We start from the raw sequence: 72,089 nt of genomic DNA, 5'->3' as shown, positions 1-72,089 counted from the left end.
TGAAATATAAGGGAAGATATAAAACCCAACAACCACCCAAAAATTATAAACCGTATATATCGATGCATATAGCAATATAAAGACACGGAAGAACTAAAAACACTATAAAACCGAGAGTATAGTAGAAGTAAATAGATTCTTCCGGAGCCAGATGAAAAAGAAGAACGACAGATATGAAAGTGAGGAGTATATCGAGAATCAGTACTGGATGAAGCATATTGACAAATACTTTAAAATATGAGTTGAGGGAGAAAGAATAGAAGGTGTGAGTTGTAAGGAAACGAAGGAGGTGGATTTATAGTGAAATACCCGACAGAGAAATCAAGATGGATTATCGTATTAATTCGAAGAGAATCATAATCTCCTTAATCACCGAAGCATCAAATCCAACATAGATTACAAAGATTTTCTTTAAATTCGGAGATCAATTGTGATGACGTCAAAAGATATGACGAATCACTATAATCTTATTTCCTTCATTTACGATAACTTCCCTCATACGCTTTGAGTAATCGAATTATTTTATCCATACTTCTTAGACATGAAAAAACTTCATAATCGTCATAATAACATTCTCATTGTTAGCCATAACGACCTCTATCAAATTTCGGGGACGAAATTTCTTTAACGGGTAGGTACTGTGACGACCCGGAAATTTCCGACTAAATTTAAACTTTATCTTTATATTATTCTGACACGATAAGCAATGTTTGTTAAGTTAAATCTCAAGGATTTTAAACTATGTTTATACATTCATTTAAACCTCGACCAAATTCCAATAATTCACGAACCATTAAATGAACATATATGAATATGTATGTATATGTGTATATGTTATAAATTGAAAATGTCAATAAATTATTTAAAAGTATAATGCTTTATATGAATGTATTTGTTTCAATATGATTATCGATGAAATTAAAAAAAAAATATATTAAATGATTGAATTATCAGAAACATTGAATTATGATTACAAGTCTCTGTTGAGAGGTCCACTATGATTTGAGAAATCTATTCCTCTTAACGATATTCGGAATAATTTGTAAAGCTATTTATAAATAAAAATAAAAAGTGTCATTTACGAAAGTTAGACAAAAGCTAGTGGAGAATTGGTTTCCATAATATTCTATTAATCTATTTTCAAACGTACAAAAACGTTTTCAGTTTAAAAAGAACTTTATTATTAAAACGTATATAACTTTTATAAATATCTAGAATCACTTTTGACAACTCATTACTTAACCAGTATAATAAATATAACGATATTTATATTTTATTTCATTAAATATATATAACAATTTAAATTAATATTATATATATTTATACGCGTATTATACATACATAGTTTTTATACTTTTACTATACTTTAACTTTACATTTACTTTACTTTTACTTTACTTTAACTTTAATAATTCATACTTTAATAATTCACTTTAATAATTCATACTTTAATAATTCACTTTAATAATTCATACTTTAATAATTCACTTTAATAATTCATACTTTAATAATTCACTTTAATAATTCAAAAATCTATTATAAATAGAATTCAATAGGTTTCATTATTTCATAGAAACTTGAAAATATATTTCTCTAAACTCTCTCAATCGATTTACATATATATATATATATATATATATATATATATATATATATATATATATATATATATATATATATATATATATATATATTTGCTCTGTATTATTTCAAGATATTATTAGTATACATAAAATATTACGACGGAGTGATGTCCGAGTGATTTCAAAATAGTTTTTTGAATGAGTCGAAGCTAAGGAAATTATGGGTTATAGCTATGGAGGTGATGGGTATGGTTTATGGGTATGCTCGTGAGGTCAATCTAGTGTTTATCATCTCCGTTGCGTCTACGTACTTTCCTGCAATATTGAATCTCAATATTGATACGTGAGCACTCATAACTTAACTTTTATATATCAATAGTGTATCCCTGACTAGTGCTCGAGTATATAGGATTATGCATGCTTGTACATTCGATATTGTCCTTAGATAGGTTTGTTGAATCCTGAATTAGATACATATGCTACTGAGATAGGGTATATGATATGCATGTCATTGGAAAGCTAGCGAAAAATTAAAAACTTTTCATTTAGATATCGAATGGTTTCGATGAACGGATTTGAAGTTATAGTCAACTGAATTTTAGTATTATTGTTAAAATGATTATTATTACTATCGTCGTTATTATTTTAATAGAAATATCATTGTTATTATAAAATATAATTATTATTATTATGTTAGTATTATCATTTTATCATAATAACATTTTTAGTAAATATAAATATTGTTATTTTTTATAGAATAATAATAATTATTATTACAAAATAATACAACTTTTACTTATTATTATTATGATCAATATTATTTTATCAAATAAATAGGGGATACAAATATATTTTTCACCACGCGTAATATAATTACATTAATAATACTTACCACTATAGTTTTAAGATATTAAGTGAACTTTATAAATTTTACTACTTAAGATATATAAAAGTATATTTTATCATATATAAACGTTAATATAAATTTTTATTAATAAATGACTTTTATTATTATAAAATCTAATAAATATATTTAAATATATAAAACGACTATAGTTAAGTTATATAATAAACACGTATAAATTTTAGAAGTCATTTTGGGTCAAGTTGACTTTTGTTGACTTTTGCATATTAGTCTCGAGCATTAGGATTGTGGTACACTATGACTTGACCAAAAATTGTTAGACAAATATTGACCAACATATAAATATATATAATTAATATAGGTTCGTGAATTCGAGGCCAACCTTGCACTTGTTAAATGACGTTATATGTATTTTTACTACGAAATACAGTATGTGAGTTTCATTTGCTCCCTTTTTATATATATATTTTTGGGCTGAGAATACATGCGCTGATTTATAAATGTTTTACGAAATAGGCACAAGTACTAAAACTAAATCTATGTGGGTTTAAACCAGAAATATACCCTTAGCTTGGTAACATTAAACTACTTGTCTATGTATGGTAGGCGCGAATCCTAAAGATAGATCTATTGGGTCTGACAAACCCCATCCTGACTATGGGATGCTTTAGTACTTCGAGGTTATTTTAAACACACCTGATCTGGTGTACTTCAGAGGGAAAAATATGAACGTTAAAGCTTGTTACCGGGTGCCTACAATTTATAGAATACTCTTATACACTTGCGAGTGTACATATATTTATAAACGGAAATCTTGTGGTCTATTAATATATTGAAATGATTGTTATGATAAACCTATGAACTCACCAACCTTTTGGTTGACACTTTAAAGCATGTTTATTCTCAGGTATTAAAGAAATCTTCCGCTGTGCATTAGCTCATTTTAAGGATATTACGTGGAGTCATTCATGGTGTATTTTGAAAGACGTTGCATTCGAGTCATTGAGTTCATCAAGATTATTATTATGTCAATTATAGTTGGATGTATTATGAAATGGTGTGCATGCCGTCAACTTTCGTTGTAAAGAAAGTTTGTCTTTTAAAAACGAATGCAATGTTTGTAAAATGTATCATATAGAGGTCAAAATACCTCGCGATGTAATCAACTATTGTGAATCGTTTATAATGTATATGAACGAGTCCTTTCATACTTCGAAATTTATATCATATCCGAAGGGTGTCCCGGAATGATGGGGATATTCTTAAATATGCATCTTGTTAATGTCGGTTACCAGGTGTTCACCATATGAATGATTTTTATCTCTATGTATGGGATGTATATTGAAATATGAAATCTTGTGGTCTATTGTTACGATTTGATATATATAGGTTAAACCTATAACTCACCAACATTTTTGTTGACGTTTTAAGCATGTTTATTCTCAGGTGATTATTAAGAGCTTCCGCTGTCGCATACTTAAATAAGGACAAGATATTTGTATTGTAAACCATTATGTAATAGTCGTGTGTAAACATGATATTTTAGATTATCATTATTTGATAATCTACGTAAAGCTTTTTAAACCTTTATTGATGAAATAAAGGTTATGGTTTGTTTTAAAATGAATGCAGTCTTTGAAAAACGTCTCATATAGAGGTCAAAACCTCGCAACGAAATCAATTAATATGGAACGTTTTTAATCAATAAGAACGGGACATTTCAAGATGGTGGTGAAAAAAGGCTGGACATAAGGCTGTAAGGGATGTCGAATGGAGGTTGTTTGGTGGTGGGTTTCTGTCGACTGAAACAGCAGGTTTGAAGTCTGCTTTTGTCGACTGCAAGTGGGCGTTCTTGAGGGATATTTAGTCGACTAACAGGAGAGGGTTTAGGAGTTTATTTAGTCGACAATGAGAGGGAATAAATATAACACCCCGTCAAAAATCTCTTTAACGGAATGTTAACGCTGGTCCCAGTGCTTGGCTTGACTTCTACGTAACAGCAATATTCTACAGCGGAAGCAATTAATACCTCTTAAGGACCTGAGAATAACAACACGCAAAACAGGTCAACAAATAATGTTGGTGAATCTAAAGGTTTAAAGTAATGTGACAGTATCTGAAAAACAGTTATCAGAAAAATAGTTTAGTTTCCTTGACCACGACATTCTATCTTTTGCATAAACCGAGCACCAGAATACTAGCAATGAACCGAGTATAGAAGCCACTATACCCGCCTTACCTCGTAAAATGTTATAAACTTGTTCAAATGTATTTAATGTTCAAAGTAAATGCACCACAGTTTTTATAGCGGGTGAGGTTGTCAACCTAACGGATCCGTCCATCTAAATTGTGCTTACACCGATGGTATTAAAAGTATTCAAGCTAGAGGTTTTTTGAACAAACTCAATATACATATGTGTAGTACTCATGTCAATACAAAAGCATTTGAAAATGTAAATATAACAGCGTGTATTCTCATCCCTGAAAACATGTAAAAAGCGGGACTGTAGACTCACCTTTGAATAAAGCTCGGATTAAAAAGTGAACAATTAACTTGTACGGTTTATAGCCGAGTAATGCAACCTAAGTATACGTATATAGGTTGGTCAATATATATATCTTAAATAAGTGTGGTTTCATAGTGTACGTTGTCTTATTGCTCGACTCGACGCGTTTCCAAATAAAAGTCAACTATATCATGCAAGTCAAACAAAGTCAACCGAAGTCAAACCGAAAGTCAAACTTGGTCAATTTGGTCAACTAAAGTCAACATCAGTAGGTTCATGTCAAATATTGGTCAACATGTCAAACCTAAGTCAAACAATACGTTTTAGGTCATGAATGATCATTTCCACAATTTCAGTTTATCGTCATGCACAAAGTTTATGAACACGTAGCATACTTAGCACATTATCTCATAGTAAAAAATTCAAGTAAATATGACAAACTCCAGATCATAAATATACTTAAAATATATTCCAAATAGTCCATCCAGGGACTCATACGACAATTAAAAGTCAGGAATCAGAAGGGATACATTTGGGGTTTGCCAAGTCAGTTTCTGACTGCGCACTGATATCATTTTGGCTATAACCAGAGTTAGGAACATTCAATTGATACAAGACCAGTGGACATAGTTCAAGGACAAATCAAAGTAACACATATAAAAAATATAGCAACTTTTGTTTAGCCAATTTGTACAGTTTATTCGTGAAAGTTGAACATTCAGTTTTCAGCTCAAATCAGAATTCACATAAAGTACGGATCTATTGTGCCCAATGCATAAGGTTTCAGAGATTGACATAAACTGAAAATAAGTCACATATCATGTTAAGTTTCATTTTCCAGAAGCATATATGCTCATGCAATTCACATAATCCACAGAGTACAAAAGAGTGTGAAATTTACAGATTCGATTCTCATTTAGTTAGTCACATTCGCACGCGATTATCCGGAGATATAAATACAATTAGCCTATGATATCTACATGAAAGATGAAGTAATTTTTGTCTAATTTTCAAATATGCAAATATTTAATCACAAAAGTTAACACATTTTATCATACAAAGTTATTTTCATGCAAGTGCTGTATAAAACTACTTTTACACTAATTCAAGCATATCTTGGGTTATACATAAGAAAATGACATGATATCCTAGTCTAAATTGAGTGTTTTTAAATTATCTTTCCAGTGGTATAAGTCTCACATTCCAATCCGTTGTCTATCAATACCAGATTTCTGACCAAGCAACAAAAACACAACGATAATTCAAATTGACATAACTTAATCATACGGAAACGAAATCAAGCGAATCCAAAGCCTAAAATTAATAGTTTTTTGCAAGGAATCTGATTATAATATAATAATTAACATTTGAAAAACTTAATTTTTCTGATCAAACAAATACAAATTCGTTTTTAAACCCTAGCGCATCAAACAATCAAAATAACGATAACGATTAACACGTACGCTTATAGACTTGAGCAATTGACAACATAACTATGAAACTATTATAAAAATTAGATTTTAAGAATTAGGGTTTATGCAAGTATACCTTAGATCGCTAAAAGATTTATACCAACGCGTAGAGGAGATCGAGAATTGCAACTTTCGTGTTCAATGTTTGCTCTAAAAATTAAAAATTGATGGTGGTAGTGGTGATGGAGGTCGACGGCCAAAAGGGAGGGAGGGAGATCGACTGTGCAGTTTCTTTTGTGTGAGTTTTACTAATTTAGGTTAAACCTTCTAATTTATACTAACCCTAGTTCTCCTAAATAGCACATAAGTCCCTAAACTTACAAAAATTGAAATATAAGGGGGTATGGGGGAGGGGTCGGCCGAATGGGCCCCATGGGGTATCCCTGGGCTCTCGTGTTGCAATTCCGTGTAATCGTGGTCCATTTTAAGTGTCGTTTAGTCGTACCGAAGGCCCGGAACGCTAACCCGATCGTTAAACGCAACCAATTGTTTAATTTATTAAAAACCCAATAAATTAAATATTTTAAAAAGTTAATAATTAATAAAATTAATTATTAAAATAAACCCGAGCGTTTAGTTGCTCAAAAAGCTATTATCAAAATCGTATCGTTTTTATCGTATTTCATTATCCGAAATATTTATTTGAATTAATATCAACCCATATTAATTATTGAAACCCTCCAAAGATCAAGTACGCATTTAATACACGTAAACGCATAAAAGTTAAATAATCGCCGTTAAATAAACTAACGGAAGGTTAACGGAAATAACGGAAAAATCAGGGTTGTTACAATAAACTGGATGAAAAAGTCGACTAGTATGCAGGTTTATTTGTGGTGAAAAGCTTGGAATACATGAGGGTTTTTATAGGGAAACAAATCATGTGTTAGCTTTCCTAATCCCACTCAATTACTTGGCGATCAAGAGCACTAATTTGCATTAGACTAGGATTTGTTTTAGCTAAAAGATCAAGTTAATTCCCTATCCTTTTTTTTCTTAGCCGATTAATACCTATTTCAATATATTTATTTTATTTATTTTTTTCGGCATTTACCTATTTATATATATTTTATATATTTTTTATTATTATTAAAGTTATATTTATTTAAATTACATTTTATTTATTTATTTATCCCTAACCTTTATTTTTTTTACTAAGTTCATATGAATTCTTATTAGATTAATTCATATAAAAGTCACATTTAATTTATTACATATAATTTATATTATAATGTAATATTAGGGTTAGAGTTTATAATATTAATAAACCTTTAGGGTTAGAGTTTAAATTATTAATTACTATTAGGTTTAGGGTTTCAGGTTTTTAATTACGAGCATTATTTATAAAGCATTTAATATGTCTTGATAACAACCCTAATGATGAGGTACAGAACAAGAAAACGAAACCCTAAGGGTAAATTAGTAAATTCAAAATGGGAAAGTGAGGGTTGTTATATATACTTACAGAGGATCTGAATATAGTTCGATTCTTGATGAAATCAACTTGTATTTATTAATCAATGGATTAGCAAACCAAATAGAACCTGTTTGCTTGATTAATTTTCCAGTCGACGATTTGGGGAATATTAGTAGGTACCAAAACAGAATTATAAACACCTAGTATAATAGTTGGACGTCGTAGAGGAGAAGCGACGGAGGCGATGGAAGTCGCCAGGAGGAAGCCGTAATTTTTGGTTTTGTTTTTTAATCAGAAAGGAGACGGGGTAAAATTTTAAAGGGAGGCAGATGTCGTTTTCGATTCTCTCTGTTTCACAGATTTAATCGTTGAAAAAAAGAAGGGAAAGAAGGAATTAGGGAAAGAAGGTAAGGTAGAAGGTAAGGTGGGAAGGATGGGTGAAGAGGTCACGATTACGGTATGCAACATGTGAGTTGACAAAAATAGTTTTTAAATAAGATTTGGGCCAGATGGGTTTCAACAGTAGTGAAAATAAGCCCAACTAATGTAAATGATAGCCTAACTAATGTAAAGGAGCCCATTTAAAGAACAATTTCTTAGAAAACGGTCCAAACAGGCCAAAAAAATATAAAAAAATAGGAAAACACATTATAAAGCAAAAAAAATAAAAAAGCTGAAAAAAAACCAAAGAGTGAATAGTACTTTTTCGACCAATGGGAAGCCATCAAAATAGCTTGCCAATTAGAAAATGGATAATTGTTAATTATCTTTTTTATTTTATTTTTATGGTTATTGATTTGTATGTTGTATTATTTATAATAAGATATAAGATATAAGATACAAGATACACCCAAGTATTGTTGTATGGTTATTGAGTTGGTGAATAGGATTAGGGATGGCTCTTAAACAATTATTCGACTATTCGTTAGGGCCTTGGGGGCCTTTTTCCACCTCATTCAGGGCACTAAAATTCTCGGGACCGGCTCTACCTTAGATCAGCATACTACATGTACATAGATAGATAAGGAACGGTAAATATTATATTATGTTACTTGATATCTTGATTTAAATAATACTTCTTAAAATTAAATGCTCACCTTCAATTACGAAACGGTTCGAATTGCACAAATGGAACTTACAGATCAACAATTCATACTGGCTAGACACTCAAGCCTCCATAATCAAATTCATTACAGTTATTGTAATTGCAGCGGCATATTGATGCATTTTAAAACTTGCACTATAGCTTATTGTATCAGTGAAGTTAATTTGCTAAATTGTCCAGCAACATATGCATTACATATACGGAATGTTAAATCTGAAATAATACCATATTAATGTCACACAAATTGGACCCTATAATTTAGAAAAATACTAATATTAAAAATTAAACTCATATATTGAAGTTAATCCTAAAACCTAAACTCAAAATAAGTTCATATATAAAAGTTAATCCGAAGACATGACCTCAATAACAAATCTAACTTTTTAATGCTAACTTTTATCAAAAAATAAAAGAAACTGTGTCAGAGAATACATATCACATAAAATCTTATACCATCAAACACTACTAATTGTGAACTGATTTAGTTTCATATACAAACAACAAACCTAAAAAGGTAATCATCATTTTAGTTGTCCAAATCAAGATGGGATTTTAATACAGCTCAAAACCAGGATGTCTTGGATGAACCTGAATGCACGTTTTTGTTTAAAATAAAATAAAATCGTAAACATGCATTACCGACATTGAAATTTTTTGCATGCTCTCATTTTCCCTTTTCAGAATTTTTCCATTATTTAAAACGTATCCATTTTAAACCCGTGTTACAGGTAAAGTAGAAGCTACATTGACCCGTTCATAAATGAATCATATTATCATTTTTGAAAATATGGATTATCAGAAGTAAAGGTGGTAGTTCACTTATTTTACCTCTTTAGCACAATTCTTTTTTTTTAAGCAAGTTGTTGGTATCGAATACTTTCATTTGCCACGCACGCACGAGCTTTTGTGGCAATGAAATAAATTTAACAATTGATATTACTTGCTCATTCTTAGCATCCCACTACAATTGGTGAACTTATAAAAAGAACATTTTTATTATTAACACATTATTAACGAACTATACGACGCAAATGATGGTCAAAAAAAATTATTGATAATTCACATCGAAATGAAATGCACAAAATTAAAAAAATATAACAAAAGACAATAATAAATAACATACCCAAAAGTCAATAACAAAATAAATTAACTTGCATTCTCCAATATGGATGTGAGTGTAATTTCTAATTAATATTTATGCCATCTACACACGTCATGTAGTGAATAGTATTACCTATCAAAAAATTCCTTCTCTTAATCAAAAAAATGGGTCTTGTTTCTTTAGAATACCACTTTGTGTAACTTGTTACCATGAAATGCTTAATTGAGGATTGTTTGAATGAAGTGTTTCACGAAGAACATATAATTATGTATATATAGTGAATTATATGGAGCAAGTGTTTTTAATTTTTATTTATTAAATTTGAGTTATGAAAATGAAGGATTTTTTTAATTTTAGTTATGTATGCTTTATATTCTATTACATTCATGACTAAATTGAACACTTAACTTTAATTAAAGACGTTAAAAAATAAGAAAACAAAAGGTCATTAGTTGTTTTGGCTACATAATACATTAGTAAAATAAATGCAAATTTTTCATTCAAACATTTATCAGTATATTTAAAGTATCACAAATTGTAATTATTTTAAGTGTGTTAAAAATAATAAAATCACATTTACTACAAGTACTACAATTGTATCAATTTATATATATTATATATAGAGAAAAAAGATAAATTATATATATTATTTATATTATTGTTGTAACTTGAACGATTATTAAGTATCATAACATTTTCTAACATATTAATATTTGATATTATTTTTTTTTATTTTGCAGCTAATTGATTATATTGTTTTGGATGATTCAGCAAACGAATGTCTGATTCATCACATTATATAGATATAGATGCTAATAATATTAATTGGCATATTACACTCACACGTATTGAAGAATGTAAATGATTTATCTATGAATTAGTATTTATTCTCCATTTGGTTATATTTAGCATTCTTTTGGTTATATTATAACTATAATTTTAATAAAGTATAATTAATAATTAATTGTAGAGTTAAAACATTATGATTATGAGTAAAACTCTATTTACCATCTTAACCATAATTAATTTTAGGGTAAATTTTATGTGGTAAAACCATAAGTAATTTTAGTGTAAATTTTATGTGATAAACCATATTTATTGAACCATATTTATAATGCTAGAACTCAACTTTTGTATATAACTAGAAGGCAATGCCCGTGCTTTGCACGACTTGTCTCAGACTATTTTGAAATTTGTGTTCCGAATGATTAGAGTCATGGCGGGAGTTGGTTGAAAACATATTATCCTTGAAGTGAAAGTTGATGTTGGTTCCATTATGCAAGTGGTCAAGTAGAATATTGTACATATGTTTTGTTTGTCACTATGTGTAAAGACCCGTCCTGATCCATAAGAACGAATACAATAACATATGAATACATTGCGAGGTATTTGACCTCTATATGATACATTTTACAAACATTGCATTCGTTTTAAAAGACAAATTTTCATTACATCGAAAGTTGACAGGCATGCATACCATTTCAGAATATATCCAATCTATAATTGACTTAATAATTATCTTGTTGAACTCAATGACTCGAATGCAACGTCTTTTGAAAAATGCCATGAATGACTCCAAGTAATATCTCTAAAATGAGCAAATGCACAGCGGAAGATTTCCTTAATACCTAAGAATAAACATGCTTTAAAGTGTCAACCAAAAGGTTGGTGAGTTCATTAGTTTATCATAATCGATCATTTCAATAATTTTAATAGACCACAAGATTTTCATTTCCATTTCTCATAAATATACGTCCCATACATAGAGACAAAAATCATTCATATGGATTGAACACCTGGTAATCGACCTTAACAAGATGCATATAGAATATTCCCATCATTCCGGGACAACTTCGGACATGATAAATTCGCTATCATTCCGGGACAACTTCGGACATGATAAATTCGCCATCATTCGGGGACAACTTCGGACATGATAAATTCGACATCATTCCGGGACAACTTCGGACATGATAAATTCGCCATCATTTCGGGACAACTTCAGACATGATAAATTCGCCATCATTCCGGGACAACTTCGGACATGATAAAAAGGGCATATTCGATTTCGATAATTCAACCATAGAATGTAGTTTCGATTACTTGTGTCTATTTTGTAAAACAGTTATAAAAGTAGCGCATGTATTCCCAGTCCCAAAAATATATATTGCAAAAACATTTAAAAAGAGAACAAATGAAACTCACAATACAATATTTTGTAGTAAAAATATTCATACGACGATACTGAACAATGCAGGGTTGGCCTCGAATTCACGAATCTATATCATTTGTATATATATTAACACGCATAATTGAAATCGAATATATATATATATATATATATATATATATATATATATATATATATATATATATATATATATATATATATATATATATATATATATATATATATATATATATATATATATATATATATATATATATTTATTTATTTATTTATTTATTAGTTATATAATTTTTATATTATTACTTCATATATTCATAAAAATATAAATTTTGTTTTGATATAAGTATTAAATATATTTTTATATATATACATTATTTGTTTATTAAGATAATTATTATAATAATGCTAAAATAATATTGATAATGGTAACAATGATAATTATTATAATACTTATTATTACTAATAAAAATAGTAATATTAATAATTCTTTTAATGATGGTAATAATGATTAATAAATTAATAATAAAAGCAAAGATGTTACTTTTAATAAATTGATGATCTTAATAATCGTGATAATAATAATACTTATATTTATGATAATTCTAATAATTTTAATAATAATTATGTTAATAATAATGTTTATATAAAATCGTGTCATTGATAATAACATTAATAATACTGATAGTAATAATAACTATAGTAAAAATAATACCAATGATAGTGTTTTTAATCATAATGATACTACTGATAATAACCTAATGATAATACTTATAATAATAATAATAATAATAATAATAATAATAATAATAATAATAATAATAATAATAATAATAATAATAATAATAATAATAATAATAATAATAATAATAATAATAATAATAAGAATCTTAATATTAAAATTAATGATGATAATAATTACAATAATAACACTTATGTTAATTGTAACGACCCTGGATTTTCCAACATTTATTTATTAATAATTATTATTATTAATACTTGTGATTAAACAAATGTATGTTATTACATTTACATGTTGCCATGATTGCCCGTACTTGACTTTAATTGCCCGAAACGTCTTTGTGACACACGAAACTTTCACGAATAATATTTTTAGAATATTATTTACATTCATGATTGATTTTATTAATCATTTTAATTAACTGAGGTTATTAGTTAATTACTTGAGCTTTATTTAGATTTAGTTGTTAATTACTTGAACTTGGGCCTTTATTAGTGTTAATTGACCTATGAAGCCCACCCTACTTCTTTAGTGGACTTATTAGCCCATACTTACATGTAAGTAACCCATTTAAGTGTAACTAGTTAGTTTAAGTCACAAGGAATCTAGTTACCACCTTATCCCCATGAAATCAACTCTAATAACCAACTTTTAAGGCTTTAACATGCATGATCTTGTGGACAATCTCCTTCCTCTCTTCCTCACCCAAACCGTCAGCTCTTAGTGCCTAAAGGGATTCAAAAATCTTTTTTTTTCATTACTTGTTTACTTGCATTCATTTCTTTTACACACACACAAACAAACAATACTTCAAACTCTCTCAAGTTTCTCTCTTTTTCTTGTAAGTAATAAACTTTTCTTCTTCCTTTCTTGTTTACAAAAAAACGAACCAAACATCCTTCATCATCATCATTCTTGTTCTTGCTTAATGATTAAATTACTTGATACTTGTTAGTTGTTGTTGATTACTTACTTTGTTGTTGTTATTTACTAATTATTAAGAATCAAACTTGTTAGTTTGATTCTTCATATCAACTTGTTCTTACAAGCCATACAAGACATAAACTTTCTAGTTTGTGATCTACACTTAACACTTGTTTAAAGATCAAAGTTCATGTGTTGAAATCATACTTGTAATTCATGTTTGTAAACTTAAAGTTTACATTCTTAAAGATCAAACTTTGGTTTGAATCTTTAAAAGTATGAAACCCATGAACTTGTTACTTGTTTATTTAAGTTTATTTCTTTATATTATGTACTTTAATTTCATGTTTGTTGGTTTAAATGGTCAAGTATTACAATTTAGTCTTGATCTCATACTTTCTTGAACTAAAATTAACTCTAAAAGTTCAAGAACATGTAAGTAAGCTTTCTTTAATTATAACTTGGTACACTTATGTTAGATCTAGACTTTTGGGTCTAGGATCTTCAAGATCTAACTAAGAACTATGTTCTACAATTTATTTTCAAGTTCATTTTTATATTACTACTTCATATATTCATAAAAATATAAATTTTGTTTTGATATAAGTATTAAATATATTTTTATATATATACATTATTTGTTTATTAAGATAGTTATTATAATAATGCTAAAATAATATTAATAATGGTAACAATGATAATAATTATAATACTTATTATTACTAATAAAAATAGTAATATTAATAATTCTTTTAATGTTGGTAATAATGATTAATAAATTAATAATAAAAGCAAAGATGTTACTTTTAATAAATTGATGATCTTAATAATCGTGATAATAATAATACTTATATATGATAATTCTAATAATTTTAATAATAATTCTGTTAATAATAATCTATATACATATAAATTTTGACTCCAAGTTCCATTAATGAGGCCTTTGCAACTAAAAGTGAGTCTAAACAATGCATGCAATTACCATTATACCCCTGCTAAATAAAAAGTAAGTTAATTAATTTTTAAACTTAATAATTAGGTATGTTTATTTAATTTAACCTGGTCCTCTCAATACGAACTGAAATTCAAAAGGGGCGGTTCCCCTACACCCCTGTATAACCGACCGCTTCACCAACATCTACAATTCCTCTGCATGTACGATTAACTACAGGAGATTGAATCAAACTTCCATTGATCAACACCAGAAGGGTTGGCTTCAATCCTCTCCCACCTCAGCTGTCTCCAATTTTAGGTCATTTGATGTCCATTGATCGAATTCGTTTCTTGCGTACTTCCAGATCTGGTGGGATTTTTTTCAGGTCAGACATGTTCTTTGTTTGTTTGGTAAGCTTAATTAATTGGCATAATTAATTTGCAGTGAATTTTGATAATGTATATTGAATTGTGGTTTACAATTTATTATTAGTAACCTATGGAATTTGATAAGTTGCCCCTTTGATGTTCCCTCATAATGTAACTCCACATGTATGCTACAAGGCTATAAATTGGTGTTCTCACTCATTGTATTATGCATCATTCCCAATAACACATCTTACAATGGCTCTTGCAACTCAGAACGACACCGTCCAAGCTAACAAACGCACCTATTCATACCTTCATGAGCTCCAGGTTGGTAAGGAGGCGGAGGTAAAAATCATGATATGCCATACGTGGGACACGCATACCAAATACGGGAAATACCTTAGTACTGACTTCATTGCTTCGGATCAGCAGGTTTGTTTTTTTTATCTATGTATATATGTTGTATGCCTTATTGCAGTTTTTGTTGGTATATCTATGTGTTTATGTATGTGTATATAAATGTAGCCTTTTCTTTCAATATATTTATATAGAAGATGGATACATCAATGGAAGGTTAATATATGTTGTTACATTTTATTTTCATCCCACATTAATATGTGTTTGTATGCATATGTAACCATTTATGTTTTTTCGTGGCATATATATATGTTTATGTATTGATATACAAGACAGATGAATGAATGGAAGGGTGACATATATTGTTACATTTTTCCTGTTACATATTAAAATTTATTTGTGTGCATATGTATCCATTTATTTTTTCCCCCTAAATATATATATGTGTAAATTTATGTGTATATAAATTTCACCTTTGGCTCCAATATATGGATATAGCAGATGGATAAATGGATATGTTGTTACCTTTTAATTTTGCTTCCACCTTAATATGTGTTTGTATGCAAATGTCACCATTTATGTTTTTCCTTGGCATATATATATGTGTTTATGTATTGATATAGAAGACAGATGCATGAATGGAAGGCTGAAATATATTGTCACATTTTTTTGGCTTTCATATTAATATGTATTTGTGTGGATATGTATCCATTTATTTTTTTAACACCTAAATATATATATGTTTACATGTATTTGTATATAAATGTCACCTTTTGCTCCAACATATGCATATAACAGATGGATGAATGGATTGAAGTTCAGTGTATGCGGTTAGGGTGTTTTTGGGTTACATATTAATGTGTATTTGTATCTATATAATCATTTATATAGATATTTTGTTTCAGCATAGTGATATACAACATGGATAAATAAATGGAACCCCAATTGTGGTTTTACATGCTTAGCCAGGTTCACCTACTTATTTTTGGGTGTCCCCCCAGCCATTTTTAACGCATATACCTCTGTTTCCCCACACGTATTTATATACATATATATATACACTCTCCTCCTCTTTGTCTTTATTAACCCCACTTTGGTCATACCGATGCTATATGATGAATATCTCTATATGTTTAGATTGGCATTTTCCTAGACAAATATATATATAAACCACCCGTGCCGAAATATAGCATGGCTGCTCTCTTTTCAGGGGAATGTTATTCAGCTAACTGCCAGGAACACTGTAGCTCACTGTTTTATTTCAAGGTTAAAAGAAGGGTCAGTTTACTCCCTGAACAAATTCGAAGTCAGCCCCAATAAGGACGATTACCGCCTCTTGAGAAATAATAAGGTCCTTATTCAGTTACAAGGCTCGACCTTCCTCAAGAAAATATCAAGTGAAGATCATTCAGGTTTTAACCGCCACCCATACGCCTGCATTCCATTTGAAGACCTGGAGCCAAATGGTGGAAAGTACCAAATAGGTACAACTGTTGTCACGCAGACCCGTAAATAGTGTTACGCTTTTTCATAGTGCGCCCTTACCCTGTAACGCTTCGAATTTGTATGTTTCAAATGTTGTCGGATGTTTTCTAAATGTTGGGTCAGTCACACCACAAAAAGGCGGGGCAACGACACTCGAGTTTCAGCTAGTCAATGAGAGGTTCGTTCTCGGCTTTAACTCACAACACCATTTCCACACACATTTCTAAGCTATTAAACTCTAACAAAGCGTTGTTATTTGGTTTCCCCTCTAGGCATCGGCGCGTGCGTGTCACCCTTTGGGGGAAATTGGGCGACTCTTTCCTTGCTAGGAAACCCGCTGAACCATCACAGTATAGCATCATTTTATCCTCAGTTTGTGTGAGAAGGGACTACTATGGTATGTCCCGTTACTTTGCCGTTTTGTGTTTGCGATTCACCACCGCATTCGGCTAACCCCTGCCCCATTACATTTGCAGGGGAGACATCTCTGTCGAGCACGTCAGCCACTTTGATCATTGACGACACTCAAGTTCCGACCCTGGCTGCATTTATCCACAAAATTAGGTCTGTTCGCCCTAGGCTTCTCTACTTATTAAGCCTAATATGCCTCTTACGCCACCATATGAGTTAACTTCTGCTTTCTTTGTAGTGACATGGATTTTTCTGATTACATGGGAGACTCGGCCCCTCAGCGCCAACTCCCACCACCAAAAGAGGGTTCCATTGTTGACCTCTTGACAATGGCCCGCAGAGGCAAAAACAATGTTGTAAGTACATGTGCAATCGCTGTGTCATACCTATAGCCAACTCCTAATAGCGTATAATTTGTTGAAACCCTACTGACTTTGAAAACTGACGTTTTCAAATGCACCGTGGAGCTAACTAACGTTAGGATGAAAAACGGCTAGTTTTACAACAGCTGTGGTATTTGCAAGGCTAAGAAGAGCGTATCGAGACAGGATGGAGGTTTTTGGTGTGAATCGTGTGAAAAAAGGGTTCCCGAGCCGCTTGCAAGGTTGTCACTATCCATTTTCTCCTGTTATTATCCCGTGATTAACTAAAAAACACCTTTCCCAAAACACTACAGCTCCTAACACCTGCTCCCCTCACCGGTTTTCAGGTTTCGCGTCCAGTTTGATGTCCGGGACTCGAGCGCTGAAACGGTCGTGGTCATGTTTGATGAAACAGCTGAGCAACTCGCTGGGACAACCGCTCAATCCCTCTTGGATGCGCAGGATGTGGTAACATTTCTACATCCCTATCGTACATTTGTTAGTTAATAATATAGCACCATGACCCCACGATTTGTGTACCTCAACTGAAAACATATGGACGTGTGGATCTATTTACAGGCAACCTGCACCACCGTTTTACCCAACCCACTTGCTAATCTGCTGAATACGACCCAAGTGCTACTTTTGAAGGTCAACTCTTATTATGAACATGGAACATATGAAAGTTTTAATTGCATAAAAGTATACTCGGACGAAGATGCCTCCGAACAGGTTGTGACCGACAATTTGGATCCCGGTATGTTTCCTCCAGCTGTTAAGTCAGGGACTTCGCCAACCGTTTCGCCAGCTGCAACACCCAAAGGGGTTAAGCGAACAATTGAAATCCCCACTCCAGCAAAGGAATTGGAACGCCCTAGCCGCCGCAAGTACGATCTAATCTATCTCACTGCTTGACACATATACTAAGATTTGTTTATGTAGATATAGACTTATATTTCCCAAACCGCCCTAGATCCTGAAATTAATCATTTTCGTGTATTGCAGGTTTATTGTGACAACCTCTGACTCAGAAGACGACACGGGTGCGGTTACAGTTACCTAGAAGGATAGGAGTGGCCGGGCGAAGGCATGAAAAGGAACTAAGTATTTAAATAAACAGTTCCGCCTCCTGAGTTATCGTTATGTTATTTACCGTTTTTTGGAACAATGTTTGTTTTGTTGATTTTCCTATTTGGTCTTATGGTATGGCCTAAAAACTTATGGTTTATGGTTTTTGGATTTCTAATAAAGTTATGGTTTTGTCTCATGAAGTTGTTTGCACTAACTTTACTTAACACTCATTCTAACATGGATGATAAATTGTTTGCACAATTACCTGCTTCGTAGACCAAGCAGCCAATATAAGACCCGTATGGTTGAGAGTGTGGAGTTTTCGTCACACCCTACTTCCATCCACAGTTTTCAACCGTTGGTCCCAAGCTGGTTAAATATTTTCATGTTATGCGTTAACAAACGCCGTCATTCATTTTCCCCCGTTCCTATGTAGCCATTGATGAGGCCCGATTGAAACCCAGTCAGACCCATTTTGCACTACAGGGAAACAGCCTTCACCCGTTTGTCTACAAACAAACGTCATAGTTGATGTCCATGAGCCAGGTATCATCAGTCACATTGCCGCTTTAGTAACCATCCCTTTATTACTTCCAGTAACAAACAATTTTGCACTACAGGGAAACAGACTTCAGCCGTTTGCCTTCAAACACACGTGACAGTTGAAGTCCACTTGCCATGTATCATTACTAAAATTGCCCCTTTAGTAAGCTGCCCTTAATTACTTCCATTAACAAACACTTGCTATATGATTGTCCCGCTCATTTGCACCCGTAATGTCGTTTGCACTGGAGACCGTGTTAACTACCAGGCTTTCTTAGATATAAAAAAAATATAGACCACCCTATTAGATGTCTGTGTTAATATGTTCATATGCCCATTAATGCTGAATAACAGGTAATACATTGATGTGGAGAGATCAAACATTCTTTAAATTGTCATTATTGTTATTTTATGCCTAACCCTTTTAGTATTCAATGTTTACAGAAAAGTGAAAGGACTCTGGAATGGGAAAGGCCCCTTCATACATTTTTGTCCATCTCTATAAGAACTTATTTTATCCATCACCATATCCAAACATTTCGAATGGCATCAACTTCAAATACACCCACCGAGCAAGCCAAACTTCCAGGTCTGTACTGTACCACTCTAATTCAGGGTCAAATTCTTTTGTTAATAATATAAATGTGATCCTTGCTCATGTCAAATGAACAGGCCCATGGCCAGATCTGTCAATAGCGAGCAACACAATCAATGGTCTATCAATTTCCTCCTCAAGAACAACAACCCCACTTGGGAAAACACAAATATTATCTGCCCTCAGGTTATTTGACACCAGGAATCTGGATACAGGTACTTTCAAAGTAATTTAAAAAGTAGCTTATGTTAGACCAACTTTAGTATTAATAACAAAGCCTTTCTAATGTTCTCCCTGTTCGTGCAAGGGAAGCAAGCACAGAAGAAGGATTTGTTTTGTTAGCAGCCCTACCACTGGAATCAATTAAGATAGAATCAATCGCCACACCAATGCACGGTCGCGTCCAGCAGTTTATCGGGCTGAAATTCACCGGCCCATTTCTCGGATCAGATTTCAGTAAGCACGTAGTCATTTACTTGAACAGTTTCATGCTTACAAGTTCGCCTTACGGCTCTATGTACACCGGTTTGCATTTGATAGCTATGTACATTAGCACCCACTCTCACAGGTTACCTTTTTCAGAAGGACCACTCGGCACCACAGATGCTCAACGACAAGCAAGGACCACACCAGGTATGGATTTGTTCCAAGAACTGTTTTTAATGTTGGTATTATGAAATTATGTTTCCCATATTGTATATTTGTGCAACTTATAAGACTAATAATTAGGTTTGTAGTTACTATTATGATTATAGCTCATAATTGTAATTATAAAAAAATGAATATGATTACCATTGTTACATTTATCATTATTACATTTACGTTGCAGTTTATAGCACCATATGCTAGCTATAGGTCCATCATTTTCAATATGCCAAAAAACATTACTTTAAGTAAAATTCATAATTATCATCATGAATATACTTACATTCATGCATTTGTATTCTTATTATCTGGGGTTGCTATTATGATTATACCTGACAGTTTATTAGTATTAGGTTATTCCTGCAATTTATGTCACTATATGGTTGCTCAATAGCCATCACTTGCACTAGCCCCAAAAACATTATTGTAACTATAATACATAAATATAATTATGAATATGCTTAGTAAGATAAATTTTTTTGTCACTATTTTTATTATTACTACGTTTGGCTCACTATATGTATAAGGGAAACTTAAAGAATACCACTAATATAATGAATGCCATATAAATTTACCTTATTATGCAAAAGTTTTCGTGCCTAAAGTAAAATAAACATAAATAATTAAAAAAAAACAACACTTATTTAACAAATGCAGGTGTGAGGCGGACATGCTTGCAGGCACCAACAAACAACATTAGAAAAAAGGCTTCTAACTCTTCAGGTCGCCTACTTCCATTTCGAACACCGTTCTCACGAGTGATATTGTTCATACTCTCTTTACATGCAGCCATAGCTAAATACTAACTACATTAGTTAGTTTTTCAGGTACCACCGTATCTTACCATAGCCAGGGCTCCCCTGCCTACACATGCATGTTTTGCCACTCAAGAATGTGGTACGAGGAAAGAAGTGACAAACCCAAAAAAACCACCAACCCAACATTCTCTCTCTGTTGCCAGAATGGTAAGGTCCTTCTACCAAAACTTAAAGACTTCAGCCGTTTACCTTCAAACACACGTGACAGTTGAAGTCCACTTGCCATGTATCATCACTAAAATTGCCCCTTTAGTAAGCTGCCCTTATTTACTTCCATTAACAAACACTTGCTATATGATTGACCCGCTCATTTGCACCCGTAATGTCGTTTGCACTGGAGACCATGTTAACTACCAGGCTTTCTTAGATATAAAAAAAATATAGACCACCCTATTAGATGTCTGTGTTAATATGTTCATATGCCCATTAATGCTGAATAACAGGTAATACATTGATGTGGAGAGATCAAACATTCTTTAAATTGTCATTATTGTTATTTTATGCCTAACCCTTTTAGTATTCAATGTTTACAGAAAAGTGAAAGGACTCTGGAATGGGAAAGGCCCCTTCATACATTTTTGTCCATCTCTATAAGAACTTATTTTATCCATCACCATATCCAAACATTTCGAATGGCATCAACTTCAAATACACCCACCGAGCAAGCCAAACTTCCAGGTCTGTACTGTACCACTCTAATTCAGGGTCAAATTCTTTTGTTAATAATATAAATGTGATCCTTGCTCATGTCAAATGAACAGGCCCATGGCCAGATCTGTCAATAGCGAGCAACACAATCAATGGTCTATCAATTTCCTCCTCAAGAACAATAACCCCACTTGGGAAAACACAAATATTATCTGCCCTCAGGTTATTTGACACCAGGAATCTGGATACAGGTACTTTCAAAGTAATTTAAAAAGTAGCTTATGTTAGACCAACTTTAGTATTAATAACAAAGCCTTTCTAATGTTCTCCCTGCTCGTGCAAGGGAAGCAAGCACAGAAGAAGGATTTGTTTTGTTAGCAGCCCTACCACTTGAATCAATTAAGATAGAATCAATCGCCACACCAATGCACGGTCGCGTCCAGCAGTTTATCGGGCTGAAATTCACCGGCCCATTTCTCGGATCAGATTTCAGTAAGCACGTAGTCATTTACTTGAACAGTTTCATGCTTACAAGTTCGCCTTACGGCTCTATGTACACCGGTTTGCATTTGATAGCTATGTACATTAGCACCCACTCTCACAGGTTACCTTTTTCAGAAGGACCACTCGGCACCACAGATGCTCAATGACAAGCAAGGACCACACCAGGTATGGATTTGTTCCAAGATCTATTTTTAATGTTGGTATTATGAAATTATGTTTGCCATATTGTATATTTGTGCAACTTATAAGACTAATAATTAGGTTTGTAGTTACTATTATGATTATAGCTCATAATTGTAATTATAAAAAAATGAATATGATTACCATTGTTACATTTATCATTATTACATTTACGTTGCAGTTTATAGCACCATATGCTAGCTATAGGTCCATCATTTTCAATATGCCAAAAAACATTACTTTAAGTAAAATTCATAATTATCATCATGAATATACTTACATTCATGCATTTGTATTCTTATTATCTGGGGTTGCTATTATGATTATACCTGACAGTTTATTAGTATTAGGTTATTCCTGCAATTTATGTCACTATATGGTTGCTCAATAGCCATCACTTGCACTAGCCCCAAAAACATTATTGTAACTATAATACATAAATATAATTATGAATATGCTTAGTAAGATAAATTTTTTTGTCACTATTTTTATTATTACTACGTTTGGCTCACTATATGTATAAGGGAAACTTAAAGAATACCACTAATATAATGAATGCCATATAAATTTACCTTATTATGCAAAAGTTTTCGTGCCTAAAGTAAAATAAACATAAATAATTAAAAAAAACAACACTTATTTAACAAATGCAGGTGTGAGGCGGACATGCTTGCAGGCACCAACAAACAACATTAGAAAAAAGGCTTCTAACTCTTCAGGTCGCCTACTTCCATTTCGAACACCGTTCTCACGAGTGATATTGTTCATACTCTCTTTACATGCAGCCATAGCTAAATACTAACTACATTAGTTAGTTTTTCAGGTACCACCGTATCTTACCATAGCCAGGGCTCCCCTGCCTACACATGCATGTTTTGCCACTCAAGAATGTGGTACGAGGAAAGAAGTGACAAACCCAAAAAAACCACTAACCCAACGTTCTCTCTCTGTTGCCAGAATGGTAAGGTCCTTCTACCAAAACTTAAAGACCCTCCGTTGGTCTTAGATACGTTGCTGAACTACGCTGACCACTCAACGGCCAAATTTCGAGAGCAAATCAGGATCTATAACAGCATGTTTGCATTCACATCTTTTGGGGCCAGAATTGACCACTCAATTAACCGTGGGCGCGGCCCGTACACATTTCGCATTAGTGGGCAAACATACCATAAAATTGGGTCGCTCTTACCGGAAGAAGGGGGCGCCCCAAGGTATGCGCAACTATACTTTTTCGACACACAAAATGAGGCCCGAAATCGTATGTCTGCTTTCATGGGGTCTACATCCAGCCAGCAATTAGATGAAAACATCACCAATAATCTCATAAACATGTTAAATGAATTTAGTGCGGTCGCGCAGGCCTTCTGCATGGCCCGAGATTGGGCGGCTGACAATACGACTTCAAACTTTCAGTTGCGTTTGATTTCTAAAACTACAAATACACGACAGTATAATGCTCCCAACGTAGCTGAGGTCGCAGCGTTGATAACGAGTGACTTTGGACACTGCGCAACTGCTCGGGATATTATTGTTCAAAAAAAAAATTCACCACCTCACAGAATATCAGAGCTTCACCAACTGTACATGGCATTGCAATATCCTTTGCTATTTCCCTACGGAGAAACGGGATACCACGAAGAAATACCATATCATAGTAATAGTGGCAGAAGGAAAACTAACAGAGGTTATGTTACCATGCGAGAATTCTATTGTTATCGGATTCAACAACGGGAAAATGAAGGAACAACTTTACTTAGAGGCGGAAGGTTATTCCAACAATATTTAGTTGACGCTTACACAGCCGTTGAAGAACAAAGACTTAAGTGGCTAAGGAACCACCAGAATGAGCTCCGCATCGACCTCTACAATAACGTGTGCGACGCTGTCACCAGAGGCGACACACGAGCTAGCACAATTGGGAAACGAATTATTCTTCCATCCTCACATACCAGAAGCCCACGCTATATGGTGCAAAGCTACCAGGATGCGATGGCTTTGTGTCGAGAATTTGATAATCCTGATTTGTTCATCACCTTTACTTCAAATCCGAGATGGCCCGAAATAGAAGAGATGCTTTCATATATTGAAGGTCAGCGGGCCCCTGATAGGCCAGAAATTGTTGCAAGGTTGTTCAAACAGAAGTTGGATGCCATGATGGCTGATATCATGAAAGCTCATGTGTTTGGTACCTGCGAGGCAGGTAATACATCACCCGGCTTTTGACACACCACATTAGTTTTCCACATCTAATTTATTAGACACCCTATCTTTTATTTTTACTTTTGTCCCTGTATTAACGAACAAAAAAACCCGTTTACACTAAATACGCTTAAATAGAAAGTAACTGGGCGGGGAGGGTTGGCTCGCCCTCCAAAAACGATGTGGCTCGAAATTGTAACCTGATGGCCACTAAAGTACATATAACTGACTGACACAGATGTGATCAGCCTCCTACCCCGGTTTGTGCATCGGTCAAACCCGGGCCACTAGGTTTGACCGGGTCGAACCCCATTGTATCCAACAATTATTATTTGCCTTATTTTAACAGTTACTCTAGGTTTCTATTATTTTTCCCCTTTTATTACTCTCTCTTATATTCTGAGACATTACCCCGTCCAGGTAAAATTCAAACATTTCTCACTAAATTGACACTTTTATACAGTGATTCTGTATTGCTTCAAGGTCCACCATATTTGTGGTTTTAACACCACCTGCATACTATTGTATGACAGTAGTCCCCATTGGGGTGTAAATAACCTACTTATATATTACACTTTTATCCATTACGTTTATCTTACATATTTATTTGTGTCTTTGTGTTCCTAAATACAGTGCGGTCACCACCTGGATACTACTGTATACCAGTAGGCCTCATTGGGGTGCAAATATCCTACTATATATTAGACTTTTAGCCATTGCATGTATCTCATATATTTATGTGTGTACATGCCTTCCTAAATACAATGCGGTTTGTATCAATTGACACAGGAATAACAGTGCCCCTACAACTGTTGTTTGTGCTCTATTTTTTCATCAGTATCAAGATTTACATTTGTAATAAAATTATCAACCCTGCAGCATCTAAGTTTCCCCTAAAAGAATATGTTGTCCGATTTTTTTTAAAAAAACCTCAGAGGACAATATTGCCGGCCGCCCACGTGAGCAACTCCTAACTGTTAAAGTCAGGACATTTCACCCATCCCATATTTGACACCCGCAGGCTAACCATTTTTTGCCTTCTTATGCAGGCATCTATATAATTGAATTTCAAAAACGTGGCTTGCCTCATGTACATATGTTGTTTTGGCTTACACCAGATTTTAAATGTAAAACACTTGAAGAGATTGACGATATCATATCTGCTGAAATACCATCTGAAACAGAAGATCCAGCCGCTTTCAAAGCCGTGACTGAGTACATGCTTCATGGCCCGTGCGGCGGGAATATCCTGGACGCCCCGTGCATTATTGATAAAAGGTGTTCTAAGCATTTTCCGAAACCATACAACGCAGAAACAACAATAGATGAAGAATGCTATGCACACTATCGCCGTCGAAACAATGGCGTAACAATCACCAAAGGAAAGGGCACCCTTGACAACAGTTTTGTCGTGCCTTACAATAGGTATCTCCTTCTCAAATACAATGCACACATAAATGTTGAGTGGTGTAATCGATCACGCGCCATTAAGTATTTATTTAAATACTTAAACAAAGGCCCCGATCGGGCAACTATAGTAATTGAAGAAAACCTTACCCCGGTTAACTCCTCCACTTCAGAAGTGGTTACTGAGGTGGATGAAATCAAAAACTATTTAGACTGTCGGTACCTATCTCCGTGTGAAGCAGTTTGGAGAATGTTTTCATTCGACATTCACTTCTCTAAGCCATCGGTTATAAAGCTGTCATACCATCTACCAAATCACCATACAATCACACTACATGATTCACAAAATCTACCTGCACTGTTGCATAGAGAGAGTATCAAGGAAACCATGTTCACTGACTGGCTTGAACTTAACAAACGAGACCCCGCTGCTAGAAGCCTCACTTATGCAAAAATCCCAAAGTATTATGTTTGGAATCAGGATGCCAAAACCTGGACACGTCGAAAACAAAGAACATGCATTGGCCGTATCGTGTACTCGCACCCAGCATCTGGCGAACGTTATTATCTGAGGTTGCTGTTAAATAAAGTTAAAGGCCCCCAAACATATGAAGAAATACGTACAGTTAATGGTATTCAACATCCCACATTTAAAGATGCATGTTTCGCTTCTGGGTTGATCAATGATGATAGAGAGTGGACAGAAGCTATAACTGAAGCAAGGTTATGGTGCACAACTGCGGGATCTGTTTGTCACAATTCTACTTTTTTGCAACGTCACTCAACCACTCAAGCTTTGGGAATCAAATTGGGAATCTTTGTCAGAAGATATCCTCCACAAGAAACGCAAACTATACAACTTCCCTGATTTGACGTTGAGTGAGGCTCAATTTAGAAATTATTGTTTGTTGGAAATTCAAAATATCTTGAACAAAAATGGTAAATCGTTAGGAGATTTCCCCGACCTACCACAGCCTGACCCTGCACTCTTAACACAACTCGACAATCGTCTAATACGCGAAGAATTGAACTACAATCTAGCAGAATTGCAGGCTGAACATCGAAACCTCCACGCGTCACTCAACCCAGAACAACTTACCATTTACAATGACGTGATTTCAGCGGTAACACAACAAGCGGGGGGTTTTTTTTTCTTATACGGTCCCGGAGGTACCGGGAAAACTTTCGTGTACAGGACAATTCTTGCAAAGCTAAGGTCTGAAAAATTGATAGCCCTAGCAGTGGCATCGTCAGGTAATTTCCATTTACACTCAATTAATTTTTAACAAACAGTCATGAATATCATTCACCTTCTACTCCTGTTACTATCTGCAACTTTACTCATTTTTCATGTTCAATCTATTTTTAAAAGTCACATAATTATCTTATGTTACTATTTTCCTGTGCACGTTAATTTTATTTCATTATTAAAATCACAACAGCTATAAGATTTTCATAGCTTTTCCCTGTTTTACCGGAAACCACATGAGGTTAGTTTAGTCTTTTACAATAATTGATTTGCATTCTGAAATTAGTTACTTATCAACTGAACACTCTACTTTGTTAGGGAACAAAAGGTTATTCCTGTCATCTTACCTGTCAATTTCTAAAATACCTTCAATTTCCAGAATGTTGTCTTTTGAAACTAACCAACATGTCATGATGCGCCGGTTTGGGCACCGGGTCAAAATGTTCTTGGGTAGAAATGGATCATGGGTCAAATGGGTCAGAACGGTTTTGAGTTTCATTTGGTCATGGCTCAAATGGGTCATGTCTCAAAAGGGTCAAAATGGTTTTGCGTGGACCCAAATTTGAGATTATGGGACCCAATTTCCATCTATAATTTTTATATCTGTTTTCCATCACCCATGGCTACCTGATTCTGATGTTTCAAAGTCGCATTATTAACTTTCAAAGGGAACATACAAACACCCTATAAATTAAATCCAGTGATCAAGCTTAATGTAAATATCCCGCTCTTATTGCAATAACTATAATGCGATCAACACTCTATTTTCCTACATAAATACTCCTTTGTCATTTCTTACATAAAAAACAGTTATACAGACCAGAGTACATGTTCTGTAAATATAAAAATAAAGGCCTTTGTGTTCGTAGCTCCTTTTGTTACAATTTAGACTTGCCTATCACTAACAACCACAAAAAAAACACATTTCACCACTCGAGCTAAAAATGATATTCTATTTATGCAGGTATCGCATCGCTCCTTTTGCCGGGAGGTCGAACTGCGCACAGTCGATTTGTCATCCCTCTTAACCTAATGGAGAACAGTACATGTGGTATAAAGCAAAAAACCCATCTTGCAGAACTGATGCAACAGGTCCGATTAATCATTTGGGACGAAGCCCCCATGACTCAGAGGTTTGCATTTGAAGCTTTAGACAAAACCCTAAGGGATATTTTGGGGGCTAAAGATGAAATAAATAGAGGCAAGCTATTTGGCGGGGTACCTATTTTACTGGGGGGTGATTTCAGACAAATATTGCCCGTAATACCAAAAGGAAAAAGGCAGGAAGTTGTTCAAGCTTGCATCAACCGATCTAATTTGTGGCAGCACTGTCGGCTTCATACCCTCTCCCGCATTATGCGGGTCAATGAATACACACCCGATGGTCACGTTGACCCTCGAAAACAGGAATTCAATAGATGGGTACTAGATATTGGAGACGGTAAAGTTGCAGCTGTTTGTAAAGATGGAGAAGAGGAACCGACATGGATAGAAATTCCAGAACAATTCATAGTAAAATCGGAGAAACCTCCAATTGACGCGGTTGTTGATACCATTTTCCCTGATTTTCTTCAAAGGTATAAAAACGAAGACTATTTGCGTGAAAGGGCAATTTTGACACCACGCAAGGATGACGCAGACCAGATAAACAAACATATGTTTAAGAAGCTAGAAGGCCAGACTATGATATACAAAAGCTCGGATGAAATTTGCAAAGGCTCGACTGACTCATACGATCAGCACAGCGCGTATCCGGTAGAATATTTAAATAAATTAAACTTCCCTGGGGTACCTCCACACAAGCTGAAACTGAAAATAGGACAGCCAATCATGTTGTTGCGAAATTTATATCCCAGTGCCGGGCTCTGTAACGGGACCCGTCTAATCATTACAGACTTTCAAAAATTCGTAATTCAAGCGCGCATCATTATCGGTTCCCATGTAGGTGATATGGTCATTATACCCAGAATTGTGCTTACCTCCGCCCAAACAAAGTGGCCTTTTGTGATGCAACGCATTCAATTTCCTGTCAGGCCATGCTATGCGATGACGATTAACAAGAGTCAGGGCCAATCACTCGATTTTGTCGGCATCTACTTGCCCAGACCCATTTTCAGCCACGGGCAACTATATGTTGCACTATCAAGAGTGACGAACCCAGCTGGTCTAAAAATAGTCATGGTTGGCGATAATGAAGGATGACTCCCTAATCACACAAGAAACGTTGTTTACAAGGAAACCTTCCACAACCTTCAACCAAACACCTAAAGGTTTGCCCTATCTTTACCCTGTTACTGTGGCTGCTTCTATTACCTATTTATGGCAAACGCATTTTAATACCCGGCACTAACATACACCCTATATCACAGGTAGGAGTCATATCTGGGCCCCACAGTATTGCGCACTTTGTCCGCCCTTCCATTATCAACAAAGTCCGCTGCCCTTATGCAGATTAGCTTTTGGATTCCTCTTAAATTGTGTGTGATCCGATTAACTTCATTTAGGCAGATTTCGGTATAGAAGTTTTCAAACACACATTTACCTATTAATTCACTATTTTTATGTTTAAATGTTTACCTACTTTAGAGGCGCAATTCATCATTAGTATTTTTTTAGGGAACCCAGAACTTCTTTCTTATACACCTTTTCCATTATTTGATCTTCCAGGGCTGGTTGTATTTCGTAAATGATTTCCGTTTTCATTCCTTACTCAACCTATAAATAATTTGTACCCACCTGGGAGCGCCTATAAGCAACCAATTAACATTACCTTTCTCTTAAGTATGATATATTCATAAACACATAATTCATTTTGCAGGGGGAGGCTACAACTAATCTGGTTGGAAAATCTGCGATGTCATCAGGTAATGTGTACAGCCTGCTTTTGTCATTACTATTTACGCTAATTGTACTTTTTCCATTTACCCTGCCCAGCTCGGTCCAATTGCAACCTACGGTTTTACACGTTATTCAGCTCCTACATTTATTTATTGGTTATCGTCATTATATATCCTTTTTGCACACCAGTGGAAGTCATACAATTGCCCATTTATTTGTGCAGGGATGCAGGCATTTTTCGTTCATGTAACCAGGTTACAAAATACAAAACATGTTCCAGCACCATTCCTGTGGCTCATCGAGTCTGCTGGTGTTAGCTAACCAGATTTCCTCTCATTGCTATGCTGTATATTGAATTTCACTTTTCGAACCTCTTAAAGCGCGGTTGTATCATGCCTGATAGCTTTATTTTCACACTCACGTCGTTTGTAATTCTTGACTTATACATTTACTCCATTGTGCACACTCACGTCGTTTGTAATTCTTGACTTACACATTTACTCCATTGTGCATTAGTATGTGAAACTTAAGGAAAAATCAATAAACACAAATATTTTGGCATATCGTTGCCCACATTCACTTTGTACCTATGGCACATCTTTGAAAGACACCGTTAACATCAACCGACATGACCTCCATTAAACATGCCACGTGCAACGCACGGGCATTGACCACTAGTGTTTATATAAAATCGTGTCATTGATAATAACATTAATAGTACTGATAGTAATAATAACTATTGTCAAAATAATACCAATGATAGTGTTTTTAATCATAATGATACTACTGATAATAACCTAATGATAATACTTATAATAATACTTATAATAATAATAATAAGAATCTTAATATTAACATTAACATTAATGATGATAATAATTACAATAATAACACTTATGTTAATAATATTAATGATAATAATATTAATACTAATCATACTTTCATAATTGATAAAATAATATTTTTTAATGATGATAAGAATATTAGTAATAGCAATTATAATAATAATCATATTGGTAATTATGATCATAAAAATAATAACGATAAACTTGATAATAATACTTGTATTAGTATTAATAAGTGTTCTATACTAACAACAACAACAACAACAACAATAATAATAATAATAATAATAATAATAATAATAATAATAATAATAATAATAATAATAATAATAACAATAACAATAAGAATAATAAGAATAAATTTGATTACAACCTTTGGAGAAGAACAAGTTCCAAAAAAAAATAAGCCCTTGCCCGAACTCGAACCCACGACCACTCGCTCACCCGCAACACACTTAACCATCCGTCTATTTCTGTTTTTCCTGATATTAACCCATCTCATTTTATTATAACCCGTATCACTCAATTCTCCCTCTTTCTTCTTCATCATTAATCGACCAGTGAACTTCAACAATCAAAACAAAGAATTTATGGTTTCGTTTAGGATTTGTAAACAACCAGAATAAATAGAAAGTGGTGTATTTTGATCAACAGAACAATAAAAAAATTTGCGCAGTAGCAGTGTTCGTCAAGAACTCTTTAAACTCAATATTCGATTTTTGCAATACAGACATGTTTAGATAAAAATCACAAAATGAAATATGTTTTAAATCATCCATAGAAACTTTACGAATCGTTAATTTCAATAGAGGTAACCTTTAAAGCTTGAATTTGATTTTTGAATTCCTGGTTGACTTTTTCCAATTGAGCTTTGACTCTAAAATTCGAATTCGTTACAAGGAATTGGGAGTTAAGATTTTACAGGAAGTTTTCTTGGAGGATTTCTAACAAAATTGCATTAGCACATTTTGAAGTTGATTTTGAAATCGTTCTAATTAAAAAATGGAAACAAGAACAGGGGATACGCTGTGTTCTTGCATTTTCCTCTTTAAATTCGATTATTTAAAAACTGTTAAATAGATAATTGATAACAGTGATGAAGAAATGGAGTGAGTTAGCTAAAATTACTGAACAATGTGATAGATTTATAGTCTCATTAGTCGACAGACTCAATTTGTTCAGGAAATAAAAAAAATAAAAATAATCGTTAAATTCAACCTACTTGGTACGATTGATTGAGATGTAAAATGATTTTTGGAGATAAGAACAAAATCATATACTGTTTTGATAGATATATACAACAGAATTTGATTCTATTTCGTATGTGAGATCTTTATAATTATTATTGATAATTAAAAATTATAATTATTAATAAAAATCTTAATACAAATAATAATAATACTATTAATAATCAAAGTAATAATAATAGTGAGTCACAATAATAATATTAATGAAAATGATAATAATAATAATAATAATAATAATAATAATAATAATAATAATAATAATAATAATAATAATAATAATAATAATATCAATGATAAAAATAAATATAATAATAATACTAATTATATTAATACTAATAATGATAATAATAATATTAATAATCATATTTATATATGTCAAATTCATGTTTATATACTATATATTTAAGATAATAATATTAATAACACTAGTATTGATATTAACGTTGAAAGTAATAATAATATTATTACAACAATTATAATTAAATTTAATATATTAGTATTACATATTATTGATTATGTAATATAACCATATAATATATTATATAATAATGAATAATAATATCTAATAATAATATAAATCATTATAATTTTACAACTAGTTATAATAATAATGCTATTAACAATGATAATAATAATATTGGTAACAAATCAAATGTATCAAATTTCATATATGTAATATTATTAATAATATTGATATTAATATTAATATTAATATTAATATTAATATTAATATTTATAATTATAATGAAACTATTAATATTAATATAATAACTATATTTTAACTTGTATTATATATTATTAACTATTTTTTGATATATTATATGATAATCTCTATTGAATATTTATTATTTATAAATTTTTTATATATATTACAATATACATAAATAGAGATCATACATATTTATATATAAATTTATTTTAGATTACACTTAATTATTTTGTATCCTACTTTAAATATTTAAATCAAATGTTTAAATTATATTTTATAATTTCAATCTATTATATATACTTACATTTATATATATGTATACATATTCATTTACAGACAATTGCTCGTGAATCGTCGGAAATAATCAAAGGGTAATTGATTACATGAATGTAGTTCCAAAATTTTGAGATTCAATATTTCAGACTTTTCTTATCGTGTAGAAATCATATACGAATTAGGTTTAAATTTGGTCAGAAATTTCCGGGTTGTCACAGTACCTACCCGTTAAAGAAATTTCGTCCTGAATTTGATCGAGGTCGTCATGACTAACAAAAAGAATGTTTTCATGTCAAATATGAGTTGATAAAATATACGAATTAGGTTTAAATTTGGTCGGAAATTTCCGGGTTGTCACAGTACCTACCCGTTAAAGAAATTTCGTCCTGAATTTGATCGAGGTCGTCATGACTAACAAAAAGAATGTTTTCATGTCAAATATGAGTTGATAAAATAGAATTTTATCACCTTTGAGTAATATGATTAAAACAATTCGATTACTCGAAGTGTACGAGTGAAGCTATCACAAAAGTGTGAAATGTGAAATAGAGATTCGCTTTAACTTTTGACGTAGTCAAGGTTGAATTTCGGAATTCAAGGGATTCAAAAGAAAATATTGAAAATCTATGAGATATGATTCTTCGAGATTTAAGGAAATTAAGATCTCTTTAATTAAATGCGATGATCTGTCCCGATTACTATGTCTGATATTTCCATTATAAATTTACCTTTTCCTTTCCATTAGTTTTCACCACTTCTATACCTTCTTTATCAGTTCATATATCCAAAAGATTATAATAATGCTTAATCCAATTCTAATCCTTGTCCTTATTCTAACTATTGTATCTGTCTTCCTCCTTTTTGATCTACCACCCGAGGAATCCGTTAATTTCTACTATTACCTTGGGGTTATAGTGTTTTTCATTCTCCCGTGTCTTTATGTTGTTATCCATATTGATATACACGGTTTGTAATTCCTATGTTGTTTTTGGGCTTTATATTTTCCCTTATATTTAGAAGTTCCATGCTTTTGTTTTCTCTTCCCGACTTCAGGTCAAGCGAATAATGGTCCAGAATTTGTAGGTATGAAATTCAGAATGAACATGACTAACGTTCTAAGAGAAAAATTGTAATAGCACGATCTTGATTTGTTTAATTCACAAAAATTCAAGAGAAAAGATAGAACTATCAGGAAGATATGTTCTCTATATGTTTGGAGATTAGGTAGAATGTAAGATTCGTGTAACATGACACATGATGACGGTATGGTCTGTGAATCATCACGTTTCATTTAGAAACTCAGCATGACTTACTGTAATATAATCACGTTGATCAAGTGTCATTATATTATACTAACTCATGCATCAATTTTCAACTCTACTTCAAAACATTCATAATTCGAACTCGGATTTTTCAAAATTTTAGAAACTAAAATAGTTTCTTTTATGATGTAACACAGATAGCTCGGAGAGATAAATAATTTCAGATAAGAATAGTTATGAAAATATCTTCAGAAATATCGAGGATATTTATAATGAAAGATTTGATGATATCTTAGAATTTCTAATATCGATGGATGATGATGAAGATCGTTCACAAAAGTGTAGAGTCAGGAGCAAGATATTTATAACAACCCTCACTTTTTGACTTCCGATTTTACTAAAATACCTAGAGTTGTTATATACGAATAAATTTAACGTTGACCGAATAAACGTACGCTTAAAATAAATAATATAATTATAAATATTATAAATAAGATTATGATATATAATATAACATAATTACATCAATTAATATATATATAATATTTATATTACTTTTGTTATTTAGTTAATAGAATATATAATTAACTAAATAATACATAATATTATAACATTTATAAAACTAATAAAAACTATAAATTAATAATCATAAATTTTAATTTTTATACAAACTAAATATAATAATAATTTTTATATAAAATTCGTATTTAATAATTAAACAAATATAGAAATAAAATGTTAAATGTTCTAAGAAATATATTAAACAAATTTTTGTTTTTTTAGAATTTTATACAAAAAAAAATCAAAACTATATCTACTTTTAATAAATAAATAAAAAATACAAACTACTTTTTCTTTTAAGATTTACTTTTAATAAAAATACAAACTACTTTTCTTTTAAGATTTTACTTTTAATAAAAATACAAACTACTTTTTCTTATTTTAACTTTTAAGATTTTACTTTTAATAAAAATACAAACTACTTTTTCTTATTTTAACTTTTAAAATTTACTTTTAATAAAAATACAAAATACTTTTTCTTATTTTAACTTTTAAGATTTTACTTTTAATAAAAATACAAACTACTTTTTCTTATTTTAACTTTTAAGATTTTACTTTTAACAAAAATACAAACTACTTTTTCTTATTTTAACTTTTAAGATTTACTTTTAATAAAAATACAAAATAATTTTTCTTATTTTAACTTTTATGATTTACTTATTTTATTTTAATTTTTTTTACCTAACATTTTCAACTATAAATACCACATACATTTCTCATTTCAAACTTACACCTTAATCTCTCATTTCTCTCTTAAAGAACTACTTCTAGTTAATATCTCGGTCACTTACTTGCTTTACTTTCCTTTCTTGCGTGGAATACTTCAACTGCTATTTAAGGTGAGTTTCATTTGCTCCCTTTTTATATATATTTTTGGGCTGAGAATACATGCGCTGATTTATAAATGTTTTACGAAATAGGCACAAGTACTAAAACTAATTCTATGTGGGTTTAAACCAGAAATATACCCTTAGCTTGGTAACATTAAACTACTTGTCTATGTACGGTAGGCATGAATCCTAAAGATAGATCTATTGGGCCTGACAAACCCCATCCTGACTATGGGATACTTTAGTACTTCGAGGTTATTTTAAATACACCTGATCTGGTGTACTTCAGAGGGTAAAACATGAACGTTAAGGCTTGTTACCGGGTGCCTACAACTTATAGAATGCTTTTATACACTTGCTAGTGTACGGATATTTATGAAACTGAAATCTTGTGGCCTATTATTATAACGGAAATGATTGATTTTGATAAACTAATGAACTCACCAACCTTTTTGGTTGACACTTTAAGCATGTTTTGTCTCAGGTGATGAATAAGATGATTGCCATGATTGCTATCTGATGAATTGAATGCTGCTACATGGAGTCTTCATTTCATTACATTTACTTTGCATTAAGACTATTATTATTATTATTATTTCAGTTTAAATTTGATGTAAAACTTTTAATGCTTCCGCTGTTTTATTAATAAATGTTTTATTGAAAACGTCTCATATAGAGTCGTTCTCGTTTATACAACTGTGATTTGATATAATTAGTCACAAATACCCTAGGCCCTAATTTGGGGGTGTGACAGATTGGTATCAGAGCAGGTTGTTGTAGAGAACCAGGATTGCATTTTATGTGTGCCTTATACAATTAGGTACCTTAGCAATGTAGGTCTACAACTTTCCTTGACCATAGTGCCTTTAATTGTTGCCTTTAATTGATAAATGCTACACTATACCTTAGAAACTATACTTAAATCTTAAGATTATAACATACACGATAATGTGAAATTACTCGAACGTCAACGCTACTTAAGGCCTAGGGTGATCCTTGGTACCACTATGGGACGCTTGTGGATTTCGAATGCCAAACTTAGATTTTGGTCGAGAATTCCTGGGCCAACCGGTAACAATTGATCATTCAAGTGACTCGGCGGTGGCATAGATGTTTGGGTATGGTGCACAATATCAAACCTGACTATAGTGATCATACAACACTTAGTCACTTACGCACTTAATAAGTGGTGAACTTATTAAGAACAACTCACCTAGTCATCTATCCTGGTTTTGTGTATTACATATGTATTACATGAAATATTATCCAAGATTTTTGAAACTCCTATAATTCATACTCAAACGTATATAACTCCCTGTTATATCACTAACCTATATGCCTTATGCCTTTATGCATCGGTTTGCGAACCGGGAAATGTCATTGGGTTATCACAGTATACGAATTGAAAGTCTTTAATCGAAAGATTATTATATTACATACTTATCATTTTATAATCTCGACACGTCATACTGCCATTATTAGAGTATAGACAAATCATATCTTAGCATATCTATTCCCAATACACCTTGTCTAACACTTTTCCTAAATTTCATCCGTAAATTACGAAAATCTTTCTGCTATATATACGTATTCAAGGAGATGAATATATCATTCAATATTCAACACCCATTTCATATCAAACCCTATTCCAAACACATAATATGGATTTCTCACCTAATTCCTCAAGTTCTTCTAGCTTCAAAGATAGCGTGATAGGAGCACACCCACCGATCAATTACCGTGATTTCTTTAGAAAATGGGGATGGGTTCGCGAAATACTCACCCTATGGAGAAATGAAGAAGGTACTCCTTATCACGAGCCAAACTTACCACCAAACGTCAGAGTACTCGATCCTCTTACTGGCGAACCTGTTCGCAATACCGTTTTCACTCTTTTCGCAAGGATTTTCCGCCTCGAAGGTCGACTCGATGTAACCAACGACAATATTCGTCCTCTACTCTCGAATTCTAACCAGAAAGGGTTATTAGAAGAAGTTAGAAGACTTCGAACTAAATATCAAGAATTGACAAACCTTACAGAGGAATGGGTAGAACAAATCCATAGACTCGAGCGTAAAGTAGAAACCCTGGAGGAAATAGTGCGCGATTTGGTAGCTAGGCTCACACTTACTAACCAAGTACCACAAGCAGCACCAACAGCAGCACCAGCACCAGCACCACCAGTACTATCAGCATCACCACCAACAGCATCAGCTTCACCAACAACAACATCAGCATCCCACGTCTCAACATCATAATCGGTACCTCAAACATCGACATCATACGCCCATAGATACTAAGGAATATTAGTAATAATGAGTTAAGATGTATTGACTCATTCTTCCTGAAGAATTATATATGTATACTTTATATATATATAGTTTGGAACAATAATAAATCTTTTCGTACTAAACTATTACGCGTGAATCTTAACTAGTATGTACTACTTGGTTAATTCATATCACTAATACGCTATGATGTATATCCTTCGTTAATGACTTAACAATCATTAATCACTGCTTCAGTACAATAAACTCCATTTCATAATAAACTAAGTGTATTATTCAAATGCATGTGTGATTTTACACTCCTATTTTCGATGTACTCGAAAATTTCTCGAAAACATCATTTGTACCTTATGAATTTCACAAGAAATCCACGAGCATCAACATCATATACTGAGGTATATTAATAACAATGAACGATGAAGTATTGATTCATAACTTCATTAAAGAAATATTCCGCGACGATTATGTAATCTCTAAAGTTTTGGAGATTATTTATTCTCGTTTCAACCGTAAATCAAATGAGTTTAATATTATATTAACTTATTAAATCCATAATTACATCTGAAGAAAATATATATGCATGTATATTTTCATAAAGATTGTATTTAAAAATTCTTTTGTACAAATTGTTGATTGTGAAAATATTTTAACGGGTAGGTAATACCCAAGAAATATCTAACATTTACATTAATATATTACATTGTACATTCTTCAAAATCCTTGAAAACATATCGGATTGATAATCAATGATTCAGATCAGTTAACCTTGAGAATGCTGATGAAGCAGCAAAAGCTGTAGATGGCCTTAATGATCAGAAGCTTGATAATAAAGAATTGTGTGTTGGAAAAGCTCAAAAGAAAATCTGGTATTGAAAGATGGATTGAGCAAAACATGAAGGAGACCAAGGACAAATCCCAAGGACTAAACCTATAACCAAAGAATCTAGATGATTCGATTTCTGAAGGAAATCACAGAAGATCTTTTTACGCATTCTAAATCCTTACAGAAGAATTTCTTCATTATCCATCGATTTTAGAAATTCTAAAATATCATCGTATCTTTCGTTATAAATATCCTCGATATTTCTAAAGATATCTTCATAACGATTCTTGTCCGCAATTAATTATCTCTTTGCAATATCTTTATTACATCATAAAGGAAAACTGTTTAAGTTTCTATATTCCGTAAAATTTAAATTCAAATTTTGAATGATTTGAAGTAGTGTTGAGAATTGAAGCATGAGTTAGTATAATATAATGACGTCAGGCCAACATGATTATATTACAGTAAGTCATGCTAAATTTTTAATGGAAGATGATGATTCATAGACTTTATAATCATCATTTGCCATGTTACACGACTCTTACATTCTACTTAATCTCTGAACATATCAAGCAAATATATTCTTGATAGTTCTATCCTCAGTAATTCTGGTAATTTACCAAATCAAATCGTGATATTACGCTTAGAACAGTAGGTCCATTCGAAACTTCATACCTACAAATTCTGGACCATTACTCGCTTTACTTAGAGTCGAGAGGAGAATAAAAAGGCAAAGAGCTCCGACATATAAGGGAAAATATGTAGCCCGATAACGATACCGAAATTACAAACCGTGTATATCAATACGTATTGCAACGTAAAGACATGGGAGAATTAAAAACACTATAACCCCAAGGTAATAGTAGAAGAAAACAAATTCCTCTAGTGGTAAATGAAAAAGAAGAATGACTGAAATGATAGTCAGAAAAATATCCAGGATAAGAACTGGATGGAGCATTCTCACAATCTTTGGAAGTATGAATTGAGGAAGAAAGTATAGAAGTGGTGAAGATAATGAAACGGAAGAAGCTAATTTATAGCAAAATTCCAAACACAACAATTGAAGAAATTCACCTCATTTAATCAAAGAAAATTTCAAATTCCTTAATTACCGGAGAATCAAATCTTATGGATTACGAAGATTTCCTTTAATCCCTTGAATTCCAAAAATCAATCGTGACTACGTCAAAAGTTAAGGCGAACATTTAATTTCTTATTCACTCTTTTACAATAGCTTCGTTTATACGCTTCCTATAATCAAATCGTTTTATCCATATTATTCAGTAGTGATAAAACTTTATTTTTTCAACTTATATTCATCATTACAATATTCTTGTTGTAAACAATGATGATCTCTATCAAACTTCATGACTATAATTTTCATGAACTACTCTCTGTTTTGTCTACCCTAATATTGTGACATAAACACTCAAAGTTTTAAATAAGCTCAATACTATTCATAACACATTTCATGTGTTCAGTTTACTAAAATGCTCGTATAACACCATCATCCCTTTTGAGGATAACCTAGTCAAATGACACTCTTATTAATCCTTTAGATAACCTCCGCATTAATGATAAAATGCACTTTATAGAAGAACCTGTAAGAAATTAGGGTTCGTATTATTTAAATGCATGAAACAGAACAATATTCTATCCGTTGGAATTCACGAAAGGCCCCGAACCTACCTGGGAACGTGAAGACCAGATAAAACGTAAATATCCTCGTTTAGGTACGAACAACGCTGATTGATGGCAAAAACTAAATTTCGGGACAAAATTTCTTTTAACGGGTAGGTACTATAACAACCCTCACTTTTCGACTTCCGATTTTACTAAAATACCTAGAGTTGTTATATACGAATAAATTTAACGTTGACCGAATAAACGTACGCTTAAAATAAATAATATAATTATAAATATTATAAATAAGATTATGATATATAATATAACATAATTACATCAATTAATATATATATAATATTTATATTACTTTTGTTATTTAGTTAATAGAATATATAATTAACTAAATAATACATAATATTATAACATTTATAAAACTAATAAAAACTATAAATTAATAATCATAAATTTTAATTTTTATAAAAACTAAATATAATAATAATTTTTATATAAAATTCGTATTTAATAATTAAACAAATATAGAAATAAAATGTTAAATGTTCTAAGAAATATATTAAACAAATTTTTGTTTTTTTAGAATTTTATACAAAAAAAAAATCAAAACTATATCTACTTTTAATAAATAAATAAAAAATACAAACTACTTTTTCTTTTAAGATTTACTTTTAATAAAAATACAAACTACTTTTCTTTTAAGATTTTACTTTTAATAAAAATACAAACTACTTTTTCTTATTTTAACTTTTAAGATTTTACTTTTAATAAAAATACAAACTACTTTTTCTTATTTTAACTTTTAAAATTTACTTTTAATAAAAATACAAAAAACTTTTTCTTATTTTAACTTTTAAGATTTTACTTTTAATAAAAATACAAACTACTTTTTCTTATTTTAACTTTTAAGATTTTACTTTTAACAAAAATACAAACTACTTTTTCTTATTTTAACTTTTAAGATTTACTTTTAATAAAAATACAAAATAATTTTTCTTATTTTAACTTTTATGATTTACTTATTTTATTTTAATTTTTTTTACCTAACATTTTCAACTATAAATACCACATACATTTCTCATTTCAAACTTACACCTTAATCTCTCATTTCTCTCTTAAAGAACTACTTCTAGTTAATATCTCGGTCACTTACTTGCTTTACTTTCCTTTCTTGCGTGGAATACTTCAACTGCTATTTAAGGTGAGTTTCATTTGCTCCCTTTTTATATATATTTTTGGGCTGAGAATACATGCGCTGATTTATAAATGTTTTACGAAATAGGCACAAGTACTAAAACTAATTCTATGTGGGTTTAAACCAGAAATATACCCTTAGCTTGGTAACATTAAACTACTTGTCTATGTACGGTAGGCACGAATCCTAAAGATAGATCTATTGGGCCTGACAAACCCCATCCTGACTATGGGATGCTTTAGTACTTCGAGGTTATTTTAAACACACCTGATCTGGTGTACTTCAGAGGGTAAAACATGAACGTTAAGGCTTGTTACCGGGTGCCTACAACTTATAGAATGCTTTTATACACTTGCTAGTGTACGGATATTTATGAAACTGAAATCTTGTGGCCTATTATTATAACGGAAATGACTGATTTTGATAAACTAATGAACTCACCAACCTTTTTGGTTGACACTTTAAGCATGTTTTGTCTCAGGTGATGAATAAGATGATTGCCATGATTGCTATCTGATGAATTGAATGCTGCTACATGGAGTCTTCATTTCATTACATTTACTTTGCATTAAGACTATTATTATTATTATTTCAGTTTAAATTTGATGTAAAACTTTTAATGCTTCCGCTGTTTTATTAATAAATGTTTTATTGAAAACGTCTCATATAGAGTCGTTCTCGTTTATACAACTGTGATTTGATATAATTAGTCACAAATACCCTAGGCCCTAATTTGGGGGTGTGACAATATTCGTTAATGACTTCAGCAGTTACTGAATCATTTGGATTCTTTGAAGGCAGGTTTAGTCTTTGTGATTTGTCCACAGCATCCTTCATGGTTTGCTCAATCCGTTTTCCAGTTTCAACTTTTCTGAGCTTTATCAATACACTATTCTTTATCATCAAACTTTTGACGGTTACGGTTGTCTATAGTTTCTGCTGCTTCATTTAACTTTTTCAAAATTCAGTGTATTGATTCGTAAACTGGGTGTTTTTTAGAATTTCAGAATTGAAGATCAAAATTTCCAGGAATTACACGTTATATGTATATGTATATATATATATATATATATATATATATATATATATATATATATATATATATATAACTATTGAAGTGGAAACGCTGCGAGGTTCGGGGTTGATAATTGATGATTCCCGGTTGTTGGTACAATATTTCTTCTTACAAGATGCGGATGAGTATATGATGGGGTTTCGATAAATATAATGATTTTTCGGAAAGTCAAAAATCATTAAAGTTGTTGGCAAGTTTACTGCTAATGTGGTGGGATATAAACGGTTCTTCGGTAATGATGACGAACGACAAACTTATATATCAAAGTTATAATAGAGTTTATTCGAATGAAAAGTCGAAATTGATTTGCTGAAGCTGTAAAAAATTGGCTACTTTGGAAAGGGATTGCAAAGTTATTTTCGGTAATAACAACGCCAAAGGAGTTAGCACAGATACGTGTTAAACGTTTACTCAGGTTCCGAGTGTTTTTAGGTGCATAACTATATGCATCAATCTTTTCTTCTGTAGATGAAGTGCGGTTGGTTCACTCTCTCGATTGAGGTGTTTTCAAGAATCATGAAAGGTTTGAACGCAAATTGTAATCGTCAAGATACAAATGAGGTTTAAGATGAAATCAAGTGGCAAACTTAAAGAAATGTTTAGTTTCATATGTTATAATCAATATTTTAATTCATTTTAATTGTCCAATGTTGGTAGTCCACAGTTACTAGTCCACAATTAGTAGTTCATCAATTCATATATAGTTTAATATATAATATTCGAATTAATTAATACGTATCGTGACCCATTGTATACATATCTCAGACTCGATCACAACTCAAAGTATATATATTATTTTAGAATCAACCTCAACCCTGTATAGCTAACTCGATCATTACCACATGTAGAGTGTCTATGGTTATTCCAAATAATATATATAGATGCGTCGATATGATATGTCAAAACATTGTATACGTGTCCTGATATTTAGAATGCATAAATAACAGTATTTAAATGACGATAAATAAAGTGCGTAAAATAAATAACAGAAATTAAATGACGATAAATAAAAATTGCGAGAATTAAAATTACGATAAATAAATTGCGATAAATAAAATGTAATAAGGAATTAACAGTTAGCTAGGAACAGTTAGCTAGGATTTTGTTAGCGTGATTTCTTAATAGAATTTCTCATAGATAATTTGTTTGTTTCTAACAAATTTTATTTTGTCCAATGTTTTCTTCATTATGCCACTTGTTGGATTCTGATAAATCAAGATCCAAATATGAAATTGAATGAAAATGGTTACGTATATCTGTTAATGTAAGTAAGATAGTAAGTGACTGTTGAATTAGATTCGAAGAATGTACAGTGTAACTTATTAATGTGAAATCTAAATATTTCTCGGGTATTACCTACCCGTTAAAATATTTTCACCATTAACAGTTTGTACAAAAGAATTCTTAATTACAATCTTTATGAAAATATATACATATATATTTTCTTCAGATGTAATACAGATTTAATGAGTTATATCATATTAAGCTCATTTAATTTTTGGCTGGAACTAGAATAAATAATCTCTAAGACTTTAGAGATTACATAATCGCTACCGAATGTTTCTCCAATGATGTTATAGATTAGTACTTCGTCGGTTGTTGTTGTTGGTACTTCTTGGTATCTATGGTGCGTATGACGTTGATGCTCGAAATACAGATTGTGATGTTGAGGTTTACGACGCGGTTGTGGTTGGGGTTGGTAATGGTACTGTTGGCGTTGATGATGGTGGTACTGGTTATGCTATTGGTGCTGCTACTGGTGCTTGTAACCATTGCACCATATTCTCCAAAGCCACCACCCGAGCGCGAAGCTCGCCAACTTCTTCTATTACACCGGGATGATTTTCGGTTCGGACAAGTGGATGAATAAGATCTAGAATCTGCGATAGTATATAATCGTGATGGAATACTCTGGAAATGAGAGACAAAATGGTATTACGAACAGGTTCACCGGTAAGTGCTTCAGGTTCTTCGCCAAGAGGGGAATGTGCGGGATGGAAGGGATTGCCTTCTTCTTGTCTCCAATGATTAAGCAGGCTATGAACCCATCCACAATTCATCCAGAATACATGATGGCTGATTGGTTGGTCCATTCCGATCACACTGCTTTCGGAGCTTGAGTGGGACTCCATATCGGAATCCGAGGGACTTGAACTAGTGGCGAGTTCCATTTCGTACGGTTGAATATAGGATTTTTCGAAATGAAATGATTTTCGGCTATCGGATGGTATTCTAATTACATAGAATATCTATATATATAGAATAAAAGATTTCGTAGATTATAAAGGAATTTACAGTATATGTCAGGCAAGGTTTACAGTAACAGATATGCTAAGATATGATTTAGTAGATACGCTAAGATATGAATTTTGTCTATACACTATTCATGCAATCAATGCAGTAAGATGTGTCTAGACTAAGAATGATAAGCATGTAATTTCTGATAAGAATGATAAGCAAAAACTTTTGACATGCAACTAAGGTCGAAGTCCAGACTCACTAATGCTATCTAACAACTATCAGTTACACATACTAATGCAGACCTGGTTCGCTAAGACCACCGCTCTGATACCACATGTAAAGACCCGTCCTGATCCATAAGAACGAATACAATAATATATGAATACATTGCGAGTTATTTGACCTCTATATGACACATTTTACAAACATTGCATTCGTTTTAAAAGACAAACTTTCATTACATCAAAAGTTGACAGGCATGCATACCATTTCAAAATATATCCAATCTATAATTGACTTAATAATAATCTTGTTGAACTCAATGACTCGAATGCAACGTCTTTTGAAAAATGCCATGAATGACTCCAAGTAATATCTCTAAAATGAGCAAATGCACAGCAGAAGATTTCCTTAATACCTGAGAATAAACATGCTTTAAAGTGTCAACCAAAAGGTTGGTGAGTTCATTAGTTTATCATAATCGATCATTTCAATAATTTTAATAGACCACAAGATTTTCATTTCCATTTCTCATAAATATACGTCCCACACATAGAGACAAAAATCATTCATATGGATTGAACACCTGGTAATCGACCTTAACAAGATGCATATAGAATATTCCCATCATTCCGGGACAACTTCGGACATGATAAATTCGCTATCATTCCGGGACAACTTCGGACATGATAAATTCGCCATCATTCGGGGACAACTTCGGACATGATAAATTCGACATCATTCCGGGACAACTTCGGACATGATAAATTCGCCATCATTCCGGGACAACTTCGGACATGATAAATTCGCCATCATTCCGGGACAACTTCGAACATGATAAAAAGGGCATATTCGATTTCGATAATTCAACCATAGAATGTAGTTTTTATTACTTGTGTCTATTTTGTAAAACAGTTATAAAAGTAGCGCATGTATTCTCAGTCCCAAAAATATATATTGCAAAAGCATTTAAAAAGAGAACAAATGAAACTCACAATACAATATTTTGTAGTAAAAATATTCATACGACGATACTGAACAATGCAGGGTTGGCCTCGGATTCACGAATCTATATCATTTGTATATATATTAACACGCATAATTGAAATCGAATATATATATATATATATATATATATATATATATATATATATATATATATATATATATATATATATATATATATATATATATATATATATATATATATATATATATATTTATTTATTTATTTATTTATTTATTTATTTATTAGTTATATCATTTTTATATTACTACTTCATATATTCATAAAAATATAAATTTTGTTTTGATATAAGTATTAAATATATTTTTATATATATACATTATTTGTTTATTAAGTAATAAACATTTCTTCTTCCTTTCTTGTTTACAAAAAAACGAACCAAACATCCTTCATCATCATCATTCTTGTTCTTGCTTAATGATTAAATTACTTGATACTTGTTAGTTGTTGTTGATTACTTACTTTATTGTTGTTATTTACTAATTATTAAGAATCAAACTTGTTAGTTAGATTCTTCATATCAACTTGTTCTTACAAGCCATACAAGACATAAACTTTCTAGTTTATGATCTACACTTAACACTTGTTTAAAGATCAAAGTTCATGTGTTGAAAGCATACTTGTAATTCATGTTTGTAAACTTAAAGTTTACATTCTTAAAGATCAAACTTTGGTTTGAATCTTTAAAAGTATGAAACCCATGAACTTGTTACTTGTTTATTTAAGTTTATTTCTTTATATTATGTACTTTAATTTCATATTTGTTGGTTTAAATGGTCAAGTATTACAAGTTAGTCTTGATCTCATACTTTCTTGAACTAAAATTAACTCTAATAGTTCAAGAACATGTAAGTAAGCTTTCTTTAATTATAACTTGGTACACTTATGTTAGATCTAGACTTTTGGGTCTAGGATCTTCAAGATCTAACTAAGAACTATGTTCTACAATTTATTTTCATGTTCATTTTTATATTACTACTTCATATATTCATAAAAATATAAATTTTGTTTTGATATAAGTATTAAATATATTTTTATATATATACATTATTTGTTTATTAAGATAGTTATTATAATAATGCTAAAATAATATTAATAATGATAATAATTATAATACTTATTATTACTAATAAAAATAGTAATATTAATAATTCTTTTAATGTTGGTAATAATGATTAATAAATTAATAATAAAAGCAAAGATGTTACTTTTAATAAATTGATGATCTTAATAATCGTGATAATAATAATACTTATATATGATAATTCTAATAATTTTAATAATAATTCTGTTAATAATAATGTTTATATAAAATCGTGTCATTGATAATAACATTAATATTACTGATAGTAATAATAACTATTGTAAAAATAATACCAATGATAGTGTTTTTAATCATAATGATACTACTGATAATAACCTAATGATAATACTTATAATAATACTTATAATAATAATAATAATAATAATAAGAATCTTAATATTAACATTAATGATGATAATAATTACAATAATAACACTTATGTTAATAATATTAATGATAATAATATTAATACTAATCATACTTTCATAATTGATAAAATAATATTTAGAGTTTACTTCTGGAATTTTTACCACAACTAGAGGACTCATATACGGAGCCATGGCCACTGGTCTAACCTTATTTCAGTAGGTATAGAGGCCGTGGTGACTGATCGAACTCAGCCTTTGTTTAAAACACTATACTTGAACGAAACTTACTTTACACCTTTTGTTTAATGATGAATGATGATGACCCTTAAGACCTAATTTACATACATTTAAACCTATTCGGACGATTTACTGACTTAGTATTATTTGACTTAGGTTGAGGACTTTCCGGACCTACGTACTTGCTTATTTCCAGACTCGACTTTACCGCTACTTTATCATTGTGAGTTATAGCATTCCCTTTTTACTTTAACTTATTTTAGGAACTGAGAATACATGAGAATTTTATGTTTTACATACTAGGCACGAGTACTTAAACTTTATATATATGTGGGTTATACAACGGCATAAACATTCCCTTTAGTTCGGTAACGTTTAGTCATTGGTTTTTGAACCGGTGAACGCGAATCTTAGATATGGATCCATAGGGTTTGACATCCCCACTCGGGCTAGTAGTGCTAGCATTTAACGGGTGTTTAATACTTTGTATACGTACGCATTTGCCAAGTGTACTTTCAGGGGGTATAAACGTTAAGTTAGTTACCAAGTGCCCACGGTTAACATATACTTTATCATACTGTTTTGAAATGCTCTTTGTTGCACCGAAATCTCGTGGCCTACCTTACATTACTATTATACTTAAACTATAGCTCACCAACCTTTGTGTTGACATTTTTAAGCATGTTTTTCTCAGGTGCTTAAGGTTGCTTTCGCTGTGTACTAGTCTTGCTGTAGACACCCGCTGCTCTAGAGTTATCATCACATGAACTGTTTATCTTGCATTCATAACTTTAATACTTTTGAAACTATGATTTGTAATGACCATTGGGGTCACGTACTATTATATTTGCTTCTGTTCATTGAAGCACACTTTGGTTGTAAAACACTTGATGTTCGTTATGATGTCACCTTTTATCATGAATGCAAACGTATTTTGAAATAGCATATAGTGCTTGACCTTGTAATGATCCTGTTGTTGATGATTCGTACACGATGGTTTTGTACGGGGCATCACATTTGGTATCAGAGCCTTAGTTGTAGGGAATTAGGTTGCATTAGTGAGTCTAAGACCGACCCGAGTAGGATTCACTAAAAGGACTAATCTACAACTTGCTAGTTTACTTGTTTCCGCTGAACTTACTGCATGCTGCTGCTTACTTTTACTGCTATATGCCATATGCTACTACATGTTTTTCACTACTGCATGCTACTATTTGCTTTCAATTGCATGCTACTTCTGTACGATTTACTGTTATTGCCATGCTATTTACTGTTATACATGATTTAGACTGTTGGCCTAATACGTGCTTGCTTTATGACTTACTGACATGAAAAATTTATTTTTCCTTGTTCAGATGTCGGATATTCCACCTGCTATCATTTTGGGCAGTTCAGACTCGTCAGCCACCTCACCTACTGTTGCTACCGACACACCGATCCCGTTGCCTACTAGTGACCACGGCGCTTCATCTTTCGGAGCTAGTAGCCATGCGCATGCCCCAGTGGTTACTTCTAATGGAACCCAGGACCCTCTGGAGATTCCAGCTCCATCTGCCCCCGGACCCTCGGTGTCACAGCCCCGCTCCGGTGAGATTGTGATTCCCGCGGAATTTGGGGAAGGTCCGTTCCGCAACCGGTATCGCCATTGGTGCCAACACACCCCTGATGGACGTCTCATTCCGATCGGACCCACCCGTTACCGACAGATGATAGCCGCCCAAGGAGGGCCGCCCGTGCAGTCACCACCACATGATTCGGACGACCCATCATCCGCTGATTCTTCATCTGATGACTCATCCACAGACGACTCGAGTGATGATGACTCCGACGAGGAGGACCCTGACGCACTTGTACAGCGACCCTCCACCTCGCCGAAGAAGCGGTATCGCTTCGACAGTACCATTATTCCGGGGATCAACGGAGGTCGAGCATTCACTGACGCATATGGTCAGCGTAATAGGGTTACTGCCCGTAAGCGGCTTGTGCCGTACCCTGCGGATCCCTTCATCCATAAGCCTTACCGCTTTGCAGCCTCTACTTCTGGATCCGGACCGTCTGCACTACCCGCTCCACCGGCACCACCCGCACCACCTGCACCGCCTGCCCCACCATCTCCCACTGTCGAGGAATTGACAAGGGAGGTGGGGATCCTCCGAGCTCGAGTTACTGAGCTCGAGGACCAGATGTCCCATGTATTGGACATCCTACACCCACCATCACCGTAGGACTTTTGTATTTAGATTTCATTATGTAATCTAGTTGTAGTTTTATGTTTCACTTATGTATTGTACGAATTTATACAGATGTATGCAACTTATTATTATTATTAATGAATGGAACTTTGCGTTATTTAATTATTGCATGATGTTCTATTTACGTTACTGTATGATTCTGTGGTATTTGTACCTAGATGCGTTATTTAATAAACATGTGATGTGTTGATTCCATGTTGGTTACCATATACTGTATTATTACTATTTGCATACTGGATTTTGACTTGAGTCAAATTTTTGTTTAGAACATCATGGCCAACGGACGATCCACACCTACCACCGCCCAAATCGAGGAGATGATTGCCGAAAGGGTAGCCGCAGCCATTGCGGAAATGCAACCCCAAGCTCCACCACCACCGCCACCGGTTATTCAACCCATTCATAATGGGTGCACGTACAAAGAGTTTCAGAGCTGCAAACCTCATAGCTTTAGTGGAATGGAGGGGCCGGTTGGTCTCACTAGATGGTTTGAAAAACTTGAATCTGTGTTCCGAGTCAGCAACAGTTCAGAGGAGAATAAGACCAAGTTTGCTTCATGCACGCTGTCTGATGGTGCACTAACGTGGTGGAGCACGTTGGCTCAAGCAAAAAGTATCGATGAGGCATTTGCTACCCCATGGGAGGAATTCAAAGGGGCCCTGATTGAGGAATATTACCCTAGGACCGAGATCCAAAAGATGGAGATGGAATTCATGCAGTTAAAGGCCGTTGGGAACGACCTTGATGGTTACAACAAGAGATTTTTAGACTTAGCCCTGATGTGTCCGACAATGGTTACACCGGAGTTCAAACGAATGGAAAGGTACTTTTGGGGACTTCCTAAGAGCATTAAGGGAAACGTCACTTCGTCTAAGCCACCAAATGTTCCGGAGGCAATACGCATGGCGCATACTTTAATGAACCAAATTATCATCGATGAACCGTAGAAGGCCAAGTCTGAAGTGGGAAGTAGTGATAAGCACAAGTGGGATAACAACAACAACAACAGGGGAAGGACCTATGAGCAAAACCCGGCGAAACAACATGAGGGTTTCAGAGGAAACAACAACGGTGGAAACCCTAATCCGAACACCAACTCAAACCCGAACTACAAGGGAACCTTACCACAATGAAAGCGGTGCTATAAGCACCATACTTTGTATTGTAACGTTGTTTGTGAAAAGTGCCAATGGACTGGGCATATCGGGAAGGACTGCAAGGTCACCACTTTGAATGGGAAGCCGAACACCAATGGACCAAAAAAGTGCTACGAATGCGGACAGACGGGCCATTTCAGAAATGCGTGCCCCAACAAAAGAAAAGACGGCAGACCACCCCATGGTAGAGCTTTCAATGTTAATGCAAGGGATGCACGCGAGAATCCTGACTTGGTGACAGGTATATTCACTATCAACAATCTATTAGCTTCTGTCTTATTTGATACTGGTGTCGATAGAAGTTAGGTATGTAGACACTTTTGCGATAAGATTAATTGGTCGTTAGTCCCGTTAAAAGAGAGTATGCTTGTCGAGGTCGCCAATGGAAAACTTGAGAAAGTTGACCATATTAGTCGAGGAGCTATTATCAACATAGCTGGTGCAGATTTTGAAATTGATTTGATACCTATCAAATTGGGAAGTTTTGACGTGATAGTCTGTATGGATTGGTTGAGCAAGATAAGGGCCGACATTATCTGTGGAGATAAAGCACTTCGTATACCACAAGGAGACGGTGAGCCACTGATCATCTACGGAGAGAGATGTACCTCGAAGCTGAACCTCATTAGTTGCGTGAAAGCGCAAAAGATTATGAAGAAGGGACGTCTTGCTGTCCTTGCGCATGTGAAAATGGTAGAAACTGAGGTGAAGAGCGTGAACGATGTTCGAATTGTGAACGAATTTTCCGATGTCTTCCCTGAAGAATTGCCTGGATTACCACCGCCGAGAGCCGTAGAGTTTTAGATCGATTTAATGCTAGGAGCAGCACCTGTAGCTCGCGCACCTTATAGACTCGCACCTTCCGAGATGCAAGAATTACAGAGTCAACTACAAGAGCTACTTGACCGTGGATTTATCCAACCAAGTTTCTTGCCTTGGGGTGCACCTGTGTTGTTTGTAAAGAAGAAGGATGGATCCTTCCGTATGTGTATCGACTACCGTGAACTCAACAAATTGACGATCAAGAATCGGTATCCTCTTCCCCGAATTGACGATCTTTTTGACCAACTACAAGGATCGAGCGTTTACTCCAAGATCGATTTGCGATCCGGTTATCACCAGTTGAGGGTGAAGGAAAGTGATGTGATGAAGACTGCGTTCAGAACTCGTTACGGTCATTATGAGTTTCTCGTGATGCCATTCAGATTAACCAACGCACCTGCCATGTTCATGGACCTCATGAATCGTGTCTGCAATCCGTACTTGGATAATTTCGTTATCATCTTCATAGATGATATCCTCATCTACTCTAAGAGCGAAGAAGAGCATGAGCAACACCTCCGATTAGTGCTTGAACTCTTGAGACAAGAGCAACTTTACGCTAAATTCTCCAAGTGTGAATTTTGGTTGAAGGAAGTCCAATTTCTGGGTCATGTTGTGAGCGACCAGGGTATCAAAGTTGATCCCGCCAAGATTGAAGCTATCAGCAAGTGAGAGACTCCCACTACACCAACTCACATTCGCCAATTTTTAGGTCTCGCCGGATATTACCGAAGGTTTATCGAAGGTTTCTCTATCATTTCACGTCCATTAACCACACTGACTCACAAAGGGAAGAAATTCGTTTGGGCGACCGAACAAGAATCTGTATTTCAAACCTTGAAGAAGAAGTTGACCACCGCACCTATCTTATCACTTCCTGAAGGCAGTGACGATTTCGTCGTTTATTGCGATGCGTCGAAAAGTGGTTTTTGTTGTGTACTGATGCAACGATCAAAGGTTATTGCCTATGCCTCCCGCCAATTGAAGATTCACGAGCGGAACTACACTACTCATGATCTTGAACTTGGATCCGTTATCTTTGCGCTCAAATTGTGGAGACACTATCTTTATGGAACTAAGAGCACTATCTTAACCGATCACAAGAGTCTCCAGCACATCTTTGATCAGAAGCAACTGAATATGAGACAGCGTCGATGGATCGAGACGCTCAACGACTACGATTGTGAACTTCGTTATCATCCTGGAAAGGCCAATGTTGTAGCTGACGCTTGAATCCGAAAGGAGAGGATGGCACCTCTTCGTGTTAGGGCTCTGAACATCACCATCCATTCGAACCTCAACAGCCAGATTAGAGTAGCCCAAGATGAGGCTCTCAAGGAGGAGAATATATCTCACAAACATTTGAACATACTTGTCTCTCGATTCGAGGTTAGGGAGTCTGGACTCCGATGTTATGCCGGAAGAATTTGGGTACCTTATTATGGAGATCTATAGAACCTTATACTTGATGAAGCCCACAAGCCGAGATATTCGATTCACCCCGGAGCGGGCAAGATGTACCAAGATCTTAAAGGACAGTATTGGTGGCCGAATCTTAAGAAAGATGTTACAACTTATGTTAGTAAGTGTATGACTTGCTCTAAGGTTAAAGCCGAGCATCAGAGACCTTCTGGGTTACTTCAGCAACCGGAAATCCCGCAATGGAAGTGGAAAAGGATAATGATGGATTTCATTACCAAGCTACCAAAGACGGTGGACGGATACGATACCATCTGGGTTATTGTTGACCGTCTTACTAAATCTGCACACTTTCTAGCGATGAAGGAAACGGATACAATGGAGAGACTTGCTCAATTATACATCAAAGAGGTTGTATCTCGTCATGGTGTACCTTTATCGATCATCTCAGATTGCGATCCCCGTTTTGCTTCTAGATTTTGGCGTTCCTTGCAAGAAGCCATGGGAACCCGTCTCGACATGAGTACTGCTTATCACCCACAGACTGACGGGCAAAGTGAACGAACGATTCAGACCTTGGAAGACATGTTGCGTGCATGTGTTATTGATTTTAGAAAGGCATGGGAAAGGCATTTGCCGTTAGCCGAATTCTCGTACAACAACAGTTATCACAAGTATTAATGCCGCACCTTTTGAAGCATTGTTTGGCCACAAGTACCGTTCTCCTATTTGTTGGGCCGAAGTAGGCGAAAAGCAAATCACCGGACCCGAGGTAGTCCATGAAACCACGGAGAAGATTGCTCAGATTCAAGCTAGACTTAAGACTGCCTGTGATCGACAAAAGAGTTATGCCGATCTTAAACGTAAAACTTTGAATTCAACATCGGTGACCGTGTTATGTTGAAGGTTGCACCTTGTAAAGGTGTGATTCGTTTTGGAAAACGCGGAAAGTTAAACCCGCGGTACATTGGTCCTTTCGAAATCTTGGAGCGTGTTGGACCCGTTGCTTACCGTTTGGATCTATCAGCACAATTGAGCTCAGTTCATCCTACCTTCCACATGTCAAACTTGAAGAAGTGTCTTGCTACACCTGAACTTATCATACCACTTGAGGAACTTACAATTGATGACAAACTCCACTTTGTGGAAGAGCCTGTTGAAATTATGGATCGTGAGATCAAGACTTTGAAACGCAACAAGATTCTGATCGTCCGAGTACGATGGAATGCCAAATGAGGACCTGAGTTTACTTGGGAACGAGAGGATCAAATGATGCAGAAGTATCCTCACCTTTTCCCGACTCCTCCATCTACCTCAGTTTAAATTTTGGGATGAAATTTTCTTTAACAGGTGGGTAATGTAACGACCCTGGATTTTCCAACGTTTATTTATTAATAATTATTATTATTATTACTTGTGATTAAACAAATGTATGTTATTACATTTACATGTTGCCACGATTTCCCGTACTTGACTTTAATTGCCCGAAACGTCTTTGTGACACACGAAACTTTCACGAATAATATTTTTAGAATATTATTTACATTCATGATTGATTTTATTAATCATTTTAATTAACTGAGGTTATTAGTTAATTACTTGGGCTTTATTTGGATTTAGTTGTTAATTACTTGAACTTGGGCCTTTATTAGTGTTAATGGACCTATGAAGCCCACCCTACTTCTTTAGTGGACTTATTAGCCCATACTTACATGTAAGTAACCCATTTAAGTGTAACTAGTTAGTTTAAGTCACAAGGAATCTAGTTACCACCTTATCCCAATGAAATCAACTCTAATAACCAACTTTTAAGGCTTTAACATGCATGATCTTGTGGACAATCTCCTTCCTCTCTTCTTCACCCAAACCGTCGGCTCTTAGTGCCTAAAGGGATTCAAAAATCTTTTTTTTTTCATTACTTGTTTACTTGCATTCATTTCTTTTACACACAAACAAACAAACAATACTTCAAACTCTCTCAAGTTTCTCTCTTTTTCTTGTAAGTAATAAACTTTTCTTCTTCCTTTCTTGTTTACAAAAAAATGAACCAAACATCCTTCATCATCATCATTCTTGTTCTTTCTTAATGATTAAATTACTTGTTACTTGTTAGTTGTTGTTGATTACTTACTTTGTTGTTGTTATTTACTAATTATAAAGAATCAAACTTGTTAGTTTGATTCTTCATATCAACTTGTTCTTACAAGCCATACAAGACATAAACTTTCTAGTTTATGATCTACACTTAACACTTGTTTAAAGATCAAAGTTCATGTGTTGAAAGCATACTTGTAATTCATGTTTGTAAACTTAAAGTTTACATTCTTAAAGATCAAACTTTGGTTTGAATATTTAAAAGTATGAAACCCATGAACTTGTTACTTGTTTATTTAAGTTTATTTCTTTATATTATGTACTTTAATTTCATGTTTGTTGGTTTAAATGGTCAAGTATTACAAGTTAGTCTTGATCTCATACTTTCTTGAACTAAAATTAACTCTAAAAGTTCAAGAACATGTAAGTAAGCTTTCTTTAATTATAACTTGGTACACTTATGTTAGATCTAGACTTTTGGGTCTAGGATCTTCAAGATCTAACTAAGAACTATGTTCTACAACTTAAGATCTTGATTTTATAAGTTTATTTTCAAGTTGTAACTTAATATTAGTTATAAAGTTCATGTATGTGTTGGATCTAAGAGCTTGATGTAACTTTGGTTCATCAGACTTCATACAACTCTTAAGTGAGTTGTGCTACAAGTCTTAGACCTAAACTTGTGTCATAATAGTCAAAACTTGGTTAATATTACTTTTATAGTTCATGTATGTGTCGGATCTAAGACTTTGATGTAACTTTGGTTCATCGAACTACATACAACACTTAATTGAGTTGTGCTACATGTCTTAGACTTACAAAAATGTTATGATGGTGAAACCTTGGTTAAGATGATATAAACACATCAACGAGTTGTACACTTGAAGCTATATGCATCAAGGATGAGAACCGTGATAAGCATCGAACACCAAGAACCCACCGGACCTACTGTTTTACTGTTTCTGTGTCTGACCCGTACAACCTGGCTACTGTAAAGATGATTTTAAGATAGCTCTGTTCGATTAGATAACTTTTGAGTTACGGTTAAGGATTTATGGCTCTCCGATCGTCGCTATGTCCTTTTAACGTTGTGCTGAAAATTCAGACCTACTCGCACTTAGACCGTCGCCACAGTCAAACGAAGACGAGTTTGCTTCTGGAATTTTTACCACAACTAGAGGACTCATATACAGAGCCATGGCCACTGGTCTCACCTTATTTCAGTAGGTATAGAGGCCGTGGTGACTGATCGAACTCAGCCTTTGTTTTAAACACTATACTTGAAAGAAACTTACTTTACACCTTTTGTTTAATGATGAATGATGATGACCCTTAAGACCTAATTTACATACATTTAAACCTATTCGGAAGATTTACTGACTTAGTATTATTTGACTTAGGTTGAGGACTTTCCGGACCTACGTACTTGCTTATTTCCCGACTCGACTTTACCGCTACTTTATCATTGTGACTTATAGCATTCCCTTTTTACTTTAACTTATTTTGGGAACTGAGAATACATGAGGATTTTATGTTTTACATACTAGGCACGAGTACTTTAACTTTATATATGTGTGGGTTATACAACGGCATAAACATTCCCTTTAGCTCGGTAACGTTTCGTCATTGGTTTTTGAACCGGTGAACGCGAATCTTAGATATGGATCCATAGGGTTTGACATCCCCACTCGGGCTAGTAGTGCTAGCATTTAACGGGTGTTTAATACTTCGTATACATACGCACTTGCCAAGTGTACTTTCAGGGGGTATAAACGTTAAGTTAGTTACCAAGTGCCCACGGTTAACATATACTTTATCATACTGTTTTGAAACGCTCTTTGTAGCACCAAAATCTCGTGGCCTACCTTACATTACTGTTATACTTAAACTATAGCTCACCAACCTTTGTGTTGACGTTTTTAAGCATGTTTTTCTTAGGTGCTTAAGGTTGCTTCCGCTGTGTACTAGTCTTGCTGTAGACACCCGCTGCTCTAGAGTTATCATCGCATGAACTGTTTATCTTGCATTCATAACTTTAATACTTTTGAAACTATTATTTGTAACGACCATTGGGGTCACGTACTATTATATTTGCTTCTGTTCATTGAAGCATACTTTGGTTGTAAAACACTTGACGTTCGTTATGACGTCACCTTTTATCATGAATGCAAACGTATTTTGAAATAGCATATAGTGCTTGACCTTGTAATGATCCTGTTGTTGATGATTCGTACACGGTGGTTTTGTACGGGGCATCACATTAATAATATTAATGATAATAATATTAATACTAATCATACTTTCATAATTGATAAAATCATATTTTTTAATGATGATAAGAATATTAGTAATAACAATTATAATAATAATCATATTGGTAATTATGATCATAAAAATAATAACGATAAACTTGATAATAATACTTGTATTAGTATTAATAAGTGTTCTATACTAACAACAACAACAACAACAATAATAATAATAATAATAATAATAATAATAATAATAATAATAATAATAATAATAATAATAATAATAATAATAATAATAATAATAATAATAATAATAATAATAATAATAATAATAATATTAATAATAATAATAATAATATTAATAATAATATTAATAATAATAATAATAATAATAATAATAATAATAATAATAATAATAATAATAATAATAATAATAACAATAAGAATAATAAGAATAAATTTGATTACAACCTTTGGAGAAGAACAAGTTCCAAAAAAAAAATAAGCCCTTGCCCGGACTCGAACCCATGACCTCTCGCTCACCCGCAACACACTTAACCATCTGTCTATTTTTGTTTTTCCTGATATTAACCCATCTCATTTTATTATAACCCGTATCACTCAATTCTCCCTCTTTCTTCTTCATCATTAATCGACCAGTGACCTTCAACAATCAAAACAAAGAATTTATGGTTTCGTTTACGATTTGTAAATAACCAGAATAAATAGAAAGTGGTGTCTTTTGATTAACAGAACAATAAAAAAAATTTGGGCAGTAGCAGTGTTCGTCAAGAACTCTTTGAACTCAATATTCGATTTATGCAATACAGACATGTTTAGATGAAAATCACAAAATGAAATATGTTTTAAATCTTCCATAGAAACTTTACGAATCGTTAATTTCAACAGAGGTAACCTTTAAAACTTGAATTTGATTTTTGAATTCTCGGTTGACTTTTTCCAATTGAGCTTTGACTCTAAAATTCGAAATCGTTACAAGGAATTGGGAGTTAAGATTTTACAGGAAGTTTTCTTGGAGGATTTCTAACAAAACTGCATTAGCACATTTTGAAGTTGATTTTGAAAGCGTTCTAACTAAAAAAAGGAAACAAGAACAGGGGATACGCTGTTGCCTTTTCCCCTTTAAATTCGATTATTTAAAAACTGTTAAATAGATAATTGATAACAGTGATGAAGAAATGGAGTGAGTTAGCTAAAATTACTGAACAATGCTATTGATTTATAGTCTCATTAGTCGACAGACTCAATTTGTTCAGGAAATAAAAAAATAAAAATAATCGTTAAATTCAACCTACTTGGTACGATTGATTGAGATGTAAAATGATTTTTGGAGACAAGAACAAAATCATATACTATTTTGATAGATATATACAACAGAATTTGATTCTATTTCGTACGTGAGATCTTTATAATTATTATTGATAATTAAAAATTATAATTATTAATAATAATCTAAATACAAATAATAATAATAATAATACTATTAATATAATAGTGAGTCACAATAATAATATTAATGAAAATGATAATAATAATAATAATAATATCAATGATAATAATAAATATAATAATAATAATAATAATAATACTAATTATATTAATATTAATATTAATATTAATATTAATATTAATATTAATATTAATATTAATATTAATATTAATATTAATATTAATATTAATATTAATATTAATATTAATATTAATATTAATATTAATATTAATATTAATATTAATATTAATATTAATATTAATATTAATATTAATATTAATAATGATACTAATAATATTAATAATCATATCTATATATGTAAAATTCATGTTTATATACTATATATTTAAGATAATAATATTAATAACACTAGTATTGATATTAACGTTGAAAGTATTAATAATATTATTACAACAATTATAATTAAATTTAATATATTAGTATTACATATTATTGAGTATGTAATATAACCATATAATATATAATATAATAGGGAAAATTCCATAAAAAGGTAACATATTATATCAGTTTTCCTATTTTCGGTAATGTATTTCATCTCGCTATAAAAAAGGAGTGTATTTTCTAAAGTTAATCAAAAAGAGGGGTGTCGTTAACTTTTGTTAACTTTCTCCGTTAAGTGTCAAACTTTGCATAACATTTCAAGTCCTTTATCGATCAACGTTTTCAAATTGCGATTTCGACGCACGTTTCCAACGCGCGATTCCGACACCCGTTTTTGACGTCCGTTTTCGATGCGCATTTTTCAAGAAGCGTTTTTTGACGCGCGTTTTTCAAGAATCATTTTTGATGCACGTCGATCGTGGCATGTTTTCAACTCGCGATTTTGACGCGTATTCTCGAGGCGCCATTTCGACGCGTATCGAAATGTTGCCATTTTCGATCATGTCTTTGGGAATTACTTTATATGGGAAAAACACGCATCGAAAACGCACATAAAAAAACACACCACGAAAATGCGCATCGAAAACACGCATAGAAAAACACGCCTCGAAAACGCGTGTCGGAATCGCGCGTCGAAAATGTGCGTCGAAATCGCGATTTGAAAACGTTGGTCGATAAAGGACTTGACATGTTATGCAAAGTAGACACTTAACTGAGAAAGTTAACAAAAGTTAACGACACCCCTCTTTTTGATTAACTTTCGAAAATACACTCCTTTTTTTAGCGGAATGAAATATATTACCGAAAATAGGAAAACTGATATAATATGTTACCTTTTTATGAAATTTGCCGTATATAATAATGAATAATAATATCTAATAATAATATAAATCATTATAATTTTACTACTAGTTATAATAATAATGCTATTAACAATGATAATAATAATATTGGTAACAAATCAAATGTATCAAATTTCATATATGTAATATTATTAATAATATTGATATTAATATTAATATTAATATTTATAATGATAATGAAACTAATAATATTAATATAATAACTATATTTTAACTTGTATTATATATTATTAACTATCTAAAATCATATATTATATGATAATCTCTATTGAATATTTATTATTTATAAATTTTTTATATATATTACAATATACATAAATAGAGATCATACATATTTATATATAAATTCATTTTAGATTACACTTAATTATTTTGTATCCTACTTTAAATATTTAATTCAAATGTTTAAATTATATTTTATAATTTCAATTTATTATATATACTTACATTTATATATATGTATACATATTCATTTACAAACAATTGCTCGTGAATCGTCGGGAATAGTCAAAGGGTAATTGATTACATGAATGTAGTTTCAAAATTTTGAGATTTAATATTACAGACTTTGCTTATCATGTCGAAATCATATACGATTTAGGTTTAAATTTGGTCGAAAATTTCCGGGTCGTCACACTATGAAAATCTGCACATTCGTGTCATATGTACTAACTATGAAACTATATCTATATCTATATCTATATCTATATCTATATCTATATGTATATCTATATCTATATCTATATCCATATCTATATATATATAGTAATTGAATCCTAGAATCATAAGTATGGTGTATTAAATACAGTTAAGTCAATAAAATTTACCTATGTAATATAATAGACGGGTAAAAAAAGTTAAAAATTATTATTGTAAAAAAGTAAAAAAAATTAAAAACGTCATAAATACGTTTTAAGTAATTAATAATCAATAAATATATAAACCTTTCATCTTCTAAGTAACGTAAGTTATTTTTTTTAGCCTATAAATATGTCATCTTCATTCTATTTTTTCATATCAATCATACAAAAGAGCACACCATATTACTAATGTTGTATTGCCAAAATACATTATAAGAGTTACATATTGTATGTGATAACCCGGAAATTTCCGACCAAATTAAAACTTTATCTTTATATTATTCCGACACGATAAGCAAAGTTTGGTAAGTTGAATCTCAAGGATTTTAAACTGTGTTCATACATTCATTTAACCTAGACCAAATTTCGACGATTCACGAACCATTATATAAATGAATATAATTATATATATGTATATATATTATAACTTGAGAATATTAACAATGTATTAAACGTATAATACTTAACATGAACTTATTTGTTTTAGTATGTTTATCGGTAGAATTAGAAGATAATATCAAATGATTGATTTATCAGATACATTGTATGATTATGAGTCTTTGTTGTGAGGTCCACGTTGATTTGAGAAATCGTTCATTTGTAACGGTATTCGGAAATAAGGGTAAAGTGATTTACAAGTAAGAACAGATGTGTCAATTATAGAGGATTGGACAAATTAGTGGAAATTTCTGTTTAATCCCCAATTCATGCTTTACAATAATTACCTCGTGACTTTTGATAAGATAACTATTTAACATTCATATTATTTAAAGTGAAAATTAATGTTATGGAATATAGATAACTTAGAATAGATATTGGTGTTTTACATTAAAATGATTTCATACTTTTATCTAACTATTGAACTTTTTCCCACGCTTCTTCATCAAACGATAATTTAAAAACCTGAAACTTTTTTTCTAAAACATTTTATGATATAACGATTTTCATTATTTTAAACTTTTAACGAAATGATTCCTAAAATATATTTAACTTTGCAAAAACAAATTATGATATTTATTTGATTTAGTTTCAAACGTACTAAAACGTTTTCGGTATAAGAACTTTATTATTAAAACACTGTATAAAGATAACTTGTTTATGAATTTTAAAGAACTTAATTAAAGCTTGTATTATAAATTTGTAAATATATTTTATTGTTTCAAAAAGATAAGAGTATTACTAAAATAATTTTGAAATTTTTTTTAAATTATATTAAACTTTGAAATATAAATTGTTTTGAGAAACTATATATTATATTATTAAATAAATATTTCAAATTTATATTTCAAAATGAATATATATATATATATATATATATATATATATATATATATATATATATATATATATATATATATATATATATATATATATATATATATATATGTGTGTGTGTGTGTGTGTGTGTGTGTGTGTGTGTGTGTGTAACGAGACGTTGATTTATAAAAAGCTAATGACCAAAACACTCTAACATTCATGTTACACTTCGAATGATTTAGTTATTGATATGCTAAGTCTATATTTTTGTTAAAGGTATACATCACGAAACATAAGTACAAGTTTTCTAAACATACGAAAATGCGTTCAAGAAACCGGAACCGCGACTTGAGTCGAATGTCATCGTACAAATCATCGGAACTAAAACTAACTATGCATATAAATATTATATAATATATAAATAATTATATAAATTAAATATATATATTATTATATTATAAAGCGAGTGTCAGCAAGACTTTTGGGACATCTGTGAGCTGGAAGAGGCAGCCATGCGATCGCATGGCATTTGCCCTAATGAACTATGCGATCGCATGGTGTAGTTGGTGAGGCCAGGTCTTTATATTACGATCGAATTCATTTTGTGATTCATCCATTTCATTCACTTTTCTCTCGCATAAACATATACACATATATATATTACCATTATTATTATTATTATTATTATTATTATTATTATTATTATTATTATTATTATTATTATTATTATTATTATTATTATTATTAATATTAAGATTATTAATATTAAGTTAGTATTATTATTAGTATTATACTTAAAATACTACGACGAGGGTATGTTCGAGCTATTTCAAAACGGGTTTTGTGAGCGGGATAAAGCTAAGAAAAATATGGGTTATAACTATGGAAGTTATGGGTATGGTTCGGGAGTATGCTCGTGAGGTCAATCTAGTGTTTATCATTTCCGTGCGTCTACGTACTTTCCTGCAATATTGAATCACAATATTGATACGTGAGCATTCTTATCTTATCTTTTATATATTAATAGTGTATCCTTGACTAGTGCTCGAGTATTTAGGATTATGCATGCTTGTATGTTTATTTTCGACGTTATATAGTATATGGTAAATCATGAATTTAATACATATATTACTGATACAAGGTATATGATATACATGTCGTTGGAAAGCTGTCAAAAAATTAATAACTTTTCATTTAGAAAGCGTATGGTTTCGATGAATGGTTTAAAAGATATAGTCAACTGAATTATCTTTAATTTTAGTATTATTAAAATGATTATTATATTACGATCGTCGTTATCGTTATCGTTATCGTTATCGTATCGTCGTTATTATTGTCATTATTATTATTATTATCTAATAATTAATATTATTATTATTATCATTATCATTATTAATATAAGTATTATCATTAAAAATTATTATGTTGTTACTATCGTTATTATCATTAAGGTTATTATTAATATTATCAATATTATTATTATTATTATTATTATTATTATTATTATTATTATTATTATTATTATTATTATTATTATTATTATTAAAATAATTAATATTTTCATCAAAACTATCATTATATTATTTTTATCGTTATCATTATTATTAAAAGTGTCATTAATATTAAATCTATCATTTTTTATTAAAATTATCGTTTTAATAGAAATATCATTGTTATTATAAAATATTATTATTATTATTATCATTTTAGTATTATTATTATTAAAAATTATCATTTTGAATAGAATTATTATTTTTATAAAATATTATTATTATTACAGTTAATAATAAAAAGTATCGTTATTATTAAAATTATCATGATTAGAATAATCATTTTATTATAATTGTTATCATCATTAGTAAATATAAATATTGTTATTATTATTAGTAGAATAATAATAATTATTATTATTATTATAAAATAATATAACTTTTACTTATTATTATTATTATTATCAATATTATTTTATCAAATAAATATGTGATACAAAGATATTTTTTTACCACATGTAATATAATTACATTAATAATACATACCACTATATTTTTATGATTTTGAGTGAACTATATAAATTTCACTACTCGAGATATATATAAGCATATTTTTATCATATATAAATTTTAATATAAATTTTATTTATTAACATATGAATTGTATTATTTACTCTAATAAAATCTGATAAATATATTTAAATATATAAAATGACTATATTTAAGTTATATAATAAACATGTATAAATTTTGCAAGTCATTTTGGGTCAAACTAATTTTTGTTGACTTTTGCATATCGATCTCGAGCATTAGGATTGTGGTACACTATGACTCGACCTTAATTATTAGACAGATATTGACCATTATATAAATATATATATATACTTAATATAGGTTCATAAATCCAAGGCTAACATTGCATTGTTCAATGTCGTCATATGTATTTTTACTACAAAATACAGTATCGTGAGTTTCATTTGATCCCCTTTTAAATGCTTTTGCAATATATATTTTTGGGACTGAGTATACATGCACTGTTTTTATAAATGTTTTACGAAATAGACACAAGTAATCAAAACTACATTCTATGGTTGGATTATCGAATCGAATATGCCCCTTTTTAGTCTGGTAATCTAAGAATTAGGGAACTGGCCCCTAATTGACGCGAATCCTAAAGATAGATCTATTGGGCCTAACAAGCCCCATACAAAGTACCGGATGCTTTAGTACTTTGAATTTATCATGTCCGAAGGGAGTCTCGAAATGATGGGGATATTCTATATGCATCCTGTTAAGGTCGGTTACCAGGTGTTCACCATATGAATGATTTTTATCTTTATACAGTGCGAAATGCCTGATATGAGTTGATGTTTATTAGAAATGGAAATAAAAATCTTGTGGTCTATTAAAATTATGGAAATAATTGATTACGATAAACTAATGAACTCACCAACCTTTTGGTTGACACTTTAAAGCATGTTAATTCTCATGACTGAAAGAAATCTTCCGCTGTGCATTTGCTCATTTTAAAGATATTACTTGGATTCATTCATAGCATAATTCAAAAGACGTTACATTCAAATTGTTGAGTTCATTAAGGTTTATGATTAAGAAAATATCAGATTAGGTCATTTATAGTTGGATATTATGAAATGGTATGCATACCTATCAACTTTCGATGTAATGAAAGTTTGTCTTTTAAAAAGAATGCAATGTTTGTAAAATGTATCATATATAGGTCAAATACCTCGCAATGTAATCATATGTTATTGTATTCGTCCTTATGGATTATGACGGGTCGTCTCATGTGGTATCAGATGAAGCGACCCGTCCTAATCCATCCAGACGAATACATTACATTTGGTTACATCGCGAGGTACTTGACCTCTATATGATACATTTTACAAACATTGCATTCGTTTTTAAAAGACAAACTTTCATTTCATCGAAAGTTGACGGAAAGCATACCATTTAATAATATATCCAACTATAATTGACTTAATAATAATCTTGATGAACTTGACGACTCGAATGCTACGTCTTTTGAAATATGTTATGAATGACTCCAAGTAATATCTCTAATATGAGAAAATGCACAGCGGAAGATTTCTTTCATACCTGAGAATAAACATGCTTTCAAGTGTCAACCAAAAGGTTGGTAAGTTCATAGGTTTATCCTAAATAATCATTTCAGTAATAGACCACAAGATTTCAGTTTCATATATAACCATACACCGCAGTGTATAAAAAGCATTCTATAACCATGGGCACCCGGTAACAAGCCTTAACAATAATAATGAATACCCCTGATGTATAAAGTGCACCGAATCAAGTGCGATATAATAACCTCGAAGTACTAAACACTCGCCGTCACTAGCACTACCGTCTAGTGCAGCATTTTGGGTGGGGATGTTAAACCCGATAGATCTACCTTTAGGATTCGCGCCTACCAGTTCATAAACCAATAGATTAATGTTACCAAGCTAGGAGATTTTTGATTCAAACCCAAGTAGAATTAATTTTTAGTACTTGTGTCTATTTCGTAAAACAGTTATAAAAACAGTGCATGCATTCTCAGCCTAAAAATATTGAAAAAGGGAACTATGAAAACTCACCACACTGTATTTTGTGGTAAAAAATACATATGACGACATTGAACAAGTATAGGGTTGGCCTCGGATTCACGAACCTATATCATTTATATATATATCAACACATATAATGGTAATCGAACGATTTTACATATTATTAGTGATATAATTGTTATTTTAATGTTTCATTAATAACCTCATTACATATATTTATATTTTTATATACTTTAACTTACTAATTAATATTTATTATAAAAATATTAGTGTAGTTATATGTTATGTCATAAATATATTTTAATATAGAAAATCTTTATTTGATATACTAATAATAAAAATGATAAAAATGTTATATGATAATATAATGATAATGATAATAATAATAATAATAATAAAGTGATAAAATAATAATAATAATAATAATAATAATAATAATAATAATAATAATAATAATAATAATAATAATAATAATAATAATAATAATAATAATAATAATAATAATGTTAGTAATGATAATAAAAGAAAATAATAATAATACTTATAATGATAATGAAAATGATAATTTTCATAAAAATACTTTTGTTTATAATACTAATTTCAAAATTGGTAATTTTAAGGATAATACTAATAATAATAATAGTAATAATAATCCTACTACTCATTTTAATGATAATGATAATAATAATAATAATAATAATAATAATAATAATAATAATAATAATAATAATAATAATAATAATAATAATAATATTTTATCTAAATTATAATACTTAAATTTATCATTTCATAATCATCTTATATAGTATCTTTTAGTCATCTTTCTATATTTTAGTCATGTAATCCTAATCATAATAATAATATCAATGATGATAATAATAATAATAATTGTAATAGTAATAATAAAAATAATTAAAATGAGTAAACTACCTTCAAGCTTTTCCTAAAAATAAAATGCCTCAGACAGGGTTCGAACTCGGCACCTCTTGCTTAACCCGACGACCCCTGACCAACTGCTCTACTCAATCCTTTCTGTTATTAGTTATAACTTAAATTTCCTTAACCTCTAATTAACCGTCTTTTTCTTCATAAATTTGATTGATCGGAACCAAGCACCAATTTAATCACTTCATTTATTATCATCATACATATCATCATCATCATCATCATCATCATCAATCTTCGTATTACCATCATAACTTCAAGAGATCACTATCATTCATGTTATTATCATTCCTAATCATTATCCTCGCTAACCTATCATAATACCATGTGTTGTACAGTAACATAACCCGGGTCCATGGCCAAATTTAACATAAACAAGAAATACGGCCCATCTGTTATAAACTCTTCGGCCTAATAAGAACAGAAACTAGAACAGGCCCAAGTATTAATTAATGGCCCAACCAAATCACAATCCTAATTCTCACTCCAATAACATGTTTTAATCAATTGCTCGATGGGTTTTGTGGGTGTGGGGTCGTCTGGAAGCAGGTATAACAAACACATTATCATCTCAATCATGATAATCATCATCATTATCTTCTTTATTACATATTAACTTTCATCATTATTCACTATTTTATTTTCATCATCGACGTTAATTACTTGCAGGTGGTGTTTGGTAGGATAAACGGCTGCAACATAGTAGTAACATTAGAGGGTTCTGTGGAAAAAGAAAACAAAAGTAGCAGCAGGTTTTGAAACGTGCAACAGTAACAGGAAACAAACAATAACAGGTTTGGTCGATGTTTACTTCAGGCCAAACAATAAATTGATTAATGGTGATGATGGGTGTTGATTGTGAATTGAAACAGAATAGCAATCGTAGAAGTAATACAACTGACATGGTTTTAAATCTGTAGAAAGGTAATCGAAAACAGAAGAGTTGCAATAACAACAAACCCTTCGGTTTGTTGATGGTGTTGTGGTTTTGATGTTTCATCGAGCAGGAAAATAGTAACCCTAGGAGTTTGGTGTTCTTGTAAGTCGTATATCAAACAAGTAGATTTTGGGTTGTCAAACATTCCAACAGAATAAAAAAGGACCGTTAGTTGCAGCAACTTTATTATGATGGTGATGTTATTGGGTCGTGGTTTTGTGGTGACTGATCGAGTAGATTCAACATACAATTGTAGCCGAGATGGTTAGATTGGACTTGTGTTTTGTTCATGAAGAAAATACAGTATAGAGAAAGAGAAGAGAGATATAGAGAATGATGATGTTAAGGTGATGGAAGATGGTGATAGTTGTCATAGTGTTTACAGGGGTGATGAGGGTTCATCGACGATGGTGGTAAAGGTGGAAGTTGTGATTGAAAGGTGGCGGATATGGAAGTAGTGGTGGTCTTTGTAGAAAATGAACTGAAAATTAAGCATAATAGATTATGATTCTCGCGATGGAAAACCTGATGGTGGTTTATGGTGGAACTCGAGGTGGTTATACGGTGATAATTGATGAGGGTGAGACTAGTCAATTGAACACAGAAAGGAAGATATTGAAGAAGAAAGAACAAAGGTTGTTTCGCAAGTGTATGGTTATCGAATATAGAAACGGTTTAGATGGGTGTTCGTTGTCACGGGAAAGAAGGTGGTTCTTGGTGGTGGAAGCTTGATGGTTTTACAGAAGCAAGAACAAAAAAAATATAGAAGTAGTAGAGGTGATGATGTCGAGTGGTAATCAAAGAACAAAAATATCAGTCACAAGTTGTAGGTGATGATGGTTTTTGGGTGATGGGTTTTGTATATGAGGTTATAGATAGATGATGGTGTTTGTCATGGTACCTGTAGGGTTTGATTACCAATTGAAGAGAGATAGCAAGGAAAACATTTGATAAGTTCATAATCAAGATGGCAGGGAAAATATATGCATGTATATGTGTAAAGTTTGAAAGAAATTAATTGTATAGTGGTGTGTGGTCACTTGAATAAGTGGGAGTTCACATACGTTTAAGATGGATATAAATATATGCAAATTGGTGAAAGTTGAAGATGATTGTGAGATCAAGTTGCTAGTGAAAGATATTTGTTGTATATCTAATATCTACATGTGATTATGTATATAATATATACGATATATAGATAATTTAGAGATAGTGGAGAACAGACAGTGAGAGGTGCATTGAATTCAAAAACAGAATAATCTACTTTACTTCTTTTAATTCACGGACATAATAGAAGTATATAATATAATAGTATTAATAATATAATAATAAATATAATAAAACTTTAAAATATAACCGTGTGATTAAATTAGCCGTCACCTTTCACGGACTGGATTTCGTACCCCGTTGATAATCAGTGGTGGATAAAGTATTCGGAAAAACCTCAAATTTTTATAGTAATTATCTTTATTTATTTTAGTCATTATGATATAAAATTTGGCCATTAATTATTTAAATAAAAAAAATTAACTCAGCTGTCCGCGCTCGATTCTGGGTAAAATATAAAAAAATAAAACTTAATAAATAGTTCCTAAATACATATTTAATAGGTCTATAAATTATTTAACTCATTTTTGAATCACCGTTTATTTTAAAATTATATAAGTTTGAATTTAACTTGCTTAATATCGCTTGACTGACAAAGGAGTGCTATTATAGTTTACTAAATAAATTCAAAACCATATAAATATATATTCAATATACCTTACATACATATATATATATATATATATATATATATATATATATATATATATATATATATATATAGATTTATAATAATATCATATATTATTTTATTTACATAATTAATTAATTCATATAATTTTTTATCTTATAATAATTAATATTTATATATATATATATATATATACATATATATATATATACATATATATATATATATACATATATATATATATATACATATATATATATATATATATATATATATATATATATATATATATATATATATGTATATATGTATACAAATATATATGTCTCTATTTACAAATAGTGGTTCGTGAATCGTTGAAAATAATCGAAGGTCAATTGAATATATGATATAGTTCAAAATTTTTGAGACTCAATATTACAGCCTTTGCTTATCGTGTCGAAATCATATAAAGATCAAGTTTAAATTTGGTCAGAAATTTCTGGGTCGTCACAGTACCTATGATGTGTGCGAGGTGGTGTATAAAATAGTTATAATTTTTACAAGGAAATACTATTAAATACGATATACAATTTTACACAAGATATTTATTTATTTATAGAATGCATATACCTAAACCTTGCTACAACACTTATAGGCAGTGTACCTAATCGTACAGTAGTGTAGTTTTTAGTAAGTCTGGTTCGTCCACAGGGAACTCTATCCAAGTTTAACGCTATATTAGTTTTAACTTATAATTGTAAAAATACAAATATATATATAAGTAGTATTATTATTATAAAAGGGGGTTTTTACCGTTTAATGATCGGTTTGTCGATTTTAAAACTTTAGTCGCAGTTAAAACCTAATGTAAAATATTAAATATATAAAAGACTTAATTTAAAGCGTAAAGTAAATAACGATAATGAAATTGCGATAAATAAAAGTGCGATAAAATAAAATTGCGATAATTAAAGAGTACGATAATTAAAAGTGCAATTAAATAAAATGATAATAAATAAAAGTGCGATAATTAAAAGTGCAATTAAATATGAAATAAAAGAATTATGCTTATTTAAACTT

General features: G+C 31.8%; 2 protein-coding genes across 2 annotated transcripts; both read left to right on the top strand.

Annotated features, from left to right (window-relative positions):
• The first annotated feature begins 15,462 nt into the window (after positions 1 to 15,462).
• LOC139870622 (replication factor A protein 1-like) lies at positions 15,463 to 18,885 on the top strand. The gene is made up of 11 exons (XM_071858403.1): positions 15,463 to 15,639; positions 15,686 to 15,694; positions 16,790 to 17,072; positions 17,173 to 17,227; positions 17,322 to 17,446; positions 17,526 to 17,613; positions 17,699 to 17,816; positions 17,985 to 18,064; positions 18,170 to 18,290; positions 18,402 to 18,709; positions 18,828 to 18,885. The coding sequence occupies exons 1-11, from the start codon at positions 15,463 to 15,465 to the stop codon at positions 18,883 to 18,885; spliced, it is 1,422 nt and encodes a 473-aa protein (XP_071714504.1).
• Positions 18,886 to 23,714: 4,829 nt separating this feature from the next.
• LOC139870621 (uncharacterized) lies at positions 23,715 to 69,747 on the top strand. The gene is made up of 8 exons (XM_071858402.1): positions 23,715 to 25,026; positions 26,075 to 27,180; positions 27,227 to 27,686; positions 28,646 to 29,862; positions 30,500 to 30,589; positions 30,709 to 30,765; positions 69,022 to 69,104; positions 69,585 to 69,747. Exons 1-8 carry the CDS (start codon positions 23,715 to 23,717, stop codon positions 69,745 to 69,747), a joined length of 4,488 nt encoding a protein of 1,495 aa, XP_071714503.1.
• The last annotated feature ends 2,342 nt before the right edge of the window (positions 69,748 to 72,089 follow it).

The sequence above is a fragment of the Rutidosis leptorrhynchoides genome, chromosome 10 (assembly GCF_046630445.1).
Source record: "Rutidosis leptorrhynchoides isolate AG116_Rl617_1_P2 chromosome 10, CSIRO_AGI_Rlap_v1, whole genome shotgun sequence".
In the NCBI taxonomy this organism is placed as follows: domain Eukaryota; kingdom Viridiplantae; phylum Streptophyta; class Magnoliopsida; order Asterales; family Asteraceae; genus Rutidosis; species Rutidosis leptorrhynchoides.
Note: the sequence above shows the minus strand (reverse complement) of the source record. Positions and strands in the feature narration are given on the sequence as shown.

What these genes read in the sequence shown, in the direction of transcription:
- LOC139870622 (XM_071858403.1), top strand. Translation starts at nt 15,463, where the DNA reads ATGGCTCTTGCAACTCAGAACGACACCGTCCAAGCTAACAAACGCACC. An exon ending in GCAGAGGCAAAAACAATGTT is followed by an intron (nt 17,817 to 17,984) that starts GTAAGTACATGT and finishes GGTATTTGCAAG; the next exon opens with GCTAAGAAGAGCGTATCGAG. An exon ending in GTTCCCGAGCCGCTTGCAAG is followed by an intron (nt 18,065 to 18,169) that starts GTTGTCACTATC and finishes ACCGGTTTTCAG; the next exon opens with GTTTCGCGTCCAGTTTGATG.
- LOC139870621 (XM_071858402.1), top strand. Translation starts at nt 23,715, where the DNA reads ATGTGGTACGAGGAAAGAAGTGACAAACCCAAAAAAACCACTAACCCA. An exon ending in CTGGTCTAAAAATAGTCATG is followed by an intron (nt 29,863 to 30,499) that starts GTTGGCGATAAT and finishes TTCATTTTGCAG; the next exon opens with GGGGAGGCTACAACTAATCT. An exon ending in TGCAGGCATTTTTCGTTCAT is followed by an intron (nt 30,766 to 69,021) that starts GTAACCAGGTTA and finishes AATTACTTGCAG; the next exon opens with GTGGTGTTTGGTAGGATAAA.